The following is a 72,089-nucleotide window of genomic DNA, read 5'->3' as shown; positions in this document are numbered from 1 at the left end:
AGGTCATGATAGCATAGTCCCTGAGTTCGAGCCCCATATCAGGCTCTGTGCTGACAGCTCAGAGCCTGGAGCCTGCTTCAGAATCTGTGTCTCCCTCTCTCTCTGCACCTCCCCTGCTCACATTCTGTCTCTCTCTCTCTTAAAAAAAAAAAAATAAATATTTTTTTTTAATAAAAAAATAAATAAAATGACAAATGATTCAAGGACAGAATCCTGATTAAAAAAAACAACATTAAAAGGATGGATCATGTGGCAGAAGTCCATGAAGGAGGCAGAGAAGAAATGTGAAAAATAGCAAAATAAAAGAGAAAGAAAGCAAGAAAGCAAGCAAGCAAGCAAGAAAGAAAGAAACAAGAAAGAAAACTGAGTTAGGAAAGACAAGTGTACCAAAGATCAAAACAGATGGCAACCCTTAATGAATGCCCACTGAATACACCAAACAGAAAGGTATTTGTGACCTTAGAGATGTCAGTATATACATTGTGGGGGATTGGGAAAATAGATTGTATTGAGTTCCTCTGAGTAGAAGATGATGTCTGAAAAGACCTTAGAATCTCTCTTGGTTAATACATAAAGGGGGTAATCCAATCACTTAAGGTCACATATTATAAGGTGAAGCAAACAGACACAGAAGGTCTAAAGTAAGTAATGTACAGAGACTAGACAGAGAAGTCTAGCCTAGATATAGAATTATTGTTCAAGGCTAGGCTTTCCAGCCAAATGACATGTTCTTACTTGGGAGAAAAGCAGGATTTCAGGTAGAGAACTGATCGCTGGAAAAAGAAGAACTATAATCATTAGAAATCAGGAGCAAAGAAACCATAAATACAACTAGCAGTAAGGTTGACTTTTGATGTTGTGTCCTACAGATTACTCAGGAAAGATTGCTTAAATACCAACAAACAGGACAGGTCAAGTTCCAGAGAACAGTCTATGTTAGAATGTGCAAGCAAGATCAGGTGGCTGCAACTAAGGAAGAAGAGTGTGGAGATAAGGAGCCAAGGAAACATAGAAAGGGATTAACAGAGAAAAAACATGACTGAAATGCTCAACCTAGCAGAAATGTGCAAGGACACCATAACTAAATTGCTAGAATACATAAAGAAGTTAGGGAAATATATTAGCCCATGAAATAAGAAATGGACAAACCGGGATGCCTGGGTGGCTCAGTCGGTTGAGCATCTGACTTCAGCTCAGATCATGATCTCACAGTCCATGAGTTCGAGCCCCACGTCGGGCTCTGTGCTGACAGCTCAGAGCCTGGAGCCTGCTTCAGATTCTGTGTCTCCTCTCTCTCTCTCTCTCTCTCTCTCTGCCCCTCCCCCATTCATGCTCTGTCTCTCTCTGTCTCAAAAATAAATAAACATTAAAAAAAAGGAAAAAACAAAAGAAATGGACAAAGGAAGATTAGTACTTCAGAAGTCAAAGATATGTGAGAGCATCTATCCCTGCACACACAAATTACACCATAAAGATTTGCTGAATGAAGAAATTAATGAACAAATAAGTTAATGGAAAAACTAAAAAGATTGGCAACAGTTTTATTCTGTTCAACTTTAAATTAATATGGCTACATAGTATCCACTCTTCATCTAAAACTTCTACTTTTTTAAACGGTGCATGAATTATCTCATATATTCACCCAAATGTCTCCAGACAAGAGTTATTTTACAAAAGTAAACAATTTTCCCTTGGAAAATTAAATAGAACCAATAGAAACCAATTATGAAAAGCACTTGTAAGCATTAAGAATTAGTTTTCTTTCACTACTGTCTTATTTCTCAGTGTCTTCTCTCAACAGAGAAGGTATTAATCTGCTCAATTGTATCCTGGAATGATATTTTTACATTTAATCAAACATACAGCACATGCACCAAGCATATCCTCACTAAAGGCTATACCTTAATAAAGACAGTACAACATACTTCTATAACCTGGCAAGGTAAAGCCACAAGACAAATAGATTAAAAGATAACTGAGTAATTGTTAAAATACTCTGAGACGATAGGAAGGAAGATTATATCTGGAGGACAAAATTATGGTATATCTCATAGGTGTATCTTCAATTTAATACAATAATAAAGAAGATTTTACTTTGAGTCAGAAGACAAGGGTTCTAGTTCTGTGGCTCTTTTTGTATTCTAGGACAAGCATTTTAATATATTTGTGCTGGAGTGTTGCAGTTCTTATCTGCATTCTTTACCTTCCTCACTTCCTAGGTGGCAGCCATAGTCATCTTTTAAAAACATAAACTAGGGACACCTGGGTGGCTAAGTTGGTGAAGCGACCAACTCTTGATCTCAGCTCAGGTTTTAATCTCAGGGATGTGAGTACAAGCCCCACAGTGGGCTCTGTGCTGGATGTGAGGCCTACTTCAAAAAAAAATTTAAAAACATAAACCAAACCATATCACTTCCTTCCTTAAAACTCTTCAACAGTTTCTTGTTACAATTGGAATAAAATCTAACCCATTCCCCATGACCTTCATCAGCCTATGAACCCTGCCTACCTCTCTGAACTAATGTCTTTCCACTTTTCCCCTCATTAACCATTCTCGGCTTGCTTTATATTCCTTAAAATCTGAAAATTTCATAATTGCTGTCTTTCTGTCTAGAACACTGAGCCCAGGTGTTCCTGTGGTTGGCTATTTCTTGTCATTTAGGTGTCAGCTCAAATGCCACTTCCTTGAAGATGACTTGCTTGAATTTGTATCATACAATTATGACTTTTCTTTATAAAACTTCCCTCTATTGGAAATTTTTTTAATTGATAGACATAGGTAGAAACCATATGAGCAGGGCAGGAGTAAAGGGAGACAGAAAAAGATAGAATCCCAAGCAGGCTCCACACTCAGCAAGGAGCCTGACACAGGTCTGGATCCCAGGACCCTGGGATCATGACCTGAGCCAAAATCATGAGTCAGACACTCAACCGACTGAGCCACCCAGGTGCCCCAAAACTTACCACTATTGAAAATCATATATTTTTCACGATTTATGTGTTTGTATACACTATGTGTCTCTCCTATAAAACATCTCCATGACTACCTTATTCATCACTGGAGTCTCTGGCTCATAGTTAATGCTCCTTAAGTATTTGCAGAAGAAAGAAAAGACAGAAGGAGGATGAAAAGAATTTTAAAAATAGAAAATACACTGGAAATAACCATTACTTAGATACCACACCATACTTAAATGCTAACAAATACCACAGACTTACCAGGACCTAAAGGAACTCCATACACTATTATTTTCATTTGCTTCATATTTCAGTAAAAACCGAACAATTCAAAGATTTTGGTGCATATATAGATGAGTGAGTGTGGATATGTGTTTTAATTGTCACGGTTTATTTGGGTGCAACTAGGAGAGAAAGAAACATGAGACACCCCCAGAGCACATTCAAGATGTCAGCCTTTACAAACCCATGTGCTACTCCTCTAAATTACACTCCTCCAGCTGGCTTGATTAATTTTGAAGTGGCTAAGCTAACAGTGCCAGATCACACCCAAGCAGTATAAAACAGTATAAGAACACAATAAAACAGTAATAAACAATAGATTATTTCAGTGGCATATGGCAGACACATAGTTGAGCCAGCCTCAAATGCAACCTTTGGATTCTGCTTAAAAATCAGTTGTCTGAATTATAGATTTAGCATTCAAGGCATTCTTTGTAAGCATTAAGCAATTATTCCAAAGAGAAGAAAGGGAGGGCCAGATAAAGGAGAAAAAGAACACACACTGGTCATTGGAGAAGTAAGATAAACTAGAATTAGGGAGTAGAATTAGTGAGCATGCATGGCAATCTACAAGGGACAATATAAAATGCATAAAAACATTCAAAAGGAGGGGCGCCTGGGTGGCGCAGTCGGTTAAGCGTCCGACTTCAGCCAGGTCACGACCTTGCGGTCCGGGAGTTCGAGCCCCGCGTCGGGCTCTGGGCTGATGGCTCAGAGCCTGGAGCCTGTTTCCGATTCTGTGTCTCCCTCTCTCTCTGCCCCTCCCCCGTTCATGCTCTGTCTCTCTCTGTCCCAAAAATAAATAAACGTTGAAAAAAAATTTAAAAAAAAAACATTCAAAAGGAAGGGATGGCAGCAAGTAGCCTAATACATATGAAGGAAAATACAAATAAAGAAAACGAGGGGAAGCAGAGCAAAAGAGAAAGAATAAAAAACAAACTTTAAATCCTCTGTTGACTATCTGGGTATAAAAATCACATTTTTTCCACTTAAATTATGACAAAAATCCCATGTTGCACATTAAAGAGAGTTTGGAAATATGTTGCTGAAATCTCACCTACACCATTCTCAGGTAAAATTGCTCTCTCCAGGGGTGCCTGGGTGGCTCAGTCGGTTGGGCGACCGACTTTGGCTCAGGTCATGATCTCACAGTTTGTGGGTTTGAGCCCCGCGTCGGGCGCTGTGCTGACAGCTCAGGCCTGGAGCCTGCTTCGGATTCTGTGTCTCCCCCTCTCTCTACCCCTCCCTTGCTCATGCTCTGTGTCTCTCTGTCTCTCAATAATAAATAAACGTTAAAAAATTAAAAAAAAATCCTCTCTCCAGAATATGTTTTCCCCATTTTCTCAATCTCCAACCATCTTCTTCTAGGGAAGGGATGCTTCAGAAGAATGAGTAGTAGTCAAAATTGCTGAGATTAAAGCTTCTAAGTGAAGACCCCAGAGTACTACCTATTTTTTTACCTCCTAATACCCTATTTATGAACTTTATTTCAAGGGAAACAAGGCTTCCCCAGTATCAAGGGAGAGACTGCACAGCTAGAAACTGATAATCAATAATATTTTTTTTTTTCCCAGAAGGTTCTTGACCTTTTTATCCCAATGGCTACTCACATGTTTTTAAGTAAGAGTCTCATCGATGGATAGTTTTTGATAATGCAAGCAATCTGAATAAAGTTAATTGTTAACATACTGAAACATTTCAAAACAATCTGTAATAGGGTTGATGTTAGCAAGATGACCCAGCCTTTGTTTAATGCACAAAAGCACAGATTTAACAATGATATATGGGCCAAAATATCTTTATGTGAATTCCAGAATCCATTCAAGAAGTTGCAAGGCCCTAGGCAAAAATAAAGCCGAGAACAGCTACACTGAAACAGGTCAGAAGCGTAATTTCACTTTACCTGCATCAGACTTTCCCCCAAGCCAGCACAACACAAGACTCAATACCAGGAGACAGCACCTCATCCTGAGACCACTCTCTTAAGGGGAAAGTGAAGAGTGGAGCATCCCTCTAATGTTCTGGCTTATTGGAGAGCTGCCTGAGGAACTGGTTTCTGTCTCACTCATTTGGAGGACTGACAACACCAGTATACTCTCCATGCCTGCGGACTTCTGAAAACAAAGGACAGCAGTGGGTGGCTTGTTGCAGCCAGCATAGCTCAGCACAACTGGCACAAGTAGCACAACTTGAAGATTCTCCCTTAGAAGGGAGTGAGAGGAGTAGAACTGGAACATGTGTCTGACATTCCAGCTCTGTTAAAGACTACCCAAGGGAGTGACTTCTGTCTCATCTCATTGGGAGCACTGATAGAACCAACATAGTTTGGATGTCTGGGGACTTGCTAGAAGATGGGAAAGAGATAGGTGGTTTGCTATGATCAGTACAGTATAGCATTGATCAAGAGAAGGTGCACAACGTGATGCTACTCCCTCAAGAGGGCAGGAAAAGAGGGGCGCCTGGGTGGCTCAGTTGGTTGGGCATCTGACGTCAGCTCAGGTTATGATCTCACGGTCCATGAGTTCTAGTCCCACGTCGGGCTCTGTGCTGACAGCTCAGAGCCTGGAGCCTGCTTCAGATTCTGTATCTCCCTCTCTCTCTGCCCCTCCCCTGCTCGTGCTCTGACTCTCCCTCTCTTCCAAAAAACTAAATAAACATTAAAAAAAATTGTAAAAAAGAGGGCAGGAAAAGAGTAGAATATGTGTCCTGAGTTCTAACTTTTCAGTGGGCTGCCTGAGGAAGCTGGTATGTAACATAGGGTGCTGACAGGTATACTGTGGACGTCTAGTGGCCACTGAGAACAAGGGAAAGCTGGGCAGCTTTCTTTTGTAGAACTAGAGAACTGCAGTTCCACAGACAGATATCAGAGAGAGCAGAAGATTGCAAGCTCCTGAAATAGAAACCAGCAATTGAGAAACTGCGCACATAGGCCCAGAGAAGTTGTACTATCTGCCAAAAAGATTTCAGATGCTGTCAGAATTTCTAGCTGGGCTGATTGGTGAAGGTCTTATACAGTACAAAGCCAGTCTGTAAAGACTGGGAGAGGTGGCCACTTTTTAAATGCAGAAATCCCAATAAAAAAGTTATAAAATACTTGAAGAAAGAAGGGAACATGGCCCATCAAAAGAACAAACATAACCCCCAGAAAACAAACCCACAGAAACAAAAGTATATGAATGAACTGAATAAGAATTCAAAATCACCATCATAAAATGCTTGATGAGCTCAAGAAAACAATGAGTGAATGAGTAAAAGTATCAACAAAGATAGAAAATATTTAGAAAGAACCAAACAGAAATCTTACAGATGAAGTATGAATAACTGCACTGAAAAATTACTAGAGGTGTTCAACAACAGATATCTTCAATCAGATGAAAGTATAAGCAAACTTGAAGATAAGTCATTTGAAATTATCCAATAAAAGAAACAAAGAAAAAAAGAAATAAAAATAAGAAAATCCATGAGATTTATATAACATGATCAAAAAAGACCAATACACCCAGTTTAGGAGTCCCAGAACAAGAAGGCAGAGAGAAATGGCAAAAAGCTCTTTAAACAAATAATGGTCAACAACACCCCAAATCTAGGAAGAAAAATAACATCTAAATACAACAAATCCAATAGATTCCAACTAGAATGAATCCAAAGAAATCCAAACAAAGGCATATTTTTTTAATCAAACTGTCAGAAGTCAAAGACTAAGAAAGAATTTTGAAAGCAGCAAAAAAAAAAAAAAAAAAGACTCATCATATACAAGAGAATCCCACAAGACTTGTGATATTATAATTAATAAGAAATATATATTTGGTGTTTGTCCCCATTTCTGGCACAGAGCTCATAAAATTCTTGAAAATTCCTAAGTGATGAAAAGGCTAGAGGCATCTTTTGTTATGTTAATGATGTGAATTTGGATCCCTAAAGAAGGGCTGGTTGCCAGTGGAGCCAATCATGTAATTAGAGGGTTGGAACTTTCAGTTTTACTCCCCAAACAACAGAGGTCAAACAACAGTGGCCAATGAGTTAATCAATCGTGCTATATAAGGAAGCCTCCACAAACCCCTCCAAAAATGGGGTTCAGAGAGCTCCCAGATTGTTGAACATATAGAGATTTTAGGAGAATGGCACACCTAAAAAAGGCATTGAAAAATCCATGATCTTTCCCCATACTTTGCCTTATGCACCTCTTCCTTCTGGCTGATCCTGAGTTATAACCTTTTATAATAAACCAGTGATCAAACTAGTGAAATATTTCTGAGTTCTGTGAGCCAGTCTAGAAAATTAACTGAACCTGAGGAGGAGGTTATGAGAACCTCTGATTTAACAATGTCAGAAACCCAAGAAGGGGGTCACTAGAGCCCCCAAATCTATAGCTGGTTGGTCAGAACTACAAATAATAACTTGAGTTTGTGACTGGCATCTGAAGTTGGGATAAGTGGGTGCAGTAGGACTAAACTTTAACCTGTGGTGTCTGATGCTCTTTCCAGGTAGATAGTGTCAATACTGAGTTGAATTCTTGGAAACCCTGCTGGTGTCTGGAGAATTACTTGGTGTTGTGCAGGAACCCCACACCCCCAAACACATACACACAATGGAATTGCAGCCATAACCAAAAGAAGATTATAAGTGAATTTCCCAGCAGAAACATTGCATGCTAGGGCAAGTGGTATGAAACATACAAAGAGCTCAAAAAAAAAAAAAAACAAAAACAAAAACAAAAACAAAACTGCCCACCAAAAATATTATACCTGGCAAAGCTATTCTTTAGAAGTGAAAGAGAGAGAAAGACATTCTCAGACAAACAAATATGAAGAAGTTTATCACTAGACCTGCCTTACAAGAAATACTTTCAAATGGAAACAAAAGAGCATTAGATAGCAATACAAAAGTATAAAAGTTGCTGGCAAGTGTAAATATACAAATAGAGAATACTATAATGCTGCAATGTTGGCATATAAGTCATTTTTAATTCTGGCATACAGACTAATGACAAACTATTTAAAGAAACTATACCCGAAAAATTGAATAATAAAGCCCATATAAAACAAACCCAAAGCAAATATCATATACAATGGTGCAATATGGAAAGGCTTTCCTCTAAGATCAGGAACAACACAAGGGTACCCGTTCTCACCACTCATATTCAACCATAGTACTGGAAGTACGGGTATAGCAGTTACAAAAGACAAAGAAATAAAGGGCATCCAAATAGGAAATCAAGGAGTAAACCTGTTGTCATTCGCAGATGTCATCTTATATACAGAAAATCCTAAAGACTCAAGAAAAAAGACTGTTAGGAGTAATCAACTAATCAACAAATTCATTTAAGTTTCAGGGTATAAATCGACATACAGAAATCAGTGGCATTTCTACACACTAATAATAAAACATCTGAAAATAAATTTAAAAAAAAACTATCCCACTCATAATAGCATAAAAAACAAGAAACAGGAATAAATTTAACCAAGGAAATGAAAGAGCTCTGCAATGAAAACTAAAAGACTTTGTTGGAAGACACAGACAAGTGGAAAGATAACCCAGGTTCATGGATTGAATGAATTAATGTTAAAATGCCCAAGCTATCCAAAATAATCCATAGATTCAATGCAATCCTCAATAAAATACCAATGACATCTCTCACAGAAATAGAAAAATATTTCCTAAAGTTTTTATGGAACCACATAAAAACCTGAATAGATAAAGAAATATTGAGAAACAAGAAGAAAGCTGGAAGTGTCAGTGTTCTGATTTCAAACTACACTACAAAGCTATAGTAATTGAAATAGACACACAGTAAAAATAGATATGCAGACCAATGGAAATTTACCTTACTTTACGCTATCAACTTCACACAATCAACTCAACATGGATTAAAGACTTAAGCATAAAACTATATTGAAACAATAAAATTCCCCCCAAAAACCATAGGGAAAGATTTTCATGACATTGATGTTTGTAATGATTTTATGAATATGACACCCAACACATAGACAATAAAAACAAAAATAAATGGGTCTATGTCAAGGTAAAAAGCTACTGCACAGCAAAGGAAACAATCAAGACAGTGAAAAAGACAGCCTTCAGAATGGGAGAATATATTTGCAGACCATATATCTGATAAAGAGTAAATATCCAAAACACATAAAGAATTCCTACTATTCAACAGCCATCAATCAATCACTCAAATAATCTGAGGAGAGAACTTGAGTGGACATTTCTCCAAAGAAGATATATAAATGACCATTAGGTATATGAAAAGATGCAAATCAAAACCATAGTGAGGTATCACCTCACACTTGTTTGGATGGCCACTGTGAATACACACATATGTGCATACACACACACACACACACACACACACACACACACACACCAACCAGTGTTGGTGAGGATATGGAGAAAATTGGATCCTTACATATTATTGGTGGGAATGGAAAATGGTAAACTACTATGTAAAACAATGTGGAGTTCCCTCAAAAACTTTAGAACTACCATATGATTCAAAAATCCCACCTTTGGGTATTTATCCAAAATAACTGAAATCAGGAACCTGAAGAGATATTTGCACTCCTGTGTTTATTGCAACAATAATAAAGAGGTAAAAACAACCTAAATAAATATTGACAGATTAATTTTTAAAATGTGGTATAATAGAAAATGGAATATTATTCAGTCATAAAAATAGAAAGAAACCCTGTCACATGCAACAACATGGATGAATATTAAGGAAATTACGCTAAGTGAAATAAGTCAGTCACAGACAGGCAAATAATACGTGGTTCCAGGTATATGTAGTGCAGTCACTTATATATGACTATCTAAAATAGTCAAATTCACAGAAACAGGAAGTAGAATGGTGGCTACCAGGTGCTAATGGCAGGGGAAAATGCAAAATTGCTGTTCGATTGGTTTAGAGTTTCAGTCATGCAGATTGGAAAAGTTCTAGAGATCTGTACAACACTGTGCCTGTCATTAACAATACAGAACAGACAGCCCTGTGTTGTACTTAAAATTCTGTGAAGAGGGTAGGTCTCATCTTATGTGGTATTTTCTAACATTACTGTTTAAAAATTGCAATTTGTAGCAGTCACCAAAAAAGGATTTCCTTACTTTATTTGTAGATATGAAAGAATCTTTTCATCTATACTGTGTTTCTTATTTATATGCACAGTTCAATGACAAAAAGTAATCATTGTAAAATTACACAATTGGCAAACGTGGCAGTTTATAGTAGGAAATACTGATCATCATATACTAACTGCAAAATAAAGATTTCCTAATCTCAACTCCCTACTTTATACTAAAAATGTAAAATTACGAAGTCAAGCTTTCCATTCCCAGCTGAAGCATAAATTCCAGAGCCATTCCATTCTTTGCGGGGGGTGGGGGAGGAGGGATATGTGCTCAAATATAAGATAATACATATTTTATCTCCCTGGAAGACGTTCTGTCCTCAAAGAGAGAACCCATCACAATATAAATCATAATACAATGATAGTCAAAGGGACTTCCACAGATAATTGTCTTACATCTGAATTCCCCCAGTCTGATGGACAGCAGCTCAAAAGTGTATATGCACTGCAGATTGTTGTACTTAAAGAGTCCTTTATGTTTTCTTCATATTTTAAAATATTACTACTGAGGGGCGCCTGAGTGGCTCCATCAGTTGAGCAACCGACTTCAGCTCGGGTCATGATCTCGCAGTTTGTGAGTTGGAGCCCCGTGTCGGGCTCTGTGCTGACAGCTCAGAGCCTGGAGCCTGCTTCTGATTCTGTGTCTCTCTCTCTGCCCCTCACGTTCTGTCTCTCTCTGTCGCTCAATAACAAATAAACTTAAAAAAAATAAGCATTTAAAATATTACTACTCACCCATCAAGCATAGATTCCATTGTCCACTTCTCTCACAGTCTTTCATACAACACAAAACCTTTAATCTTGACATTAGAATATTCCCACCAAATAAAATTGGGACTTGCTCACATCCATACTTTTCTCATATGATCATGGCAAAATGAGATATGAGCAAATAACTGGTGAGTCCAATTCAACATGGACTCAATAAAATTGCGAAGAGGTAGGAATCTATAGTTCATGGGGAAATTTTGGGAAGAGCTCATGGTGAAGCTAATGAAAATATTCATATATTCATCCCCATGAGTTAGGAAAACCATGCCGTTCTGGTCTTCGCTATGTCCCCAGGGTTCCGCAAGTGTTCACCAAAAATTCCCTCAGGGCGCCTGGGTGGCTCATTCGGTTGAGCCTCTGACTGCGGCTCAGGGCATGATCTCACAGTTCGTGAGTTCGAGCCCCACTTCGGGCTCTGTGCTGACAGCTCAGAGCCTGGATCCTGCTTCAGATTCTGTGTCTCCCTCTCTCTGCCCCTTCCCTGCCCACGCTCTGTCTTTCTCTGTTTCTCAAAGATGAATAAATGTTAAAAAATTTTAAACAAAAATTCCCTGAATGAATGAGTAATGTCCAAGGTTATATGAATCCGGTTGATAAAAGGGTACATGCCTTGACAGTGTACTAAAATACTAAGCAAACAGCTCTTTATATACATAGAAATATTCATGATGTTCAATATTATGAAATGTACATATTCAGAGCCAGTGTCAGTCTATAAAATTTAAGTATTCACATAGAATTTATTCACTTCTGTTTTCTTCATAAAAGGCATTAAGACTTAATCAGAGAATATCAAAGAATCAAAGAATAAAAGATAATTTATTTCTTCCATAATTTTACCAAATGGTGAAGTCTTCATTGCACAATGCTACCGCTACTAATGTGATGTTAAGACAGAACCTTAAAGTTCATAGATAAAGACCACCATAGTGTCTGAGATTGTATAATCTGTGAAAAAAAATTATATTCAGGTTTTAAGCTTAAAATCAAATCTTGTCAGATTAAAAATCCAGTTATCCAGTGTTTTATCTTCTGTAAACATTTCTTTAAATGATCTCAAATGAATGAATTAATTCTCACAATTTATGCATTGTTAGGATGGTCCAGTATTTTCATCTCAAGTAAATACCCATATTTAATCATGCCAATAGCTGTTACAAACCTTTACCATTCTTCTTTAAATCACTTAACTGGACTCACCCACTCATGTTTTAACAGATGGCATAGCCTCCTACCTCACAGAGAAAATAGCAACCATCAGTCATAAACTCCACCTCCTATATTATCTGCATGTTCTCCAGATTTCCCTCCTTCCCTTCTGTCCCAGAGGATGCCTTCCCTTTCTTCCAAAGATAACACCTTTATTTGTATTCTTGATTTCATCCCCCCCACCCCGCCTTTCCTGTCTTCTTCTCTTCATGCATTCCTTCAATAAATGTTTTTTTGACTGCCTTCTAGCACCAGGATATTCTAAACCTGGGCATACAATGTTAAACAAGACAAGTGAAGCTCCTCTCCTCATGGATTTACCATCCTATTGTGTCTTGAAAGACCTTTTTAATGTCCATCTCCTTTTATATCTTCAATATATCCCCTCTTGCTGACCCTTCCTTTTCAGCTTCTAAACCTGTTTAAACTTATCCTCGTATTTAAAATTCATCTGCTCAGGGTATCTGGGTGGCTTCGGTCAGGAATTAAGCTTCTGACTTCGGCTCAGGTCATGATCTCATGGTTCATGTGTTTGAGCCCCGCATTGGGCTCTGTGCTGACAGCTCAGAGCCTGGAGCCTGCTTCGGATTCTGTGTCTCCCTCTACTTTCTCTCTGCCCCTTCCCTGCTTGCATTCTGTCTCTCTATCAAAAATAAATAAGATAATTTAAATTAAAAAAATTTTTAAATTAAATGCATCTGCTCAAGCAAGAGAAAAGGAGAAATTGAGAAAACAATTCCATTTATGATGACACCAAAAATAATAAAATACCAAAGAATAAACTTAAGCAAACAGATGAGAGATCTATACCCTGAAAACTATAAAATGTTGATAAAAGAAATTAAAGACAACACAAATAAATGAAAAGATATTTCATGCTCATAGATTGGAAGAATAAATATTGTTAAAATTCCAATATTACCCAAAGACTCTAATCTATTGATTTAATGCAATTCCTATCAAAATACCAAAAGCATTTTTTTTTTGGAATTGAAACAAACAATCCTAAAATTTGGTTGGACTCACAAAAGACCCAAATGGTCAAAGCAATCTTGAAAAAGAAGAAAAAAGGTGGAGGTATCACAATTCCAGATTTCAAGTTATATTACAAAGCTATAGTAATCAAAACAGTATGGTACTAGCATAAAAATGGACACATATCAATAGAACAGAACATAAAACTCAGAAAAAAACCAAGATTATATGATCAATTAGTCTTCAACAAAAGAAGCAAGAATATGCAATGGGAAAAAAAGACAGTCTCTTCAACAAATGGTGTTGAGAAATTTGGACAGCTACATGCAAAAAAAAAAAAAATGAAGTGGACCACCTTATTACACCATACACAAAAATAAACTCAAAATGGATTAAAGACCTAAATGTGAGACCTGAAATCATAAAAATCCTAGAAAAGAGCACAGGCAGTAATTTCTCTGACATCATCCATAGCAACATCTAGATGTGTCTCCTGAGGCAAGGGAAACAAAAGAAAAAATAAACTATTGGGACTACATCAAAATAAAAAGGGTTTTGGACACCTTCATGGCTCAGTCATTAAGTATCTGACTTTGGCTCGGGTCATGGTCTCATGGTTTCTGAGTTCTAATCCCACATCAGGTGAGCTTGAGCCCTGCTTCCAGTGAGCAGGAGCCCCACTTCAGGTAAGCCCTGCTTCTCTCTTTCTCTCCCTCTCTCTCTCTTTCTCTCTCTGTCCCTTGCTCACTTGTGCCCCCCTCTCTCTAAAAAACAAACAAACAAACAAACAAACAAACAAACAAACAAGCAAAAGTCTTCTGCATAGCAAACAATGACTGAAAGACAACTTACTGGATGGGAGAAGATATTTGCAAGTGATATAAGAACTATACAACTCAATACCAGAAAAGTAATAATAATCCAGTTAAAAAATGTGTAGAAGACATGAAGAGGTATTTCTCCAAAGAAGACATCCAGATGGCCAACGGACACATGAAAAAATGCTCAACATCACTCATCAACAGGGAAATGCAAATCAGAACCACAATGGGGTATCACCTCACACCTGTCAGAATGGTTAAAATCAAAAACACAAGAAACAAGTGTTGGTGAGGATGTGGAAAAAAGGAATCCTCGTGCACTGTTGGTGGGAAGCAAACTGGTGCAACCACTGTGGAAACAGTATGGAGTTTCCTGAAAAAGTTAAAAATAGGATTACCATACGTTCCAGTAATTGTGCTACTGATTATTTACCCGAAGAATATGAAAACACTAATTTTAAAAGCTATATATACCTCTATGCTTATTGTAGCATTATTTATAATAGCAAAAATATGGAAGCAGCCCAAGTTTCCATCAATTGATGAATGGATAAAGAATAGATATAAGGGGTGCCTGGATGGCTCAGTCTGTTAAGCCTCTGACTCTTGATTTTGGCTTAGATCATGATCCCACAGTTTCATGGGTTCAAGACCCGCTTCAGGCTCCGAGTTGACAGTGTAGAGCCTGCTTAGGATTCCCTCTCTCACTCTCTCTCTCTCTGCCCCTCTTCTCTCTCTCTCTCTCTCTCTCTCTCTCTCTCTCTCTCAGAATAAATTAATTTTTAAAGAAAGGATATAGATATAGATACCCAATGGAATACTACTCAGCCATAAAAATGAATGAAATCTTGCCATTTGCAACAACACGGAGAGAGCTAGAGAGTATAATGCTAAGTTAAATAAGTCAGAGAAAGACAAATACCATTTGATTTCACTCATATGTGGAATTTAAGAAATAAAATAAGCAAAGGAAAAGAGAGAGAGAGAGAGACAAACCAAGAAACAGACTCTTAAGCATAGAGAACAAACTGATGTTACGAGAGGGAAGGCAGGTCTGGGGATGGGTGAAATAGGTGAAGGGGATTGAGGGGACACTTAGCATGATGAAGGCTATACATTACTATGTATAGAATTGTTGAATCACTATATTGTACACATGAAACTAATATAACACTGTTAATGTACTGAAATTAAAATTTTTTAAATAAAAATAAAAAAGAATATGTAATAATACATATTTTTTTAAAAGCATGAGTTCATTTTGCTGATCTTGAAACTATGTGTCTCCAATCCTTACTGCTACAATTCTAGAATCAGCTGTAATTTGTTTCCACTTTCACTACATTTTTTAACTCCTCACTGCACAGCAATTTTACTTTTGCTTTCTATAGTCTAGTGACCTATTGTTTATACTCAGCTTTTGGCATAGTTTTCTTTTCTTTGAATTCTCATAAATTCCAGGACAGAATATAGTTTACTTCTCCACACTTTTTGCTGCCATTTTTCTCTGCCTGTACCTTTACTGCTTGACTTCCCGAGATTCCTATATTGGCTTTCCTTTCTCATTCTATCCATTTTCCCTGAAACACCCTGCCCATGCCCATGATTTCAACTCCCACCTATGTGCTCATGACTCCAAAATTCTGTATATTCAGACCCTCCTGAGTTTCTTATCTACATTTCAAGTACCCCAAAGACATTCTCATTTAAATGGCTACTAGCATTATGTGCAAATGGGATGGTACTTAATGCTACAGAGTAGCATAGAGAAAGGTATTACTAACTATGGTAACAGAAAAGCTCCAAAATTTCCATGGCTTAATGAAGTGGAAATATTTTTCTTCTTCCCATATGGTTCAGTTTGCGGTGGTGGCAGCAGGATGGTATGGGGCTGAATGTGGTTCTGGGACCTAAATTCATGGAGACTCTAACTGTTTTATTATGTGGCTTCCAAGGCCATCTGGCAGGGTTTCATCCAACCAGCAGATGAGAAAAGAGCTCATTGGATGATGCGGAAGGGGTTTATACACCCATTCTGGAAGTGGTGTACTTCACTTTTACCCATATTCCACTGAGCAGAATTTAGTCGTATTGTCCCACATAAATAAGAGAGAATTGGGAAGGACAGGCCATGGCTGAGCAGCTATTTCACAACATCCTCTATGCTGTGCAAGGATAATGCAAATGTTTAGTAGAAAGCTAGCATTCTCTGCAACAGAAGTCATGGGTGACCTTTTTCTTGTTGCTCGTTAAGTGAACAGAATTGAGAAAGTATGAAAGTGCAAACTATCAGGGTGCTTCTCTTTCTGTAAGCATACTGGTGATGTATAGGGGCTACATGAATATTCCCAGAGACAAACTTGGCTGTTAAGGGAAAGTGAAATCTTGGGAAGCAACTGGCCTCTTTGCCTCCTATCTCTATTTCCTTTCACAGAACTACCAAAATGTCATAAAATGTTTCCTTTTCTCTTTCATTCCTTATTTTTTCTCTTTACATTTATAAATTTAGTTTTCTGTTAATAAAAGCAATAGATTATTCTTTATAAAACTCAGTTAATCATTTCATTCCCTGTTAAGACAACCATTCATATCCCCAATGATTCTAAAAGGAAGTACAAGCACATATCATACCATGAAAGCCTTATAGTGAGATTCCCACCAACCTTACCTGTCTCTCACTGAATTTGCTTCTCTCCCATCAATTCAACATCACTCTATCCTCCTTAAGGTCTGAAGAAGCTAAGAACAAAGAGGATACTGAGAATATCCTTCTCCTACGTGGTTCCGATTTAGAATCTACTATTGATAGGCATCACACAAGAATTGGGAGGTAAAGAGAAAAAGAGAGCATTATTTTAATTTTTTTAACGTTTATTCATTTTTGAGTGACAGAGACAGAGCAGGAATGGTGGAGGGACAGAGAGAGAACAGGGGACACAGAATCTGAAGCAGACTCCAGGCTCTGAGCTGTCAGCACAGAGCCCAACGTGCGGCTCGAACACATGAACAGTGAGATCATGACCTGAAGTTGGATGCTTAACTGACTGAGTCACCCAGGTGCCCCAACAAGAGAGCATTATTCCTCAGATATTGCAGGCAGATGCTTGGGTGGTCAGGAGATTTGAAGCACTTTCTGAGTGGGCTCTTTTTTTGTTTGTTTCTGCTGATTCCGTTTTTTTTTGGTTTTTTGGTTTCTGTTTTATACAAATTCAAGTCAGTTCACATACAGTGTAGCCTTGGCTTCAGGAGTAGAACCCAGTAATTCATTTCTTACATATGACACCCACTACTCATCCCAAAAAGCGTCCTCCTTAATGCCCATCACCCATTTAACTCACTCCCCACCCACCTCCCCTCCAGCAACCCTCAGTTTGTTCTCTGTATTTAAGAGTCTCCTACGGTTTTCCTCCCTCTCTGTTTGTATCCTAGTTTTCCTGAAAGCTCTTAAGGATCATTCCATACTAGGATAGTCTTAATTTCCCCAAGGCTTTCCAATGAGTATAAGCTTCTAAGTCCCTGAATTAAACATTTCAAACTTGCAATATAAAGAGTGCTGAGGTTTTCTTGAACAAACCTCGACAGATAAACCCACTCAAGTGGACACACACACGCACACACATCCTATCCTCCAGCGAAAGCAAAATTCTTGCCATTACCCAAATCTAATTCATTGTTTTGATACATGCTGCTCTCTGCACAGCATGCCCTTTCCCTGACATTTCTGACTGAAAAATTCTTGCTCATCTTTCAAATTCAAATATCACCTTCTAACTGAAGCCTTCCCCAATACCCCCCGAGTTATTGCCACACTTTCCTTGGGAAGACCATACAGTCCTGCTCCTATCTCTTAGGTGGTATTTATAACATCATTTACAGAACCTTACCTTGTCCAGAGGAGTCATGCTTTATGACACTTTGTGGCTTCAGTTCTAAGTACACAGATTCTCATAGATTAGACACTCAATAACCTATGCTCGATGCTCCATATTGAAATAAAGTGCCACCAGTATAAATGAACGTTGCTTTTTTCACCGCACCGCAATTTTCATTCTTAAAATTGGAGAGTAAACCTGTGAATCAGGAGTGCATCTAAGGCTCACAGGAGGGTCCCAGGTGCGCCCCTCCCCCCACAAGTACCGAACATGCCGGTACACACAGGAAGCAAGGGGAAGGAGCAGACGTCATCCAGCCTCTCCCTTGCCTTTCCCCTCTCAATCTTTTCGTCACTCATCAATGTAGTGACTCCGTGTACCGGCATCCTCGGAAGCGGGTTTTTCTCCCGATTCCTGACGCTGAGATCCTCCCCCGTGCCTCCTCCCAAAAGCCTGCTGTAGAGGAAGAGGCTCCTGCATGCTTTCGTAATAACGGTGCCGTGTGGCTGACCTTCCCGCAGGAGATGCCCTGGTTGCCCAGACGAGTGGCACCACCTGGTGTCGCAGTGGCAGCCTGGGTGCAGTGGAACGTGCTCCCGCCAGATCTGCGCGGCGGCAGCGACAAGGCCAGGAGAGGAGCCCCAGCTGCGACGTCGGTTTTCCCTCATTAACACGGGGTCAAAATGACTCTGTTATTTAAAATGGCTCCTCTCTAATTAAACTGATGCTAGCTTCTGTGTGGTGCCCTATCCCAGGAATTTTCTGCCTGCTACTTAAAGCAAAGACAGAGGGGGGGAATTAATCTGGTTAGCCCTTTGATTGGGCTTCAATTTCCATGAGAAGCTCTATTCTGATCAAGCACTATTAAACAGAAATTACTTGCAACCAGTCAATCGATTCATTCAGCATATATAACGTTTATTGAGCATTGGCTTGCTCAGGATTGTCCTGGGGCCTGGGGTACACTGATGAAACAAGTTAAGCATGTTGCCTGACCTCTTGAAGCTTACAGTCTAGGGTCCACTAGGGACCAGAGGAGGAAAAAATAAATAAGAAATCAGTGTGTAACACAGTGTAAGAGTAAGTGCTATGGAGACAGACAGAGCAGAGCAAAAGGACAGAGAGAGCCAGTGGAGGCCGGAGTGGTCAAACAACTCCACTCTAATGAGGAAACGTTTGTGTCTGGATCTGAATAAAATGAGGGAATAAGCCATGAAAGTATCTATGAGAAGAGCATGGCTGGCAAAGAGAATAGGGAGGTCCTGGGGAAGCAGAGCCTGGAGGGTTTCAGGCAAGAGGGCCGATGTGGCTCTATGTGAGCGGTAGGAGATGGACCGGACAGGTGCACAGGGCCCAGATCAGTTAGGGATGTGCAGGTTGAGGTTTGAGGCTTCCGTGAGGGTCTAAGTGTCTGTGACGCTCGTGACACGACTTTCATTAGGACCATGCCCAATGTTCCTCATTCCTCTTGGGAAATGAAAATAAACCAATTTAGAATGAGTAAAACCAAGAAAGTTATTACTGGTGCCAATTTTTGTTATCTGTCATGCTATTTTCTTAATAATAATTATAATAATAATAACAATATGACAATAATAAGAATATCTTGTTAAAATGGCTCAGTATTTAGACCCAAAGGACTTCGCATAAGCTGAAGTTAAATGGAGGTGAGCATTTTACAACGCTAACTTAATTTCCTGGGAATGCAATCATGTTTTTTGGACCTTTCTGAATAAACCTTACAGATAATCTAGTGTTTTACCTATGAGAACACTATGACTCACTTTGACTTCTGCAAAATCACCCAGGTCATTGGTCACTATTCTAATCAGATTTCCACAACACCTCAGTATGTCGAGTGAGCTTTGAAGTCAGAAACCACCCAGCCTTACAATCCATTCACAATCTTTCTGCCACTCTGAGCTTCAGAGTCCTCAAATTCCTTGTTATTGGAATCAAATGTAAACATCTTACCTAGCGCCCAGCACATCGCATGCACTTCAAGCTAGTATTTCTGCCTTGTTAGTACCAGTTTTTGTGCCTCCTGAAGCTGGTGAAAAAGAACAGTGCTGTAGTTCTCTTCAGGATACTTCTCAAGGACACACCATATTCGTTTCCTCCTTTCACCCCTCCCTGTCTCTTAAGTCGGTCTAAGAAGAGCCCTCCCCTCGTCCCCAAACATAACAAGCTTCAAATTGGAACGGGCCTCTGACGTAAGTAGAAACCGTGCTCTCTCATATATACAACAAACAAATGAATCCCAGATTGATTGGACAGGACTTTTATACCTGTTCTGGGTCCTTCTATTTCATCTCACAGACCCACATGCTGCCACTACACTTTGATTTGAAAGATGTTTTCTATGCATGTAAATTCACCCCCATTGATAGATCAGCCACTTAATCACAAAATATGGCCTAGGAGCGCTATCTGGTTCCAAGATCCATAGTAGCAATTTTCAACTTGAAGAAAGAAAATAAATGGTAGCACTTAGCAGGGATTCGCCTCTGGCTTCCTGCATGGCAGGACTCTCTGTGACTTTTGGAGTCGCTTCAAGCTTCTAAGCTCCCATGGAAGTATCCTTGACCAAAATGAAAACAACAAACTTGCTGATGTAAGGGAACATTCTTGAGGTTGTTATTCCAGAACCCACAAATCATTAGAACCTGAGGTAAGCCCGAGGTTTTTGTTCATCTGCTTCCAATTCATTGTCACCATTGTATAAAAACGACTTACCCTACACAGGATACAGACCTATCTGTCTATTCCATCATGAATCATCTCAAGCAGCTAGAGCCTCAGCCCACGGCTGGGCTATATATTAACTTTTGACATTGCTTCTAGGTCTACTCTTGCCCCAAACTCATACCACAAATCATTTTCAGTATATTAAAGCCCAAAACACATATTTAAAAAATTAAGTATTAAATCCCATGTAGACACTAAAAAATCCTTAACAGCCTCAATGTGTATAACTCATTTGCCTTTTCCCATGGCCTTTGGTGCTGTTTCCAGCTGAGCAGGCATGTTCAGGGGGTAGGAGGGTAATTATTGGAGAGTCAGATTGCCTGGTTTTCAAAGAACTCCATGTAGAATTTTGGAGGTGTTGAGTAACATATATCCCTACTTTTCCCAACTAGGGTTCTAGCAGACTGACTAAAGTCATACTGAAGATACAGGTCAGAGGAGAGAATTAGAAATCCACTATAACATGGGAAATGAGAAATTAATCCTTTTCATTGGCTCTATCATCTTTTTCCCTCTTCTTTTATCAGAATTCTTCCCTTCTCCCCTGAGACTTCCATTTACTTCTGTGCTTCCTCTCCTCCAAAGTGTATCACATAGCCTTCCATATTCCTCACCTTAATGTCTCCATTTACAGATTAAAAGTTTGACACTTACCCTTATATTGTAATATATAGTATTATATACTATATATTAAGAGAACCACATTTATGGAAACCACTTCATCAATATTATCTTCATCAGAATTAGTGATAATTACCACTCATAGAAATGTTGTAATGTGAAAGAACTGTCATATGCAAAAAGTACTATCCTTATTTGCTGAAAATTTCCCACCTTCACCATGAAATATATTATGGTAAATCCTCCCACATGACTTTTTTAGAATAAACATGATGCTACCCAATGTGGACAACTACATCACTATATACATGAGGAATGAAATTTAAATCACAATTTTAACAATTTCTCTGGACACACTTCCCATAGAAACATTTGAATGCTAACCATTCTCTTTCTTTTTTGGGTGTCTCTTGTTATCAAAACTTCTTACTGTTTTATGCTTGATACTAATAGGGCCATATTTAGATAAAGCAAGAAAATAGATAAGAGATTAAAAACAAACTCATCATCACATGGAACATAAGGAAAATGCCCTAAATATCATTATGATCAGGATCCCTTCTTTCAATGTTACATTTCTCAGGTTTCTACTGTATGCACATTATCCTATGGGTTAAATATAATCACAGTAACATGTATATTACAGATATCCCCAAAGCCATGAAGCACCAAATTTGTGCTTTTTCATAAATAGGATAAACAGAAATAAAATAAGCTAAAGAAATGGCTATCAAAGTGTAGACCTTGGACTGGTAGTAATAACACCACTAGGAATTCATTAAAAATGCTTCATCCTATAGATACTGAATCAGAAACTCAGGAGTGCAACCCAGCCATCCATGTTTTTAACAAACTCTACAGCTGATTCTGATACATCCTAATGTTTGAGAACCACTGACATAAAGGGGGTTTTTCTAATTAGGAGTATCTTACTATCATTACCTGTGTTCATATTTGAAATTCTTTAAAGAGTGGCATTTCATGACCAAGCCCAAATTAATAGACTTGTTATCCAAGTAGCCCAGAGATAATCATGGAGTTGTCCATCAGTACCAAAAAACTGAATTGGGCCTGGATTTGTAAGACAGAGGGAAAAATGAAGATTTTATTGTAAAAAAATAAAAATGCAAAGACAAGTGCATCCATGAAAGTCAAATGTCATTATTTAAATATTAGCTATATGTTCATAACTGTTCCAAAATTAAATAAAAATTCACTTTTATAAACTAAGTGGGTATCACTTAAGGATGTGTGATAGGCAGAACTTTGGCCTCTGTAATATGTATTCATTACTCCCAGTAATATATTAGATGATAGATAGATAGATAGATAGATAGATGATAGTAAGTTTACTAATCATCTGACTTTAAAATAAGGAGATTATCCAGGTGGCATTAACATAATCATAGGAGCCCTTTAAATCAGAGATCTTTCTCCAGCTGGGAAACAGAAAGGGAAGTTGGATAGTCAAAACAGGAGAAGGATTTGAACCGCTATTGGTGACTTGAAAATGAAGGAGGTTATGTGTCAAGGAAATAGGACCTCAATCCTACACCTACAAAAACCTGGATTCTGAAAACCACAGACAGCTTGAAAGAACATTCTTCCCCAGAGCCTCCAAGTAAAAACCCAGGCCAGACCAGCTGATACCTTGATTTCAGCCTTTGTAAGATGTTGAGCTGAGAACCACCTAGTTAAGCCATGCTATGTCCAGATTCTGACTTTGTAGACTAAGAGATAATGAATGGGTGTTGGTTTAAGTGCTAAATTCATGGTAATTTTTCATTGCAGCAACAGTAAACAAACACTGGTGTTAAGTTAAAAGGCTCTTACAGTCGACCCACATTTTGCAATGAACCCGCTGCTTTTAACAGCAAAAAAACAAAAACAAAAACAAAAAACAATTGGCAATTTAACATTAAGAACATGAGGGCTTCACTAGTAACCTTTTGTAATATTCAGAATATCCGCACTATTCCTTTGGCCTTCTAGAGGCAATCACTCCTTTAGTATATTTGTCTTGAGGGTATACTCACTTTCCTCATAGTCTAGGCAGCAGCATCTGATATTCATATGTCAGTCTCTGAAGACTAGAAAGAAGTGTCTGTCTTTGTTCTCCTCCTTCAGAGGGATCTTTCTACGTAGAAGAAACTTAGTTCACAAGGTTCAGAGGAGAGCCACGAGGTAGCCCCACTGCTGTATCTTGACAGACTTTAATCTGTGACATATTGTCAGACCTCCGCACTTAAAGGAAAATAGTCTTTGAAATGTGAGTTCAGTTCAGCTGTCTTCCACTTTGCAGACATCTAATTATTTTTATTTAAGGGAAGGACGAAGAGGGCTCCTCATAAGTTTATGACCACTACCCACATAGTAGAGGCCCCCAGCCCCTGAAGAAATCAAGCTAACAAAGGAGAATGGGAACAAACAGCTGGTGTATTCGTTTGCAAAGGCTACTATTACAAAGTACCACAGACTTGGTAGCTTAAACAACAGGAAATTATTTCCTCACAGTTCTGGAACTACAAGTCCAGGACCAAGGTGTCAGCAGTGTTGGTATCATTTGAAGGCCTTGTACATAGCCATCGTCTTCCAATGTCTTTACATGGTCTCCGCTCTATGTGTGTCTGTGTCCTAATCTTCCTTTCTTATGAGGATATATCAGTCATATTGGATTAGATTCCACCCCAATGGCTTCATTTAAACTTAATTGCTCCTTTAAAGACCCTATCTCCAAACACAGTCACAGACTGTGGCACTGGGGGATGGGTAGGACTTTAATATACGAACTCTGGGGAGGCACAATTCAATCCATTGCAGGTGACATCCAGTTATTTACTTCTGGAGTATAGTCTCACCTATTCTTGGTGCCAGTGCTCTTTCCAGACAAGGTGTCAGAAACTTTCTGGCCAAAGAGGATAATAGGCTTATATGCAAAAATTAGGTAACCAGAAGTGATAGAGCCATGATAAAGCAGAGTCTTCTGATACAAAGCCCCGTGGCCTTTCTACTACATTGGACCAGCAGTACTGGTTTATAGCAGAAAGGTTCTCAGAAAACCATATGCATTCTGTTTATATTAGAGTTACCAGGATGTTCCATTAAATTAGAAAACCATTAGCATTTGCCCATTTAACTGTTTATCTCTCTTGCATTCTCTCCATGCTTCCTGAGCTATTCATGCAATGGAGATAATTCAATTTTATTTAATTTCATGTATTTCCTTCACTGAACATTAAAGCTAATTAAAATAATCCTTGACATTTATTGCCTTAATGTGGCATACACTGTACCTAGTGGTTTACGTGTGTTATCCCATTAAACTTGCAGTAACCCTATGAGCTAAATACTATGGTTATCCCAATGTCAGAAAAGGGAGCTGAGGTTTAGAAATTCAATTTCTTGCCCAAAGTCCTGCAACCAGTATGTAACAAAGCTGTGTCTATAAAGGTCTGTCCAGCTGCCTCTAGAATGGTGACTAGCTTCAAAACAGAATAGGCAAAACTTCTATCACAGAATGAAGGAAAATGGCTTCATTACTCATGAGTTCCCATATATAATGAAAAACATCCTGGCAAGAGGAAACTCACTAACTATTGTAACATAAGTCCTGGCCATCAACCTGTCATTACAAGATTTGAGTGGTTCTGCATGTGGAACATTTCATGGGCTTTTATAGGTGGGAAACTTCTATTTCAAAACAAATGATAAGATTCTTTAAAAATAAAGCATTACATTCATATATCTAAAATGAAATTAAAAAATAGAATATAATCTTCAGACAAGTGACAAAATACTCCGGCACTCAGGTTCCAATCGTGAATATAATTGCTCTAACTATGTACCTGTGAGACAACATTATAAAGGAATGGACATTTTCAAGAGGAAAAACCTGAACATCAAACACTGCTCTGGAGGGGACAAAAAGACTTACATGAAAAGCAAACCTAGACCAATTCTCCCCCAGGAATGAAAATTAAGCTATGACTCACACTAGTAAACTTTCTAGAAAAAAAAATAAAAAAAATTCAATATTTGAATGATACTACAAATTTCTGCTGACCTATTTTAACTAAACTATTACCACTTCCTGGTAATATTTTCATTTATCTAGTAGACTGTAGACAGCAGCTGTTCTCTTTTCTTGTCAAGCCTTGAACTAAAACAATTCTCAGCTGACTTGGAGTCATGATCAGGACTCCAGCTTCAGTGAGAGCTTAGAGGTCGGCAAAAGGTCCAGCTTCTAGCCTCATCCGAAACTGCAGAGAGGCAGAGCGCCCTCTGCTGGCTAAAATCCTGGGGCCACAGCATAAATACCCTTCCAAAGGTAAAATAAGATTCCAGATAAACGTGGTGCTCTAAAAAATTTTCCACCAACAGATCTGCATTAGAGGGAATGTTAAAGGAAACCATTGGGAGCAGGGAAATTATACCAGATGAAGACTTGAATCTATACAGAGGAATAAACAGCACCAAAAATGGTAAGTAGGAGTAAATACATAAGAATATTGTCCTCATTTTTAAGTTATTTAAAAGGTAATTTGCCCTTTGCTTCTCCCTATTCCACAGAAGCCATACATTACTGTGCAGTGTCAGTCACATCCCCGAGACACGATGGTTAAGGTCAGAGTAAATAGATTTGTCCATATTAAGCGTCTGGATGCCAAGGCTGCTTTTAACTTCAATAAATAGGAAATTATCATCATCAATGTCCCATTTAGTGCATAAACTACATGGTCTAACACATTACGCTATGGTTTCACACATGGCAACTTGAGTGGCACAATCAAGGCTGAGAATAAGAAGTTTGTCAACAATGGGAAGGCCATCTATATCTCTAAAGCAAGATGTCAGCAACATATGGAATACTGTTGGTGCTAAACATGCTGTGGAATCTATTAGGCCTGGGGCTACTTGAAGGCTAGAATCAAAAGGGTCATCATCTCTACCCCTTCTACTGGTGCCTCCATATTTGTGATGCCCCCATCCTCAACACAGTGTCCATACCAGAACCATGAGAATTATGACAACTTTCTGAAGACTGTCATCAATGCCTCCGGCACCACCAACTGCTTTGCCTCCTGAACCAAAGTCATCCAGGATGACTTTGACATCATGGAGGGACTACAGTCTACAGTCTATATCATCACTGACACTCAGACTGTGGATGGCCCATCTGGGAAACTGGCATGACAGTATGGAGATACCCAGAACATTATTCATATGTCTACTGGAGCTGCCAAGGTTGTAGGCAAGATCATCCCCAAGTTGACTGAGAAGTTCACTAGCATGGCTTTTTGTGTCTCCACCCCTAATGTATTGGTTATGGGTCTGACCTACTGCATGGAGAAAGCTGCCAAGTATGAGGACATCCAAAAAAAATGATGAAGGTGTTAGAGGGCCCTTTGAGAATGAGGATATCTCCTGTTATGTTAACAATGACACCTACTCTTTTACCTTTGATGACGAGGCTGGCACTCCCCTCATGATCACTTTGTCAAACTCATTTCCTGATATGATAATCAATTTGATTATAGAAACAAGGTGGTATACCTTATGATCTGCATAGCATCCAAGGAATAAGAGTCCCCTGGACCACTAGTTCTGGTAATAGTAAAATAGGAAGAGAGAGATCTCCAGCTTCTGGAGAATCCCTGCCTCAACTGAATCTAACACAGTGAGAATCTCTCATCGTCAACACAATTTCTATCATAGATTCCCCACAGAAAGGGAGTGGCCTAGAGAGCCCTATGTTGTCATATACTATCAATATAGTAACTACACTCCACAATAAAAATAATTGTTTAAAACAAACAAAAAAACACAATATGCTGGAATTTATGAATGTACAGCAGCTAATAATTGTGTATGATACAAATAGTGCAAAGAACAGGAGAGAGTAATAGCAGTATATTATCATAAAGTAGAGAAGAGATATAAATAATATTAACTTATATAATAATATGATTTAAATATGCATGAATAAATTTCAAACACAAAGCAGTCACTAAAATAAATAGAGTTGCAGGTAATAAGTTGAGTGGAGATAAAGTGATATCAAAAATACTCAGCCAAAAAGGTAACAGGAAAAGAAAGAAAACAACCAATAAGGAAAAGAAAAGCACCCCCCCCCAAAAAAAACCTGAAACGAATAGAAAACAGACAGTAAGATCATAGATTAACCCAATCACATTAATAGTTACAAAAAAGGTAAGTGGGAGGATTGGAATAAAGAAAACACATCAAAAAAGACCCAAGAAGAATCACACTTTAAATGTAAAAGCATAGATAGGTTCAAATAAAAGACATTATGGGGGGAAAGATATATTATGCCATCACTAAGTATAAGAAAGTTGGAGTAGCTATGTTAATATCAGACAAAGTAGACTTCAGAACAAGAAATGTCATTAGGGGGAGAAAGGGACTTTTCATGATAATAAAGGAGTCAGTCATGAACAAGACCTAACCCCTTAACCCCAAATAGACATGCACCCGTGAACAAAGCTCAAAAACAAAACAAAATAAAACAAAGAAAAACACTAAGCAAAATTAATAGAATTGAAAGGAGAAACAGAAAAATCTGCAATTATAGTTGATTTCATTCCTCTCTCAGTAATTCGTAGAACAACTCTGCAGAAAATCAATAAGGATACAAAAGATATGCCCAACACATTCTCTACAAACTGGATCTAATCAACAGTTATCCAACACTGTAGCCAGCAATAGCAGCATATACACTGACACTGGAAGAGCTATTATAGACCAGGTAGACCTGAGATATTAAAGCAAATCTCAACAGTTTTCTTCATATACAATTTCAAAAACTATTATACTCTGTATTATAGCTAACGTTTTTTATTGTAGTAAATATAAATAACATACAATTCATCATTTTAACCATTTTCAAGTGTACAATTCAGTGTACGTTCACATTGTTCAAATTTTAAAACATTAAAATAAGGGCACCTGGGTAGCTCAGCCAGTTGGGCATCCTGAGGCGATTTTGGCTCAGGTCATGATCTTACGATTCATGGCTTCCAGTCCTGTGTGGGGCTCCAGGCTGACGGTGCAATGCCTATTTGGGATTCTCTCTCTCACCCTCTCTTTCTGCCCCTCCTCTGCTCACACTCTCTCTCAAAATAAATAAACTTTAAAAAATAATAATAAAATAAAATACTAAAATAAATCAAAATACATTATCTGACTACAATGAATTTAAATAAAGCATCAATAACAAAAAGATATGTAGAAGACCCCCGATATGAGAAAATTAAATAAAATACTTCGAAATAAGCCATAGATCAGGGGCAGCTGACAGCATCGAGCTGACATGACTGTGCTGATAGCATGGAACCTGTTTGGGATTTTTTCTCTCCCTCTCTCGCTGCCCTTCCATGCTTGCTCGCTCTCTCTCTCTCAAAATAAATAAACTTGAAAATAAAATAAAATAAAATAAAATAAAATAAAATAAAATAAAATAAAAATAAATAAGCCATAGGTCAAAGAAAAGCTCACAAAGGAATTTAGAAAATATTTGAAAAAAAAAAGAAAGTATAACTTATCAAAATCTTAGTTGCAGCTAAAGCAGTGCTTAAAAGGAAATCTATAGCTTTAAAAGCTTTTATAAGAAAAGAAGAAATATTAATATCCATAATCAGAGCTTCTGTCTTAAGAAGCTAGTAAAGAAAAGTAAAACCAAAGAGATAGAAAGAGGAAAGAATAAAAGAGCAAAAATTAGTAACACAAAGAATGGACCAAGAATTGGGAAAATCAATAAAAACAAAGGCTGGGTCTTGAAAAGATCAATTTAATACATCTAGCTAGGCCAATAATCAAGAAAAATAAAGAAAAGAATATCACTGCAAAAGAGACTGATGTTAAGAGGGAATTATAAGGGAATATTATGAACAATCTTATCCCAATAAATTTGACAACACAAATAAGAAAATTAATTGAAAGACACAAATTACCAAAACTGACTCAAAAAGAAATAATAAATTGAGTATACTTATGTCATTTATAGGAACAGAGTTTATAATTTAAAATCTTCCCACAAAAAGAATTCCAGTTCCAGAAAAATCCTGAATATAAGCAAATCAAATCAAGGACATACAGAATAACCAAGGATAATTCATCCAGGAATGTAAGGTTGATTAAAATGAGAGAAAAAGCATGCAATCATCTGAATAGATGCAGAAAAAAGGTATTTGACAAAATCCAATACTCATACATGATTAAAAAAAAAAAACTCTGCAAACGAGGAATTGCAAAGAATTTATTCAACTCAATAAATGGAATCTTTGAAAAGCCTATAGCAAACATCATACTTAATGGAAAAAACTAAATGCCTTCCTCATAAAACTGAAACAAGGTGAGAGTAAGAATTTCCTCTCTCATCACTTCAATTTGATGTTGTACTTTAAGTTCTAGAAAGAACAGTAACATAGGACAAATAGGGGTCTATCTGCACATGAAATTTACTTTATGCAGAAAGTTCTAAGAAATCACCTAAAAAGCTAATAAATGAAGTTAAAAAGAATTCAGGATGCAAGGCCAACATATAAAATTTTACACCAGTACATCATCCAAAACTATAAAACACTTATAGAAAAATCTGCCAAAAGAAACATAAGACCTGTCCACTAAAAACTCTAAATGTTCAGAGAAATTAAAGAAAACCTAAATAAAAGGAGATATGAGCTATGTTAGTTGAACAGAATCCTCATGATTGGTAAATTGTCATTTCTGCCCAAACTAATCTATTGGCTCAACAAATCCCAGCCAAAATCCCAGAAGGCTAATTTATAGATATTGATGAGATAACCTAAAGTTTTTTATGGAAATGGAAAGAAATTAGTTAGAATGGGGAAACAATTTTGAAAACAAATATGGAAGGTAGAAGATTAAATCTACAGTAATCAAGAAAGGATAGTAACTGGGGCGCCTGGGTGGCTCGGTCGGTTAAGCGTCTGACTTCGGCTCAGGTCATGATCTCACAGCTCGTGGGTTCAAGCCCCGCGTTGGGCTCTGTGTTGACAGCTCAGAGCCTGGAGCCTGCTTCAGATTCTGTGTCTCCCTCTCTCTCTGCCCCTCCTCCACTCATACTCTGTCTCTGTCTCAAAAATAAATGTTAAAAATTTTTAAAAAAAGAAAGTGTAGTAAAAAGAGATGTATAGATCAATGGGATAGAGTATAAAACTCAGATACAGACTCCTACACACATAGTCACTTGATATAGTATATCATAGTCTACATTGATATATAGATGACAAAGTAATAAATGGGGGAAAGAAAGTCTTTTCAACAAATGGTGCTGAAACAACTCAATATCCATATGGAAACAACTAAAACTTAACCATCACCTGACACCATGTACAAATAATAACTCAAAATAGTTAATTAGTCTAACTATGAAATTTCTAGGGGGAAAAAAAAACAGGCAGAAATCTCTGCAAACTTGGAGAAGGCAAAGATTTCATGACAAGACACAAGCATGAAATACAATAAAATGTTGACATCTGTGGTTATATTGACTTCATTAAAAATAAAAACTGCTCTTCAATAAAAACTGTAAATAAATGAAAGTAAAAGTTACAGATTAAGAGATACATATATCTGACAAAGGACTTACATGTAGAACAAAGATCTCTTAAACTTAAAAATAAAAATTCATACATACACCCACAATTTTATTTTATTTTTAAACGTTTATTTATTTTTGAGAGAGAGAGACAGAGAGACAGAGACAGCATTGGGGGGGAGGGGTAGAGAGAGAAGAAGACAGAATTGGAAGCAGACTCCAGGTTCTGAGCTGTCAGCACAGAGCCCACAGCAGGGCTCAAACCCACAAACCATGAGATCATGACCTGAGCCAAAGTCAGAAGGTCAACTGACTGAGCCACCCAGGTGCCCCATACACCCACAATTTTAAATGCCCAAAAGATTTGAACTGAAATTTGTAATCGAAAACATACAAATGGCCAATAAGCACATGAAAGGATGTTCAATATTAAGTCAGACTACACAGACTAACTAGAATGGCTAAATTAAAAAAACAATGCCAATGAGGCGCCTGGGTGGCTCAGTCGGTTAAACGTCCGACTTCGGCTCAGGTCATGATCTCATGGTCAGGTCATGAGTTTGAGCCCCGCATCCGGCTCTGTGCTGACAGCCTGTTTCCGATTCTGTGTCTCCCTCTCTGTCTCTGACCCTCCCCCATTCCTGCTCTGTCTCTCTGTCTCAAAAATAAATAAACGTTTAAAAAAAATTAAAAAAAAAAAAAAACACAATGCCAAATGATGAAGAGACTGTACAGCAACTGGAGTTCTTCCACATTGCTAGTAGGAACGTAAAATGTACAACTTCTTTGGAAAATGGTTTGAGGGGCTTCTGGGTGACTCAGTTGGTTAAGCATCCAGCTCTTTGTTTCGGCTCAGGTCATGATCTCATGGTTTCATAAGTTCAAGCCCCACATCAGGCTCCATGATGGTGATGCAGAGCCTGCTTGGGATTCTTTATTTCCCTCTCTCTCTGCCCCTCACCCACTCGCACTGTCTCTGCTCTCTCAAAATAAGTAAAGTTAAAAAAAAAAAAGGAAAAATGGTTTGAGATTTTCTTTAAAAATTTAAAGATATACCTTATATGTGACCCCAAAATTCCACTTTTAGGTGGAATTTATTTAACAGAAAGGAAAACATATGTTCACTAAGATTTGTTCCTAAATGTTGATAGGCAGCTTTATTCTCATGGATTCCAAAAACTGGAAACAATCAAAATATCTAATCAGAAGCAAATAGATAAACCAAATATAGGATATCAATACAATGGAATATAAACCTATAGCAAAATAAATATATATAGATAGATTTTTGAATCTTAAAAATATTATAGTGAACAAAAGATAAACACAAAAGGTTACATACTTTATAATCTCATTTATAGGAAATTCTAAAAGGAGCAAAGCTATTTTACCATGAGTTACAAGTTAGTTGGTTGCCTGGAGTCATAGGTAGAAAGAACTGACTGGAAGAGATATATCGTTACTTTGCAGAGGGGGGTCGGGGCAGATAACGGAAGTGTTCTAAGTCTTGATTTTGGTGGTATGTGAGTTATACATTCATTAAAACTCATCATACTTGTATACTTAAAATGGGTATATTTTATTTTATGTAAATTATACATTAAGAAAATTTGAAGGGGAAAAAACCATGGAGGCCTTTCTCCAACCTACATGAAAATTGATCCCCTCTTCAATTCCGTTCCTGGAAAACTACTTTTTCCTCACATGTCCCTGATAGTTGCCCTTGGTGAACTTATTCTCTTGAAAAGCCATCACCTGTCTCTGACCTGCGATCTTCTTACTACACCACTACCACTGACCCTAGACCCTTTTGGAAACTAGGATATAGACTTCTCAATTTTGCCCTCATTAACTCTGAAATAGACTCAGAGATACTTTTTGTTTTTTCATATTTGCTTTGTTTTCCCATTTTTACTAGACTGAACTACAGGGAGAAAAAAAGTAAGTACTGATAACCAAGAATAGAGAAAACAACCGTTAGCAAATTTTCACAGAAGACTAGAATACACTATTCATTCTAAGGTGTATCTTAAATAATTTAAGCCATATGCTAAATATTTGCCTTTAGAATCAACCTACAAAACTTAAAGTGCCCCAGATGTTAGAACAAATTACTAAAATTTTGGTCTTTCTATGACATATGGTATGTCCTGGTATGTCTATTAAATTCCTGTTCCCTCCAATATCAGGAAGTAGTAAAGGTTTTAAGTGACTTTAGAGTAAAGCGTACCTGGGTTAAACATCGGTAGTATCACTTATGTGTATGACCCACAGACAATGAGCTTCAAATGTAAAATGGCTGGGCTGCCTTCTTAGAGGAAAACATTACCTTTCATGGCTACTAGAAGTTCATTATGTCCTTCCTGTCATCTCCTAGTCTTTTATTCATTGCAGGATTTCATGTCTTCACCCTAGAAGTCTGACCACAAATCTTGACATTTTATAGAGAGGCTTGTAACCAAGTGGTAGACTTAGAATTGACAAACAGGAAGGAAGGAATGACAATGTTTCCAAACAGATAGGCAAATGATGAAAGCAAAACTTAATAAGATTGCTTTACCAAAGATCAGAATTCTCCAAGAAGTACTCAATTCGATAAGGCTCCCAAGTGACAATTTTCATAGTATATTTTTGAGAAAAGGGGAAAGATAGAGGAAAAATGGATAGAAGGAGTCAAATATACTACTTATTGCTACCATATATATCTTTCTGAGTAATAACAATAGTTACTCCCCTACTTGAAATTATTCAATGCTTCCCCATTTCCTAGAAATCAAAACCTGAACTCAAGTGTTTGACATTGAAGACTTTTTATACAGGCACCTGGGCCTATTACCTTCCATTGGCTTTATGCCGCATTACAATTAAAATGCTAATTGTTTCTCAGAAACATCCCTTTTTTTTTCATCTCTGACATTTTGCTCATGGATCTAACTTTCAGTATCTTTTCCTCTCTCAAACCTCATAATTTCAAAAAAAAAAAAACCTCATAATTTCAGTCAGTCCTTTCATCCTTCCTTCCTCCTTTCCTCCCTTCAAGGTCCAATTAAAATGTTACTTCCTCCATGAGTCTGACTTTTCACCACCTCCTGAAACCAGAAGTCTGTATTCTTTCTGCAGAATTCCTGCAACCCTTTGTACATTCCCTGCTATAAAATCCATGAATCTGTCCCTTCCTGTTACTATCTTCCTAGTTCTCATGGGAATAATAATTGACAGGCGAATAAATGATGATCCCGTAGGTTTTCTAAATATGTGCTTTTCTGAAAACTTTATAATGTCAAACTCTTATACTAGATTAACATATACCACACTTCTCTTTTTGAACTTAAGCTGCTCAACATCATCTAGCCTGTTGAATCCTCTTTTTTATAGAGACAGAAAACAAGTACATTTATAAATATTCTTCACAGTTGAAAATGCTGTTCCTTATTACTTTCAAATGTGTGAAATGATGGCTGGTGCCAGCAGCCCTTTTTTTATAGGAGACAGGCTGTTCTATGATTGGCAGCCATGATATGTATCCATCATGGTACATGACCATTTCACAGGATTATGGTGTAGTAATCAGCTTTGGTTATGGAAACAAACAACCTTAAAATCTAAAAATTGTTTGCAACAATAAACATGCATTTCTCACTCACATGTTTGAGAGTTGCTACAACTCTGTTCAGTCCTGCTCCACATATTTTCTTATTCTGGGACCCAAACTGATGATGGAGGGCTATTTCTGCTATTACAAAAATAAAGCACATGGCCAAACTTAACAATGACATGGCAAGCATATTCTGCCTATAAGAAGGTACTGGCAGTCACATGGCAAAGGGAATGGAGGTATACCTCCTGGGGAGGGAGCACAGAGTTAGGAACAATAACAAACCTGCCACATGTGATTAAAGAAGCTAAAAGAGTAACCCCATTCTATAGATGTGAGCTATGCTCTCTCCTGCCACTCTTAAGGCAGTAGAAAAAGCAATCACGTATTGATATATGATATATTGGCACAGGCACTTAAATTCAACTCCAAAATACAGGCAAAATAAATATAGAAAGAGATAATAAGGCAGTTTCAGGAAAGAGACCTTGAGGTTGTGGCTTGCCTGCCATCTATCAGATGCTCAGAATCAATTACACAGCAAACACTGGAGCCTGGGTGACCCAAAAAAAAAAAAAAAAAAAAAAAAAATCTGGTTGAATCAGGAGGAAAGCCTAAATACTCTTTCATTCATTTGTTCTGAGTGAAAAATATACACAATTTAAATGAGACAAAACTCCTCCAGCCAATAAAGTGTGATCACTTTGATAAGCCACTATTTGATATGTTAAACTTACTATTTTCACCAAGACTTCAAATCTTATTATACATGTCAGTTGGTCACAGAGATAACCCAACAATGACCTTTCTTAAACTGTCTATTGAAAATGATCCCAGTTTCAGCCAATTCCTCTTTTGCTCACAAAAGAGAGCTACGGGGCCCTAAATTGCAAAAGAACTGTTTTAAAGCCCAGCCTTGGATGCAGATGACTAGCTCTAAAAGGTGCACTCTAGAGGTGAAATGGCATAAAGGGAATTCTAATACCTTATGTAAATATCCTCAATAAAGCCTCCTTTCAATTTACGTTACAGAGAGATTCAGAACCTTGAAGGGCTGATGAAACAGATTAAATGTTCTATGGAGAAAACCAGGAGAAAAAGTAAGCAAACGTCTGCTTAGACCAACACCTTATGTCTTTTGTACTAGCTAATCAGTAAGATGAGAACTTCAGTGAGTTTACAGGCTAGTGTCACAGAAATCACCACCCAAAGCAGAGAATATAGCCCCAAGAGCTTTAGAAATAAGGTATGGTAGCAACACTCTCTTTGTCAGTAAATAAGGAGAACAATTTTCCCTCAGTGGTAGCTAGTCTTCAAAATGGCTCCCAATGATTGCTGGCTCCTGCTATTTACAACCCTGTGAAGTCCCTTCGCACTTCATACCAGAGTTGATATGTATGACATTAGGATACGGCAGAAGTGATAGTTTGTCATTTCCAAGATTAGGTTATAAACCCTTGTGGGTTCTGCCTAGGGCCTTCTGTCTCTGAGGTCACTCACTCTAGGGAAAGTCAGCTTCTATGTTGTGAGCTTCCCTATAGAAAGGCCAATATGACTGGGAACTGAGAGAGGTCTCTGGCCAGCAGCCATAAAGGAAATGAGGCCCTCAGTGCAACATTCTAGGAGGAACTGAGGCTTGCCTACAACCATGTGAATGAGATCAGAAGCAGACTTTTCTCCCCATCAAGCTTTCAGATGAGACTACAACCCTGGCCAATGGCTTGACTGAAACTACATGAGACACCTTAAAGCAGAAGCACCTAGCTAAGCTACTCACAGATTCTGACTCAAAATCTGTGAAATAATAAGTGTTTGTGGTTTTAAGCTGCTAAGTTTTAGAGAAATTTGTTATGTAACAATAGATATTTAATATACTGTCACTGTTCAGAGTTGTATCTATTGGATCTCATTCTTCAAAGGACAAAGGGGAAAAATGAACATTTTTACTTTGTCCCTTACTCATTTCTAATTTTTCCTTAGCATTCAATTAGTATCAATATTTTATAATATTACTTTCTAATGTCTAAAAGCATTAGAAGTCTTACGCACACACACACATGTACACACATTAAAATATCAGGGTCAATATCTATTAACATAAAATTTCTCTTTGTATAATGACAGATTAAATTCTACTTCTAGTGATAGACAATTCTCTTTGCTGACAAGGAGTAATATAATACGAATGATAAGATTGGGCTCCCATTGCATCTGTTAGCCTAACACATTGCATCTGTTAGCATAACGCATTTCTCATTTTTTAAAAACTGTAATAGAGAAAAATCGAGTGTAATATTTATACCATCACCATATATTACTTATTGACATTATTTCAATACTAATCACACTGGTAGCTTTTTAAAGCAAAGAGTTCTTACTAAAAACATTTCATTTAGGGATTTTTGTATAAAAGAAAAAGTTAAAAATAAAATGGAAAAGAAATGGCAAAATGAATATTTTTAGTAATTACTAAGAAATTCTAACATTTCAGTTATAGCCTTGGAAACCTAACCTTGATGTTACTAAAATTTGATAATTAAGCTCTATATATACAGCACAAACTAGTTTAAATATATTTTTTCCTCTGGCTATACTGACTTCATTAGCCAGTTGCTAGATTTTATCAAATTGCTTGGCTAGTAGCAAAATAAAAGCTAACATATACTGCAAATTTATAATACGCCAAGTTTGTGCACTTGACACATTTAAGCACAGGTTTTATCATTATAAACCTGAGGAAGCTCAAGCTTTTAAAATTATACCTGAATTGTACATAGTTGTACCGTTAGTGAGTGACAGAGGGTTTACCCACAAATTGCCTTGGTCTAGAAGCCCTCGTTTAACCACTGCACTGAACCATGTGCTCTTCTACTGTGTGGCCGAGAATCTGCTTATCCATTCTACATTAATTATGTTTTCGTCTAAACTCCTAAGGCGTTAAATATAGTCTTTGCCAGATAACACAGAACTGAAAATAATGCTGCTGCTCACAGCTTCAGGTTGAGTCCTTAATATATTCTTAACATTTGTTTTGCAATATTTATTCAGTTAATCCTCACAATGATTGTGATAAAATGGCATGACGAGAATGCCCATTGCACAGAAGGAGAAAAGGCGACCCAACCATATTCTTTTGTTTAGTGTAGAAACAAAGAAAAGATTTAAAAACCTGTGACTGAGGGGCACCTAGGTGGCCCAGTTGGTTGGGCATCCAACTTTGGCTCAGGTCACGACCTCACGGTTCATGAGTTCGAGTCCCACATCGGGCTTTGTGCTGCAGCTCAGAGCCAGGAGCCTGCTTCGGATTCTGTATCTCCCTCTCTCTCTGCCCCTCCCCCACTCATGTTGTGTGTGTCTCTCTCTCAAAAATAGGTAAACATTAAAAATTTTTTCTTTAAATAAAAAGTTGTCATTGAGTCCCCAACTCTACCATAAAATCCTATCATGTCTATGAATTGCTAAAATAACATAAAATTTCCTTATTTATAAAGTAAGGTGGTTGAACAAGATAATTTCTCATTTCGTTATGTCATACAAATATGTCTTATCTAATTATAGGCATCCTGAAATCTAAATTTATATTTACTATATCTGTTGTCTCATTACCTACAAAAGTAGAAGCAGCTTGACAAATACTTCAGAATACATGAACTCTACCTAAAAAGGGAACAAAAATGTTAACCTCCATATTAGAAGCTTGCATCAATCACAAGTCCCCTTTCCTGATGTTCTTGAACACATGGATATCTCAACTCCTGTGAATATTTCTTTCGTCACAGTAATGCATCTTTTCCACTGGTTTATTGCTATTTATAATATCAAGTTCCAAGAAATTTATGTAATTTTTATTAAAAGTTTATATGCTATTTAAATTGGATTTGGTTCCTAGGCACTTAGTGATTTTCATGATTATTTCTCTAGTTTTGTGTCAAAATATGTTTTGTTTTGTTTTTTAAAAACTGTGAAAGCCAAATTCTGGCTCCCAAAACAATCTGGTTGACAGTTTTTTAGCTAAGTGATTAACTGCTTTCCTGAACACCAAATAAACAATGTCATAAAATAAACTGCCAGTGTCAATCTGCAATATAATCTTATCATAACAGCTAAGGTTAATTAGGAAGAAGCCCATCCTTCTAAATCCAAATAGGTTTAACATAATAAAGAATAGATCAATTACTAGATATATGACAAGAACATGAATCTATATAACAATGATTGAATATTTGGCAACGATGTCAAAAAGTCAAGGTCACCAAACATGACAAAGATCAATTATAAGTTGCAAATGTAAATCCTATATAACTGAAAAAAACAGAGAATTATTTTTGTATAATTGTTCAGATATTTATTGATCTAAGTCTCTCAAAGTCAAGTTCAAAGCATGTTTCTCTTTCTAATGCTATGATGTGTATTGCCAGAATTAAAGAATGAAGATTAAAATGTCCACCTTTATAGAGGGTCTTCAATAAATAAGGTTTAATCTTAAAAATAAGACAATAAAAATTTAATAATTTTAGAAACAAAAATAACAGTGGTTTTAAATCTCTCTTAAAAATGTAATGGGACATTCACATTTATTTTTTAATAAATATACACAAGCTTCTCATCTCCAGTTTAAAAAATATCACATAGAGAGGAGCCAAGATGGCGCAACAGCAGGAAAGTTTTTTGTGTGTCTCTCGTCCATGAAATACAGCCAGACCAACACTAAACTGTCCTACTCACCTAGAAAACTGATTGGAGGATTAACACAACAGTCTGCACAAACTGAACCACAGAATTCAGCAGGCACGCGGTGCGGAGAGGTAAACTTGAGAAGCGAGAAGGAGCAGGAAGGGAGGTGCTTTTGTGAACGGAGAGAGGAGAAAGGAGAAAGGAGAGGGTTTAAATTCCATTAAGACTGTAAACAAGGGGAGCACAAAGTCTGCATCTCCGCGGCTCGATACCTGGTGGTGCTCTGGTGGGAAGGGCGAATCCCCAGGAACAGAGTGGGGTCCGGGAGGTTCTCAGGCCACACGGGGAAAAGCGGTTCCACTGCTGGAAGGACATTTGGTGGAGACTGTTGAAACCAGCCGGTCCCAGCAGATCCCAGAAAACGGCCACATTCGCCGGTGCTGGAACAAGGTCGTTAAGGGTGGAGCCTGGTGCCAGATGTGTCTTGTGATTTCCCATAATCCCTGAAATGCAGCTGCTACACTATCTCGCGAACTTTTTCAGCGGCGGCCTGGCACCTGGCCGCAGTCTGGGGCACCGGCAGCAGCAAGGTCCAGCAAGTGAACTGGGTTCAGCCAAAGTTCGGCCTTGCTTGGTGAGACCCTCCCGCAGAGGGGCAGAACGGGTCAAAGCCACAGTCCTTCAGAAGTAAGGGGCTGGGGAAAACATCTGCATCTGAGACAAAACTCGGGAGAGAGGTACTGCCTGCGGCCTGGTCACGGAGAATGAAAAAGCAGGGAGTGGACGAAAGCTGAAGACAGGACGGGTGCACTTTTGCTGATCCGGGAGAACAGACTGGGTTACTGGGTGGAGTCATTTCCCCCGCCCTTGTGCATACGCACTTATGAGCGCCGCAACACTCCACCCCAGTAGGCTATCAGCGCCATCTAGTGGATAATGGAGCCTTTACACTGAGTCCCACCCAACTGGGCCAACTTCGCTCTTCAAGAACACAAGTCTCACCGCCGGCTTAGTTTATGGATTGTAAAGTGCTTCATAGTTTGACTTCTAAGGGAAACGAAGTAATTTCAGTCCTACTTCAATCTGTTCGCAGGTCCATCTATTCAATTTTCTTTCCTTTTTTTTCCTCTTTTACACTTCTTTTCTTTTTCTTGAATACAGAAAGAGAAAATTCATTTTTATTTTCAATTTTTATTAAAAATATTTTTCTTTAATTTTACTACTATATTTTTACTTTTGTATAAATTTGTTCAAATTCTATTTCATTTCCATCATTTTATTTTAGTCTACTTCAATGTATTCACCTTTTCAAATTTTCAAACGATATTTTTCTTTTCTTCTTTTCTTTTTTGTTTCTTTTCTTTTTCTTGAATGCAGAAAGAAAAACTTCATTTTTACTTTCAATTTCTATTAAAAATATTTTTCTTTAAATTTTTTACTATATTTTTTTGCTTTTATGTAATTTTTTTCAAATTCTATTTTACTTCCATCATTTTAGTCTACTACAGTGTATTCACTTTTTCAAATTTTCAAACAATTTCCTTTTTTTCTCTTTTTTCTCTTTTTTGTTTCTTTTCTTTTTCTTGGATACAGAAAAAGAAAAAAGTCATTTTTACTTTCAATTTTTATTAAAAATATTTTTCTTTAATTTTTTCTACTATATTCTTTACTTTTGTGTATATTTTTCAAATTCTATTTTACTCCAATCATTTCATTTTAGTCTACTTCAGTGTTTTCATTTTTTCAAATTCTCAAACGATTTCCTTTTTTTTTCCTCCCCCTCCCCCGCTTTGGTTTTTGTCCAATATGTCAAACCACTTTCAACACCCAGACCAACACACACCTAGGATCTTGCATCATCTATTCGATTTGTGTGTGTGTGTGTGTTTAATTTTTTAATTTTAGTATTTTTTTAATTTAAATTTTTTAATTTTAATTTTTCTACCTCATTGATTCCTTTCTCCCTTCAAAATGACAAAAGGAAGGAATTCACCCCAAAGGAAAGAGCACAAAGAAATGACAGCCAGGAATTTAACCCACAGAGATACAAGCAAGATGTCTGAACCAGAATTTAAAATCACGATAATAAGAATACTAGCTGGAGTCAAAATAGATTAGAATCCCTTTCTGCAGAGATAAAAGAAATAAAAAAATAGAATGAAATTAAAAATGCTAAAACTGAGCTGCAATCACGGATGGATGCAGCGGCGGCAAGGATGGATAAGGCAGAACAGAGAATCAGTGATATAGAAGGCAAATTTATAAAAAATAATGAAGCAGAAAAAAAGAGGGAGATTAAGGCAAAAGACCACGATTTAAGAATTAGAGAAATCAGTGACTCATTAAAAAGGAACGACATCAAAATCATAGGGGTCCCAGAAGAGGAAGAGAGAGAAATAGGGGTAGAAGGGTTATGTGAGCAAATCATAGCAGAAAACTTTCCAAACCTGGGGAAAGACACATCAAATCCAGGAAGCACAGAGGACCCCCATTAGATTCAACAAAAACCAACCATCAACAAGGCATATCATAGTCAAATTCACAAAATACTCAGGCAAGGAGAGAATCATGAAAGCAGCAAGGGGAAAAAAGTCCCTAACCTACTAGGCAAGACAGATCAGGTTTGCAGCAGACGTATCCACAGAAACTTGGCAGGCCAGAAGGGAGTGGCAGGATATATTCAATGTGCTGAATCAGAAATATGTGCAGCCAACAATTCTTTATCCATCAAGGTTGTCATTCAAAACGGAAGGAGAGATAAAAAGTTTCCCAGACAAACAAAAATTAAAGGAGTTTGTGACCACTAAACCAGCCCTGCAAGAAATTTTAAGGGGATCTCTCTGAGGGGAGAAAAGATGAAAATTTTATATATATATATATATATATATATATATATATATATATCTCAAAAGCAACTAATATTAAAAAGGACCAGAGAACACCACCGGAAACTCCAACTCTACAAAAAACATAATGGCAATAAATTCGTATCTTTCAGTACTCACTCTAAATGTCAATGGACTCAATGCTCCAATTAAAAGACATAGGGTAACAGAATGGATAAGAAAACAAGATCCATCGATATGCTGTTTACAAGAGACCCACTTTAGACCTAAAGACAACTTCAGATTGAAAGTAAGGGGATGGAGAACCATCTATCATGCTAATGGTCAACAAAAGAAAGCTGGAGTAGCCATATTTATATCAGACAACCTAGATTTTAAAACAAAGACTGTATCAAGAGATGCAGAAGGGCATTATATCATAATTAAGGGGTCTATCCACCAAGAAGACCTAACAATTGTAAACATTTATGTGCCAAATGTGGAAGAACCTAAATATATAAATCAATCACAAACATAAAGAAACTTATTGATAGTAATACCATAATAGTAGGAGACTTCAACACCCCACTCACAGCAATGGACAGATCTTCTAATTCAAAAAATCAACAAGGAAACAATGGCTTTGAATGACACACTGGACCAGATGGACTTAACAGATACATTCAGAACATTTCATCCTAAAGCAGCAGAATATACATTCTTCTCCAGTGCACATGGAACGTTCTCCAAAATAGACCATATACTGGGACACAAATCAGCCCTAAGTAAGTACAAAAAGATCAAGATCATACTGTGCATATTTTCAGACCACAATGCTATGAAACTCAAAATCAACCACAAGAAAAAATTTGGAAAGGTAATAAGTACTTGGAGACTGAAGAACATTCTACTCAAGAATGGATGGGCAAACCAAGAAGTTAAAGAAGAAGTTAAAAAATATATGGAAGCCAATGAAAATGATAACACCACAATCCAAAACCTCTGGGACGCAGCAAAGGTGGTCATAAGAGGAAAGTATATAGCAATCCAGGCCTTCCTAAAGAAGGAAGAAAGATCTCAGATACACAACCTAACCTTACGCCTTAAAGAGCTGGAAAAAGAACAGCAAATAAAACCCAAAACCAGGAGAAGGCAGGAAATAATAAAGATTAGAGCAGAAATTAACGCTATCAAAACCAAAAAAACAGGACAGATTAATGAAATCAGCGGCTGGTTCTTTGAAAGAATTAATAAAATTGATGAACACTTGCCAGTTTGATCAAAAAGAAAAAGGAAAGGACCCAAATAAATAAAATCAAGAATGAAAGAGGAGACATCACAACCAACACAGCAGAAATACAAACAATGATAAGACAATATTTTGAGGAATTATATGCCAATAAAATGGGCAATCTGGAAGAAATGGACAAATTCCTAGAAACATATACACTACCAAAACTGAAACAGAAAGAAGTAGAAAATTTGAACAGACCCATAATCGAATCAGTAATCAAAAATCTCCCAAAAAACAAGAGTCCAGGACCAGATGGCTTTCAGAGGAATTCTACCAAACATTTAAGGAAGAATTAACACTTATTCTCTTGAAGCTGTTCCAAAATATAGAAATGGAAGGAAAACTTCCAAACTCTTTCTATGAAGTCAGCATTACCTTGATTCCAAAACCAGACAGAGACCCCACTAAAAAGGAGAACTATAGGCCAATTTCCCTGATGAACATGGATGCAAAAATCTTCAACAAGATATTAGCCAACTGACTCCAACAATACATTAAAAACATTATTCACCACGACCAAGTGGGATTTATACCTGGGATGCAGGGCTGGTTCAATATCCACAAAACAATTAACGTGATTCATCACATCAATAAAAGAAAGGACAAGAACCATATGATCCTCTCAATAGATGCAAAGAAAGCATTTGACAAAATACAGCATCCTTTCTTGATAAAAACCCTCAAGAAATTAGGGATAGAAGGAGCATACCTCAAGATCATAAAAGCCATATATGAATGACCCAGTGCTAATATCATCCTCAATGGGGAAAAACTGAGAGCTTTCCCATAAGGTCAGGAACAAGACAGGGATGTACACTCTCGCCACTGTTATTCAACATAGTATTCAAAGTCTTAGCCTCTGCAATCAGACAACACAAAGAAATAAAAGGCATCCAAATTGGCCAGGAGGCGGTCAGACTATCACTCTTCACAGATGACATGATCCTCTATATGGAAAACCCAAATGATTCCACCAAAAAACTGCTAGAATTGATTCATGATTTCAACAAAGCTGCAGGATATAAAATCAACACGCAGAAATCGGTTGCATTCCTATACACCAACAATGAAGCAACAGAAAGACAAATCAAGGAATTGATCCCATTTACAGTTGCACAAAAAAAACATAAAATACCTAGGAATAAATCTAACCAAAGAGGTGAAAAATCTATACACTGAAAACTATAGAAAGCTTATGAAAGAAATTTAAGAAGACACAAAAAAATGTGAAAAGATTCCATGCTCCTGGATAGGAAGAACAAATATTGTTAAAATGTTGATACTACCCAAAGCAATCTACATATTCAATGTAGTCCCTGTCAAAATAGCACCAGCATTCTTCACAGAGCTAGAACAAATAGTCCTAAAATTCTTATGGAACCAGAAAAGACCCCGAATAGTCAAAGCAATCTTGAAAAAGAAAACCAAAGCAGGAGGCATCACAATCCCAGACTTCAAGCTATACTACAAAGGTGTAATCATCAAGACAGTATGGTATTGGCACAAGAAGAGACACTCAGATCAATGGAACAGAACAGAGAACCCAGAAATGGACCCAAAAACGTCTGGCCAACTAATCTTTGACAAAGCAGGAAAGAATATCCAATGGAATAAAGACAGTCTCTTCAGCAAGTGGTGCTGGGAAAACTGGACAGCGACATGCAGAAGAATGAACCTGGACCACTTTCTTACACCATACACAAAAATAAACCCAAAATGGATGAAATACCTAAATGTAAGAAAGGAAGCCATCAAAATCCTCAAGGAGAAAGCAGGCAAAAGCCTCTATGATCTTGGCCACAGCAACTTCTTACTCAACATGTTTTCAGAGGCAAGGGAAACAAAAGCAAAAATGAAGTTCTGGGACCTCATCAAAATAAAAGCTTCTGCACAGCAAAGGAAACAATCAGCAAAACTAAAAGGCAACTGACAGAATGGGAGAAGATATTTGCAAATGACATATCAGATAAAGGGTTAGTATCCAAAATCTATAAAGAACTTATGAAACTCAACACCCAAAAAACAAATAATCCAGTGAAGAAATGGGAAAAAGACATGAATAGACACTTCTCCAAAGAAGACATCCAGATGGCCAACTGACACATGAAAAAATGCTCAACATCACTCATCATCCATGAAATACAATCAAAACCACCATGAGATACCACCTTACACCTGTCAGAATGGCTAACATTAACAACTCAGGCAACAACAGATGTTGGTCAGGATGTGGAGAAAGAGGATCTCTTACATTGTTGGTGGGGATGCAAGCTGGTGCAACCACTCTGGAAAACAGTATGGAGGTTCCTCAAAAAACTAAAAATAGAAATACCCTACAACCCAGCAATTGCAGTACTAGGCATTTATCCACGGGATACAGGTGTGCTGTTTTGAAGGGACACATGCACCCCCATGTTTATAGCAGCACTATCAACAATAGCCAAAGTATGGAAAGAGCCCAAATGTCCATCGATTGATGAATGGATAAAGATATACACACACACACACACACACACACATACATACAATGGAGCATTACTCAGCAATCAAAAAGAATGAAATCTTGCCATTTGCAACTACATGGATGGAACTGGAGGGTATTATGCTAAGTGGAATTGGTCAGTCAGAGAAAGACAAAAATCATATGACTTCACTCATATGAGGACTTTAGGAGACAGAACAGATAAACATAAGGGAAGGGAAACAAAAATAATATAAAAACAGGGAGGGGGACAAAACAAAAGAGACTCATAAATATGGGGAACAAACTGAGGGTTACTGTAGGGGTTGTGGGAGGGGGGATGGGCTAAATGGGTAAGGGGCACTGAGGAATCTACTCCTGAAACCATTGTTGCACTATATGGTAACTAATTTGGATGTAAATTTTAAAAAATTAAATTAAAAAATAAATAAAATAAAATAAAATAAAATAAAAACAAAAAATATCAAATATTTGTCCCCAAATACATTCAAAATATTTTAGTACATACCACATATAAAATCTTTTTTAAGCATTTTACATGCATTATTTCATTTTACATGTACCGTAACCATATTAAGTACTATTATATGCCCACATAACTCTTTTGACACCTTTGACATGCTGATTTTTACCAGTTTTCTAAAATTGTTTATATCCTTTAGCAATGCCTGAAATGTCTTTCCTCCACCAGACCTCATAATGTAAGTCCGTCCTTCCTTCCTTCCTTCCTCCCTTCCTTCCTCCCTTCCTTCCTCCCTTGAAGATCCAATTAAAATATCACTTCCTTCATGAATCTGACTTCCTAGCACCTCCTAAAACCAGAAGACTTTACTCTTTCCTCAGAATTCCCACAACCCTCTCTACATTTCCTGGCCTAAAATCCATGAATCTGCCTCTTCTTGTTAATACCTTCGTAGTCCTCATGGGAATAATATTTGATTGATAAATAAATGAATAAAGATTTCATGGTTTTTCTAAATAGGTACTTTATTGTGAATTTTTCTAGTGTCAAGCCCTTATACTAGATTCATACCACATTTCTCTTTTTGAACTTGAGCTAGTGTCCATTATTATTAAGAAAAACCATACATGATGCACGCTCAGGTGGCTCAGTTGGTTAAGTGTCTGACTCTGGCTCAGGTCATGATCTCATGGTTCATGACTCTCAGCTCTTCCTCCTGCTCATGCTTTCTGTCTGTTGTTCAAAAATAAATAAACATTAAAAATTTTGTAAAAAAGAAAAACCATACATGAAAAGTAGCTAATATAGTCCTGTAATAAAAGTTCTACTAGAGAATTTTCCTAATAAAGCTTAAAATGAAGTCTCAAAATGATAAACCACACACTCTAGAAAATGTACTGTCTACGTGAGCAAACTTCAACATTCTATTAACAGTCTATAAAATACAGACACTTACAATGTGAGCTCAACAATGTCCACCATCCAATAAGAAATTACTAGATATGCAAAGAAGAAAATAAAAAAAAATCATAAATAAACATTGATCCTAAAATGGAAATTAAAAAAAAAAAGAGATAGAATTATGAGACTTTAAAGCAGTGATGAAAAATATGTTGAGGGAAACCTGGGTAACTCAGTCGGTTAAGTGACTAACTCTTGATTTAAGCTCAGTTCATGGTCTCATAGTTCATGGGATAGAACCCCACATTGGGTTCTGTGCTAACAGTGCAGAGCCTGCTTGGGATTCTCTTCCTCTCTCTCTGCTCCTCCCCCGCTCACACACATGCATGTGCACTCTCTCTCTCTCTCTAAAAATAAATGAATCAACTTAAATAGATAGATATATAGATAGATAGATAGATAGATAGATAGATAGATAGATTTAAAGTAAAACATACACATAATGAGGAAAAAAATAGGAAATCTCAAAGAAGAAATGAAAACTATCCTATAGGATAGGTTTAGCAGATACTGATAGAGAAAATATCATTAAACTTAAAAACTTAAAAGTAGAGCACTAGAAACTATCCAAACAGAAGCACTGCAACTTTAGTACTATCAGATTGGGATTTTTTTTAGTTTATTTATTTATTTTGAGAAAGAGAGTGCAGGCAGGGGAAAGGCAGAGAGAAACAAAGGGAGAAAATCCCAAGCAGGCTCTGCACTCTTAGCACAGAGCACAACGTGGGACCAAAACCCATGAACCATGAATGAGATCGTGACCTGAGCTAAAATCAAGAGTTGATGCTTAACCGACAAAGCCACTCCCACATCCCCAGACAGGAATTTTTTTTTAACAACGATGATTAATATGTTAGAAGATCTAGTGCAAAAGTTGAAAAACAATCAGATTGGGAATTCCAGCAGAAAAAAATGGAAATTGTAGGAGAGTTGAAAAAACTGCTAGAAATAAAAGTCAATGGTAATAGTCATGAAGGGTGACTTTGAGAGATTCATTAGATTTGACGTAGTCAAGAAAAGAACCAATGAATCTGAAGATAACTCAATAGAAATTACACCAGCTAAAACACAAAGATAAGAAAGAGTGAAATTGAAAAAAATAATAAACCATTGAAGAGCAGTGGAAAAATATCAAATAATCTAACATAAGCGTAACTGGAATCCCAGAAGGAGAACACAGAGAAAAGGGGCAGGAAACAAAGAAACCTACCCCTAGGCACATCAAATTCGAATAGTTGAACATTAAAGACAAAGAAAAAGTACTGGACATGGCCAAAAATAAAAAAAATATACAAAGAATTAAAAGTAAGAATTAGTGCAGAAGTTTTGAAAGAAACTATGCAAGCTAGACTATGGACTGAGAGATAAAATACAACTGTGAAGCCAGAAAAAATATGTTCACCAAAAATAACTAAAAAATAAAAGACGAATATTTTTTCAGATTAAACAAAACTGAGAGATTCATTACCACCAGACCTGAACTATAATATTAAAGAGAAGTTCTTCAGCAAAAAGGAATATGATAAAACCCAAGAACTTGGATCTCCTGGGGAAAAAAAAAAGAAGATTGCTAAATATGGTTAAAACAAAAGTAAATATAAAAGATAATCTTTTCTTAATCACACTGCAAAGGATAACTGTTTAAAGCAGGAGTTGTCAAATTTTTTCTTTAAAATATCAGGTAGTAAATATCTTCAGCCTTGTGGGCCATACATAGGTCTCTGTTGCAATTACTCAACTGTGCCCTTGTAGCATGAAAGTAGCCATAAATTATACATAAATGAATGAGTATGGCTAGCTTTGTCCTAAAGGTTGTATTTTTCTAAGACCTGAAAAATGTATGACACCAATAGCGAAAAATTGAGAGGGATGAATTGGAAGTATACTGCCGTAAGTTTCTGACATTACACACGAAGTGTTACAATGTTACTTAAAGGTAAGTTGTGATTAATCAAAGATGTATACTGTAAACCCAAGGAAAACACTAAAATAATAAGAGGTATAAATAATAAGCCAATAAAGTTAAAATGGAATCATAGTAAATGATTCAAAAGCAGGCAGAACAAGGAAAAGTGGAAGAGAAAAACAAGCAGAACACCTAGAAAGTAGCAATATGGGCATATTTCAATTAAACCACATAAAATAGTTACATTAAAGGTAAATGATTAAAACATACTAATTAAAATACAGAGATGATCAAATTGAATAAAGCAGAATCCAAACCTATGCTGTTTATAAGAAACCCACTTTCCATATAAAGATAGGTAAGCCAAAAGAAAAAGGATGGGGAAAACAAACTATGCAAGCAGAAATCAAAATAAAGCTGAAGTGGCTATATTACTATCAAAATAGACTGCAGAATAAGGAATGTTACACGGCATAAAGGGAGAAAATACACAATGATAAAGGGTTAGATTCACCAACAGACATAAAATTCCTAAATATGTACGCACTTAGCAACAGAGCTGAAGTACAAACTACTAAGGTTTAAAAGAAAAATGAACAAGTCTGCAACTATTGATTGAGATTCCAGCACAACTCTTAGTAATTGATAGAACAAGTAGAAATCGCTAAGGATCTAGAAGACTTCAATATTAACTGATTTAATTCAACGACAGCAGATTCAACGTTTATTTAAGTGGACATGGAACATTCAGCAAGATGGACCTTAATCTGTGCCTCAAACAAACCGCAACCAAATGAAAATAATTGATAGCATACACAGTGTCTTCTCCATTCGTAAAAAAAAAAAAAAATAGTTATCAAATAATAAAAAGATCTATAAAACTGCAAAATATTTGGAGATAAAACAACATACTTCTAAATATCCCACGGGTCAATGAGCAAGTTGAAAGGAAACTGAGAACATGTTTTGAACTTAATGAAAATAAAAACAGTGTATCAAAAGGAATAGGAAGATGCTAAAGCAATGCCTAGAGGGAAATGAATAGTGCAAAATGCTAATATTAGAAGAAAAAGGAACAGTTTTAAATGAATATCTGAGAACAAATGAATATCTGAAAGCAATAATTCTAACACCTGTGCTTTCTTCCTTTCCATCGGAGTGAATTATTTTAAGAAAGACATATATGTCCAACAGATAGATTTTCCAAACACATGCATGTGCATTTTGAAGCCAGACATTATAATTAATTAAGATCATTCCTAAAACATCTGGTCACCAGCCAGGTATCCAATTTAGGAAGTATCACTTTAAGCATTAAATGCAACTGCTTTCAATAACATTTTGCCTCCTTCTTCCTTTGAAAGCAAAAATGTCTGCTTCAGAACTACAGTTTTGTAATTCAAAGAAAAGTTGGCTTTATTGTATACTATTTATTACTCTGACATATGAAAATGAAAACAGAAAGAAATACTGAGTAGGAAAATATAATTAATATATCTATCATAAAATGATAAAGATATGGTTATAAATAAATATGTCTTGAATTTAGAGTGACCGATTATCACCAAATGCCTGACACTAAAGGAATACCAGAAAACCTGTGACTTTCAGTGCTGAAACTGACAGAGTCCTGGGAAAATCAAGACAAGTTGGTGATCCTGCCTGAACTTTACTCAAGATATGTTAATTTTTAAGACCTCTAAAAAATAAGTGAATTAGGCATTCATCTCAAATGAACCATAGGAATCTATTTTAACAATTTTAAAAGTAAAATGATCAAATCCCTAAAAACAGAGTACTTCAATGTTTGTCTTGAAACAAGTGTTAAGTTGATTTTTTGCTTATTTTCATATCTAGTTATGTGTTTGTTGATAAAGCCACAGGCTCTGTTTCCTGGCCTCAGTACTGAGCCCGTGGAGCCTTCCTAGACTAACTCTGTGCATGTGCCATCTTTTGATTTCTTCTGTCATTTTTGTTTGTTTGTGTTTCATAACTACAACCATGTTCTCTGTTTCTTGGCATCATTGTCCAAGATCGTTGGCCGAAATATACTTGAAATTCCCAGTTCTGCTTGCCTCCATCTTCCCAAATGTGTTGCAAAGTAATCTGGTTAGGCTAGCTATGGACTAGCCTTTCTTTTTCTCCTTTTTATATGGTATAGTCAGTGCAGTGGTTCTTAACTGATGTGTGAGTGCCTGTGTAGTGGTGTATAAAGCCGTGTGGGTATGAGCTTTGGGGAGTGCCTACGCCACCAAAAGGGCTTCTACAAATGGCATAGACTTCCACCCCCAAAGACTCTAGTTTGATTCCTGACGAACTGGAGTGAAAAGCAGCAAAGAATAGTTTGAACACTCACAGTTAATTCTGATATATCTATCCCTAACTCCTCAAGCTCTACCAACATAGACACAGACATACACACACCCCACTGGAATCCTGCTATAAGCCAATTATCTATTTCATTCCTGCTACTAGGTTCTTCAAACTTCCTTCCTTCCCATCTTGCCTCTTTCCCACTCACAGCCCCCTGCCATCCCCACTCCCCACCCAACACCCATACCATGAAAGTGTTTTTCTTTGGGCAGAAAGCAATAGTGAAATAGCAAGCAATTTAAATGATGCTGGGTTCATCTTAGAAGAACGCTACCATCCAAGTGCCTCCCCTTACAGTCTGACATAGCTCTGAAGAGATATTATGCTATGATAAGCCTATTATTAACTCACAATAACCCTAAGAGCTAATTACTGTTATCAGCATCACTTTATAGAAGGGAAAAGTGAGATACAGAGACAGAAAGTAGAATAGTGTTTTCTAGGGGCTGAGAAAAGGGAGAGTGGGAAGGTATTATTTAATGGGTATAGAATTTCATTCTTGGATGAAGACAAAGTTCTGCCGATGGATAGTGGTGATAATTGCACGACAGTATGAATGTATTGATTTATTGAGCCATATATGTAAAATAGTTATTACGGTAAAAATAATAATTATACTGAACACAAACTTATTTCAAATCTTAGTTTGGCTGTTACCTTTTTTAAAAACATAACATGTGCACCCCTAAAAAGATCCTCTAATTTAAAACCATTCTACAGTTCAAAGTCACCACAAACATTTATTCCCAGAAAATCTGAAAAGGTAATATACATAATTGTTGACAGGACTGACTCAGTCAGACTATCCAAACTGAATCCTCACTTCACCACTTGCCAGCTCTGAGGTTGGACAAACTTCCTGATTACTCAGTACCTCACATTTCTGTAAAGTGATATTGATAACAGTAATTACCTCTTAGGGTTATTGTGAGTTAATATATAAGTTAACACATATAAAGCACCTTGAACAGTTCCTGGCACATAGAAAACATCCAATAAATATTGGCCAATATGTTTTGTAATGGGGTAACAAAAAAGTTAAGCTTTGTTACTGCATAAAACATTTATAAGCTGATAAAGAATGGATATGTTTAAGATAACATACAAGAAAAAATGTTGATAAGCAACAAAGAGAATACACTAGAGAATTTGTAAAAACCCACAATTTTTTAAATAAAGCTATTCCAGTTGTGTATGTTTAAAATTTTATAGGTAATTTATTCTTCATTGTACACTGATTCTACAACCCAGGAATAATGTTTATGCATGTGTGTCCTCTAAGCAGCAGACCACATAGGATAACAAACAGCCTTTGCCACTTTTCATTTGTATACTATTAATGGGCAACAACTTTAATTGTTATTTATCTATGTTTAAAATTTAATAAGGATGTGAATAGTTTTATATTTTTACTATGTATACAAAAAAAGGAATATTAAACTTGCAATGTTATCTAGCCATTCACTTTCTAGAAGTATATCAAATGGAATTTATCCCAGATCATTTTTATTAAAAATGTGAATGGACATGAATAATGAATATTAGGAGTAGCCATTACCTATGAAAACCACCACTTATCACAAAGAAGAAATTACTATACTAAGTCACTATTTCTCTTTTCATAAATCTTCTATAGGCATCCAGCCTTTCTATCAATGGACACTAATTGTTTACTGTCTATACCAAAATTTTCTCCCACTGTTGACAAACCAATCACAAGGGTACACGGCAGGGGATGAAGCCATTTCTTCTACTAATCTTTTAGGCAATTTCTCCTACATATCTTGGCAGGAAGCCTGTAACAGTTTGAACAGAGTTGTGCACAATATGTGCAGTGCAGCCAAAACTCATTAAGTGCCTTTGTCTCATGCATCTTGTGAAACACAATATTGCACCCCTGATGAGCAATGCCTCCAAATGTTATGTTAACATTAAGATCACCAGAAACCATTAATCTACTAGTCAAATTACATCTCTCAGCAGCATTTAGACAATGTTCTAGGGAATGATCTGCCTATCACCAAATATAAATGAAATCTTAATGATTGTTTTCCAGGTGCTTCAGACACCAGTTAAGAAAGTGTTCTAGAATATGCTTAATGACTAATTTGTTATAGGATGACTTTAATTTAAATGTAACACATTCTATACATTTTTTCCAGGTGTGAACAGGGTCTTCATAGTACTCTGGCTTCATTAAAAGACCACTTTCTTTCAGAGAATTAAGGGAAGTCTTCAACTTTTAGTTCTGCCTTCTATTTACTTATGCCTGTTGCAAGGTCCACGTTGTACCTTGCCTCCAGTGCTATCATTCCACATCTGTATTTTCCATGTTAAAGTCCATTCCTAGAATGTCTTTATTATGCCAAATCAAGCCGACTAACAGCTATTTCCCTGTGTCCAACTCCTCTTGAAAATATACCCCATTGATGAATTACCTCTGACTAGCATTAAGGCAAAGAGACCTTTTCTAAACCCCTTTGTTAAACACTCTTAATCTTTGCTACCACAAAATGCATTTATCTCTTCCCCGTTCCACATATAATGTATCCATTATTTAAATATCCATTATATTAAAAAAATTATGCTTATTGGGTGCCTGGGTGTCTCAGTCAGTTAAGCATCCAACTCGATTTCAGCCCAGGTCATGATCTCTTGGTTCATGAGTTCAAGCCCCACATTGGGCACTCTGCTGACATTGTGGAGCCTGCTTGGGATTCTCTCTCTGTCACTCTCTCTCTGTTCCTCCCCCATGTGTGCTTTCACACTCTGTCTCTCAAAATAAATAAACTTAATTTTTTTTTTAATGTATGCTTGTTTTTTCTGGCCCTAGATTATAAACCATAAGCTATCAGGTTCTTGGCCTGATTTGGGATAGAATCTAGATCATCACCATACACCAAGAGACATTTAATAAGTAATGAGCAAGTCATTCATTATCTACACATTTTAATAGATATAAATAGCCAACCTGATGAAACAAAATACTAAAAAATTGTATTCCTCAACATCTGTGATTTCTTCAACTCAACGATCTGACTTCCTTATTGTCTATCTTTACCTGAGACATATCCCTGATTGATAGGTGGGTACATGACAACCTGAGCAATAAGGCAAAAATTGATCTTTAAAGCTGACAAGAAAAAACCAAACCAACAAAGAATAGATCGATTTAGTCATTAACTGTGGACAAGGCCATCACAAGCAGGTCAAAATTCAACTGCATTTGATCTAACAATCAAGAGGTCATTTTTTTTCTTTTTGCCACTTGCTAAATTCTATCCACCCAAGCTCTTTTAACTCGATTTTTAAAAATATTTTAAGGCAATAACAAACATAATATGGCATTTAGTGATTTAGAAAATAGTTGTAACTCAGCACAATTTAATTGGCTTTGTTTATAATAGTGGGCTACATATGAAAGCACATTTTACAAGTGTAAAATTCTTATATTCTGAGTAGCACCACAAAAGGAAATATTGCCTCCTGATTTTCTGATAAACAGTATTAAAGGAGAAGGCAAATAAAATGATTTGTGCAAGCAGCTGAGCTCATCGTTCAATAGAATCCATAAGAATGGTAGGTCATGTGCTACTCAGTTATTTTTGGAGAGCTGAACATGGCAATATTATAAGATCAGCCTTATTCTGATTTTGTAAATGATGATTCAGAAAAAGTTGGGCCAGAAACAAATGAAGGCTTGGAACGACTTCTCAAAAGTTACATGCTCTGGGAATTTTGTAGCAGCTATAAGTTTTTATTATCAAAAAGATATTTTCAAAGCCCCAATAAAAGATTAAAAAATGGGAAAGTTCAAGTGAATGTTTGCTCACCCAAAGTTATACAAAACCGTAAAAAATCTAGAGGAAAGATACAATGACATGAAGCTAAAACATGATAACTCAGGGTTGATTCTGAAGCCTAACTGCCTGGGGTCAAATTCTAGCTCTGGAACCTTCTACCTGGGTGATTAGGGCAAGTTTCTTAACCAGTCTTGCCTCCGTGTTCTCCTTGCCTCCTTTATCTCTCCCCCCCAAAAGATAAGAACAGTACCTACCTCAAAGGCTTCTTTTTAAGTTAATATGGCTAGGATCTCAGAACAGTGCTGGACACATAGGAAGTACTATATTTGATGGTGATGATGATGATGATGATGGTGATGGTGATGATGACAATGACGATAAGTCTACATATCTACATAAGCACTCAGGTCATTAGTGCATTTTCTGGAAGTATCACCAGAATAATTTGTGTTTATTTCTTTCAATTGGACGTTCTTTTGGTTTAAGCCAAAAGAGGTAAGTAGCTGCTTGTTTTCCCACATTCCTAATGGGATGAAACTATTCCAGTGAAGCATCCATTTTAGGATAGTAGCTGAAAATCTCTAACATGATGAGTCCTTCAGGGGTGAATAACGGTCTTCAACTGAAAAGTGAAGTTAAAAAAAAAAAGAAGAAATTTCAAAATATGAAAAGTACTATGATGGTGACTTTGAAAATTAAAATAATTGCAAAAGATGAGGATGGCAATTTCTAATACCGCCATTATTGTCTGAAATGAGCGCCAATTCAAGATCACAGGAACCTACAAGAGACTCTAAGTACATTGTAAGTACATTAAAAATACTATGATGCATTATTAATTTGAGTAAATAGAGATGGCAGGCAGTATTTGTATGAGTATTGAGCAAAGAGAACATATTGCAAATATACTTCCATAGTTATCCTACCCATCTTACTGCTGCATGTCTAATGAACAAGGGAGAGCCACTTGTTATTATTAGCCTGCAGGACTGGCATTCTCTTTATAAAGGATTGTCAATAAAGGGAAGGGGAGATCCCAGAAGTCCTCCACTCTACTAATCAGCTCATTCACTACTGACACATGGACTTAAAAGTTACCCAACATGGAATCACAAGCCTGTAATACAGTGTTTTAAACACTTGAGACACGAGATATAAAATGATCAGTGTCCTGACAACAAATGCACTTTGAACAGGAAAACATTCAAAACTATTTTTGCTGTGTCTTAATGTTTCAAGCACTTGGCCCAAACACTCAGACCATGTAAGCACTCTCCCACAGGGATAGACTGGTGGAGGATATTTTTGAAACAATCATATCATTTCAAGGAACACATTCCCGTTGGTACCTGATCTTACAAGCTTTGCTTCAAAGATCTTTGACAACAGGTGTTTATAAGGTTATGATATAATTGTTATTATCACAATTGGCTATACTTGATGTATACTTAGTAATAAATATTAGAGAATATACTGACAATACATAGAACACGCTATTATCATTATTAACTTTCAATTCTTTTCAGGAGGGTCTATTGCCATTAGGGAATATTTTTCTTGGCAAAAATCACAATTCTAGCACCACTTCTGCCATAGCTTTCTAGAAATACCAAATGCTGCAAGCCTCCTGGGAATGAAAATAGTTTTGCAAACACAAATGAGTGCTTTATTTTGTGCCGTTTCACTTAACAGTCCTCAAAAGAACCACTTATAGACTGATTATTCTATTTTGAAATGATTTCTCTAACCAAAATTTATATTGGAAAAAATCACAAAGACCAGGAAAATGTTACCCATTCTCATAACACACTATTTAATAGCATCTTCTCTAAGGGAAAGGCCAATTATTTTTCCCTGAGAACTATTTTTTTCTATGGAACATTCTTCTTATGAAAAACTCTTTTAGGTATGTAGACTTATTGTTTTACAAATGAATGATGACAGGATTTCTGTGTGGATGCTGAGTTAACCCAAATGAAGATCACTGTTTCAGATTTTGTAGTGATTCTGGAATCCTACTTTGAGGAAGAATTCAACAGAAGAGGGCATTATGGTCAGGATCATTCTAGCTAAATGGAAAACTGAAGCAATTATCTCCTACAGATGGCCTTTAAATGAAACCACTTTCGTCAATTCTCCATATAACTAACATAAAAATAATGTTTGGAGCTTGATTCAGTAAAAAAAAACAAAAAACAAAACCCTCACTTTCCCTTCAGGTATTTGATTACATAGACTTGATATCAGATAATACAGAACTATAGACTTCAGATAAATGAAACCAAATTAACACATGAATACCTAGTGTTTCCAAATCTAATGATTTTTTGAGTAACTGGATTTTACTTCACTTTCTCTGTTGATAAGAAAAATAGTTATTAGTGATATATTAATCAAATAGCATTAAAATCATGTATCTGACAGTTTAAGGTAAAGTTTATGCTATGTAAGTTCAAATTTTACTGCCTTTTTAATAATTTGTAAATCATGTTGACACTTTTAAGAAAAATGTCCATATTATCTAAGTCCAAATTTTACTGCTTTATTATTTCTATTATGTATTTTGGAAATGGAAATCTTCTGACCTTAAAATAACCAGGTAATAAAATAAAGTAGTAAAAGAAATTGAAAAGCCATGCATCTGACTCTTTATTTCAAACCATTAAGATGAAAGTCAGAAAAAAAAATTGATGACTTCCATTCATAACCAATAGAAATAAGAAGAAAATCCTTTATCCTGGAAGTAAGATCAGTATGAATAAAAATGGATAAGTTCTGGTAAGTCAATATCATGGGTAGTTATTGTTGTAATGGTATAGCTTAATAGTTTATAGATATAGACTATGTAAATATAGTTTAATAGCTTAATCTGACGGCACTACCTTTTTTGTTGGTTTTATGTGAGAAATTAGTGAACTAGAACCAACTAAACTTATTTCCCAAAAGTTCCTTACTATTTTGAGAACAGTACATTGCAAATGCTGTAGCATAAAGAAAAACAGGAAAAGATAATGTCCCCCACCTTTGAAATCTCAGTAACATTTTAACGTTAACAATGATCTGCTTTTTCCTCTCACTGGCAACACAAATACTGAAAAATCCTGTTTGACAGAAATCAAACAAGAAGCTAAAGTAACATGCCAGAAATGTCTCAAAAACACTGTGGAAAAGAAAATTACAACAAAAATGTGGGAACACTTTACACAAAAAATTCCTAGCATTTTCAGAGAAGGCTTTATTTTTGGTACTCATCATGCTGTCTGCTAATCATTACTCACTAACTAAAACAGCTAAAGACAAAGTGATGCCCATTCCTATAAAAATATTCAATTAAGGGGTTTAAAAGTATAAGACCTTTATTCTTAATGCTAGTCATTACATATTAAGTCAAACAAAACAGAATACTAATCCTAAGAAATACCTACTTAAAACATAAAAATGTCACATCAACTATGTTTCTGCCCTGTGCTCGTATTCCTCTAATTTGGCTACCTGTACAAGCCCATCTATGTTCAAGATTATTTAAACATATCAAACTTTTCTGAGTTTAAATATGAAGTGGTACTCTGACACTTATCCTGTTATTCAAGCTTTTCCTACCAACAAACCTGGCTTCAAGCCAACCCCAAAGACAAGCCCTGCCAGGGGAGAATTTTCTAGGCCTACTCTCTTCTAAATCCAACTCGCTGGAATGAACAAGCCCCCAGAAAAAGTCCGCATCTCTGAAAAATTGCTTATCCTCTGTGTTGGACTCTAGGGCATTATTAATATATATTTGGAGTTGCCATCCAGATGTCCCTTCTATTTTTTTCTATTATTACAACCATTGCATGCTCTTATTTCAAAACTTATGTTCATGAGGGGAAATCTGAAGTCCTTACCCATTCAGCAGACCACACTCCTAAGCTCTGTATATTTTTATCTTCTATGCAGTTACAGTCACAAAGTGGCTTTCAATTAAAGAGTAAAAGAATCAAATGAAACAAAGTATCGAAAGAGATATTGCAGTTCAATTTAGACTTTAGAAGGCCAAGGGGGATGTCACTTAGGAGAGAACTTCTGCCTCTCAACAAATCAAAGTGCGCTTTCCCTGACTAGTTCCTTCACTAAAATGAAAAGGTAATTTGGATTAGTTCTTGAATGTACGAAAGCGACTAGTAAATTGAGTCAAATGCTACAGCTCACGAATGAAGCTGTGGTTGACTCCACCCTAGTCCTCGGGTTAAGCACAATGAGAGAACAAGCATAACTCATTCTTGAAAGGACATTAACAGCTGACGAACTGAGGTTTTTCATGTGCATATAGGGGCAGGAGGGGAAAGGAGGTATTGAATTGTTCCTCAGAATGAGTGGCCCTGGAATCTATTTTTGTAGATGAGCCCTTTGAGATGCCTTCTGGATAAGGACTCAAACTACTAAACCAAATGCAATAGTTTATGGCAAGGAATTTGTGTGAATGAGACAAAACAAGAACCTCCAGGGCTTAAGGGAATGCTTTAAAACTAGGATAAGAAAATTGTGTATCTGTCACATATTATAGAAATATAACTTCAGGAACATCCACCTCTGATTTTGTAATTTTAAGTTTTAGTCAAAAAGTATTGCTCAGTCATATCTTTCTCTTCCTATCGCAGAGATACAGCTCATATAAAAAGATGAAGGCTGTTAAGGCAGCTGCTCAAAATAAAAGGTCTCTAAAAAGCAATAGCTTCAGCTGTATCAAGCCTTCCCTGTGGAGCCATATTCAGACACACGAGCCAAACTCATATCATGTGTCATCTTCCTCTTTTACAAATGAAAAGCAAAAACACAGGGGGCAAAAAGACAGTAAAATCAACAATAGGCCTGTCAAGGCAACTTAATTATTGCAACACAAATTATTGCGTTTTATGTAACAGATTTGCCCCAAATTATCTATTCCTAAAAGTGATCGTCTTTGGTAACAAATATCATTATTTAACTTGTGGATTATCTTCCATTTACCACCTATGATTATTGGATGTTACACATTTTAGACAATAAATGGACTCCTCCATATAAATACAAAACATCAAAACTATAAACTGCTTGCTTTTCCAATCAGAAGCAGCTCTATCGTGAGGTGACCTAGGTGGCCACGAAAGATTCCATAGATGACGATTCAAATGATACATTCAATTTTACTCTCACCTTACAGAATTAAGAATAAAATTAGTTTGGGGCACCTGGATGGCTCTATCGGTTAAGTGTCAGACTCTTGGTTTCAGCTCAGGTCATGATCTCACTGTTCGTGGGTTCAAGACCCTCATGGGTCTCTGCGCTGGCAGTGCAGAGCCTGGATGGGATTCTCTCCCTCTCTCTCTGCCCTTTCCCAGCTCATGCTGTCTCTGTCTCTCTCAAAATAAACAAATAAGAAATGTAGAGAAATTATTCTTAAAAAAAAATAAGATTAGTTTTCCTAATGTTGATAAAACAAGTATTTTGCTTCCTTCTATTAGGATTTTAAATAACAAGATAAATATATCACTCAAGCAGGAGTATTACAAAGTCAAGAAATGACTTTTGGTGGAAGTCTAACTCTAGAAACCGCATTTATTATGAATAGATAATACGTGCAAAAAATGATTAGCCTCAGACCAAATGATGTAGTATTTCTAGGCATATTCACCAAAGCTATGAATTTCAGTTCAGCATTCTGTCATTTATTTCACCTGTCAAATTCTTTATGCCCGAATCCATTCCCTAACATCATATGTACAAATGATGATAAATGGCTAAAACCACCAAAAAGCCCAAACCACTCGTATCCTTTGACCCAGTGATGCAGTTCCTGAGAATCTGTCCTATAAAAATAACACAAAAAACAACCACACCAAAAAAAGCCTATGCACAAATGTACTCAATGCACAGCTCTTTTAGGGGAAAAATATTTTTACATGTTTGCTAAGTTATTCTGTGTTCATTATATGGCACATTATGTAGCTATGAAAGTTGCCTTTGGTGGACTATACCATTATATAAGCCTATAACAAGCAAAAGACAATATGTAAAGTTGTCGTTTATATTTGTTTACCTCTTAGTGCTACCTGGTGTCCTCCCTCAACTTTCTTGTGAACTGCTCATACTCTGGTCACCAATCATTTCCAATCAAGCCTGTGCCACTGTCAACCCATTATTTGGGTTGACTTCAACAAGAAGCAAAATGAACTTCACCTTCTCTGTCATCACCTAACATTCCCCCACCCCCTCCCGACCATGGATACTCTGCTCTTATATCACAGATATTTGCTCCTCTTCTTGTATTCTCTAGACAGAAATTTGAGGGTCTTCCCTTGCCTCATAAAATTATCTCCTAACGTGTGCGGAAATCCTGAGTTCCTCTCTCTCTCCTGCATCACACTGCCTCAGCTCACACCCTCACGATCTCTTCCTTAAATCACAGGATTGCCTTCCTACTCCTCTTTCTGCTTCCAGCTCCCCATCCCAGCCTAATTCATCCTGCACCTTCCCACCATGTGCTTTTTTCAGAAATCTATTTCTCATCATGTTACTTTCTCTTTAAAATCTCTGACTCCTTCAAAGTAAGATAAGCTCAAATAGCTTGTATAGCGTGTGAGAACTTTCCTGTACCTTTTTTTCAACAGCTTAATTTCTCACGATTATGTGCAAGATCCTGTGGTCCCATTTACACTGAACCACTTCCAACTTCTCTGGATTCTGCACATCCTGGAATCTCTGCCCACGAGGTCTTTTCTCACTTCGTTTGCCCCGCTCCCTTGCCTGTGTCCCCTTTTACAGTTCTAGCACCCTAGAACCAGTGTGGTTCTAGCACCAGGTCTGCTTTTACTCTCTGCACATGCATCTCGTCCACCGTATTCTGACCTCCTCTGGCCAGGCACTGTGTCACATTCACTTTTGTATCCACAATTATATTATAGCACCTGGTATTTAGTAGAAACTTAAGTGTTTCTTGAATGAGTGAACAAACAAGTAAATGAAGGAAGAAAGGACCTGCAACTATGGAAAATATGCACATATGTAGGCCAAGTCTGGAAGGAAGTGTGGAAAAATGAAAACAGTTTGGTCCTGATAACTGGATTAAAAGCGTTTCTTTCTATTTTGAGTTAGTTTTAAGAAAAAATTAAAAAGGAAAGATCTTTAAAATCCACAGTAAATGTCTACTATACAAAGTTCTATTGATGAGTAAACACTGATTAGCAATGCTCTCATTACTTATAGTACTGGTAACTTCTGCATAGAGCAGTGCAAAATTATTAAGTTTTTTAAAGAAAAATTTTAGGCCAAATATATTTCTTGTACAGGCATAACTCAGAGATGTTGTGGGTATGGTTCCAGAACGCTGCAAGAAAGCAAACATTGTGATAAAGCAAGTCCAATGAATTCTTTGGCTGCCCAGTGCATATAAAAGTTGAAAGAAACAATCAGCAAAACTAAAAGGCAACTGACAGAATGGGAGAGGATATTTGCAAATGTCATATCAGATAAGGGGTTAGTATCCAAAATCTATAAAGAACATACGAAATTCAACACCCAAAAAACCAATAATCCAGTGAAGAAATGGGCAAAAGACATGAATAGACACTTCTCCAAAGAAGACATCCAGATGGCCAACCGACACATGAAAAAATGCTCAACATCACTCATCATCAGGGAAATACAAATCAAAACCACAATGAGATACAACCTCACACCTGTCAGAATGGTTCACATTAACAACTCAGGCAACAACTGATGTTGGCGAGGATGCAGAGAAAGATGATCTCTTTTGCATTGTTGGTGGGAATGCAAGCTGGTGCAGCCACTCTGGAAAATAGTATGGAGGTTCCTCAAAAAATTAAAACTAGAACTACCCTACGACCCAGCAAAAGTGTGCTGTTTCAAAGGGACATATGCACGCCGATGTTTATAGCAGCACTATCGACAATAGCCAAAGTATAGAAAGAGCCCAAATGTCCATCGATGGATGAATGGATAAAGAAGATGTGGTGTATATATACAGTGGAGTATTACTCAGCAATCAGAAAGAATGAAATCTTGCCATTTGCAACTATGTGGATGAAACTGGAGGGTATTATGTTAAGCGAAATTAGAGAAAAACAAGTATCATATGACTTCACTCGTATGAGGACTTTAAGAGACAAAACAGATGAACATAAGGGAAGGGAAACAAAAATAATATAAAAACAAGGAGGGGAACAAAACAGAAGAGACTCTTAAATATGGAGAACAAACAGAGGGTTACTGGAGGGGTATGGGAGGGGAGATGGGCTGAATGCATAAGGGGCACTAAGGAATCTACTCTTGGAATCATTGTTGCACTATATGCTAATTTGGATGTAAATTTTTTTTTAAAAATTTAAAAATTAGAATGGAAAAAAAGTGAGTTTACCTTATACTGTAGTCTATTACATATACAATAGCATTATGTCAAGGAATGTACATATTGTTGAACATGCTAACCATCATCTGAGCTTTCAGTGAGTTGTAATCATTGTCACAGATCACCATAAAAAATATAATAATAAAGAAAAAGTTGAAAATATTGCAAGAATTACCAAATTTGACACAGAGACACAAAGGGAGCAAATGCTATTGGAAAAACGGTCCTGACAGACTTGCTCAATACAGGGTTGTCACAAACCTCCGATTTGTAAAAAATACAGGATGAAGTACAATAAGGTATGCCTGTATAAGGAACGATTGGCCCAAAGTTACAGTATTCAAAATCATTCAAGATATTAGAATCTTGGAATTTTTTTTTCTTATTTAAAATGCACAGGCAATTTCCAAAAGGTTAGCTTAAGGTTTCCATCCTAAGTAGCAACCTCTGCGAGTTCATATACACAATTCTGTCCATATGCAGAATATGAAATTGCAAATGGGAATGAAATACTCATCAATCAAACATCAAATACTAACAGAATGTGGGAAACATTTTGCATTTCCAATTATGCCATATCATTTTACATATCCCAAGCTCTCTAGCAAATAAAATAACTTCTTGTGAGACAGAATAAAATAGCATGCTTTCTTGAATTTTACATATATATAGATGTATAGATGTATGTGCGTATATATATGTACATATATATATATACATGTATATATACAAAGTAGAGATAGCAAGAATGTGCTAACAGAGATACATAATGCATGTATGATTAGTTATGTATATCAACTAATACTGCTTTCCATAAGAATATCCTTTGCCCTTTATTATTAGCTAAAATTATAATGGGGAGAAAACAATTTCTATTACTATTAAAAACATAAAATCATGGAGCACCTGGGTGTTTCAGTCGGTTAAATGACTAACTCTTGATTTTGGCTCAGGTCATGACCTTACGGTGGTGAGATCGAGCCCCAGATCGGGCTCCATGCTGGATTCTCTCTCTCCCTCTCTCCCTCTCCCTCTGCCCCTCCCCCGTCACTCTCTCAATAAACAAACAAAAAACATAAACTCATATAGGAGCAGGAACCTAAATATTTTGAATATTTTTTTACTGCTTGTTAGAAAAAATACATGATAGCAGTAAATCCCTTCTATGCTAGCTGAATTTCTCCCATGGTAGCCTGAGAAGCTCGAAACTATAAAAGACTATAGAGGTTATCTAGTTATTTAAAAAAGACTATAGAGGTTATCTAGTTTTCTAGTTATTTGCCAATACCTTTTGCAGATCCTGTTCTGTAGAGAATGGTAATATTTAGGTAGGATACCATGGGAGGTAGATACCACATGGTGAAAAACTATAGGGCACTACTCTTAAGATCTTAGGCATCAAAATCCCGAGGAGCTTACAAAAGAAGCCACCGAAATCCAGTTAAGGTAATTTCACAACTGTTGTAGATTTCTAAATGATTGCAGGGAAAAACAAAGTGTTAAAACCTTAAGGAAATTATCTGTTACTTTACAGGAATTATCAAGTTAATAAAAAGTTCCATCTCATAGTATTTTAAATATCACATTTCATTTCAAAATATGAGGATCTGAGCAGATCTTGGTCCCACCTGTGGTCCTTGGGATTGGAGAATGTTTGTGGCTGTGTCTTTTATCACCTAAAATGTGACTGAGTTTCCATTTCTTTCCCTAATGGGCTCTCTTTTTCCTTCTCCAGCTTTTGAGGAAGGGCTGGGCTCAGAACCTGAATTCCCTTTCCTCAGCCCCCACTCCGCACCCTGCTGCAAGCTGTCCCCAGCCTCAGGGCATCTGGGCTGAGGCTTTTGGTCTTCCCTAGGCCCTAACTTCACTTTATTTTTTGTTTGTTTGTTTGTTTGTTTGTTTGTTTTAATTTATTATTATTATTTTTTAATTTACATCCAAGTTAGTTAGCATATAGTGCAGCAATGATTTCAGGAGTATATTCCTTAATGCCCCTTACCCATTTAGACCATCCCCCCTCCCACAACCCCTCCAACAACCCACTGTTTGTTCTTCATATTTAAGAGTCTCTTATGTTTTGCCCCCTCCCTGTTTTTATATTGTTTTTGCTTCTCTTCCCTATGTTCACTTGTTTTGTATCTTAAATTGCTCATATGAGTGAAGTCATATGGTATTTGTCTTTCTCTCACTAATTTCATGTAGCATAATACCCTCTAGTTCCATCCACGTAGTTGCAATGGCAAGATTTCATTCTTTTTGATTGCCGAGTAATACTCTATTGTATGTATATCCCACATATTCTTTATCCATTCATCTGTCAATGGACATTTGGGCTCTTTCCCAAGACTTTCACTATTGTCGATAGTGCTGCTATAAACATTGGGGTGCATGTGCCCCTTCAAAACAGCACACCTGTATCCCTTGGATAAATACCTAGTAGTGTGAATGCTGGGTTGTAGGGTAGGCCATTTTTAATTTTTTGAGGGAACTCCATAATGTTTCCTAGAGTGGCTTCACCAGTTTGCATTTCCACCAGCAGTGCAAAAGAGATCCTCTTTATCCACATCCTCACCAAAATCTGTTGTTGCCTGAGTTGTTAATGTTAGTCATTCTTACAGGTGTGAGGTAGTATCTCATTATTGTTTTGACTTGTATTCCCCTGATGATGAGTGATATTGAACATTTTTTCATGTGTCGGTTGTCTATGTGGATATCTTCTTTGGAGAAGTGTCTATTCATGTCTTTTGCCCATTTCTTCACTGGATTGTCACTTTAATATGTTTAAGAAGCAGCCTGGGATGTTATTCTCCATTTTAATCTGGCCACTGGCCTCTTGCTGCCAGGGATGATGGCTGGTCAGTCTGTCCCTATTCGTCTTTAAGTTGTACAGCAGTCTTTTTGTTTTTGGTCTTATTTCTTTTTTGCTTTTCTAGTTTGTGCTGTTCTGAGAGTTTTTCCTCACAAGAGCTTTCAGATATACCCAGTAAGGGAGTCTGGTCCCCATAGCCCCTCTCCCAGAGCCCTGTGATTGTGCCACTCACACCCCCTGAAGCCCGAAGCAGGGGCAACAAGACATGTGGTGCGCTTGTGTCCATTAACATTGTCAACGGCCAAAACTGTACTCTGCTAGTCTTCATAGCAGATAAAACAGAACTTTAAGCTTTAAACTTGTCTGTCTTTCTGTCTAGCATGAGATTAATGTTAACAATCTCACTGTCCTGGGAGAACACACAGAGGAGATCTCCTCTGGTCAGTTCATGCAGAAGCCTTCCCAGGAAGATCCAGCTGCTGTCCTTATACACGTGGTGCGATGACACCTTAGCTGCTAGGGCATTGCCGGCCTCCCGCTTATTCAGCTTGCTTAACAGTTTCACCTTGGCTAATGGGTAGATCTCATCTCCATGAGCTACAACGCCACTCAATGGCGTCACTTCCGGTGGGCAAAGGACCACGCTGCTTCTGGAGGAGGCTTTCAGAGTAGGTGCCCCATCTCTAACTCCTCTTCTCCACTTGCTTTCAGCTGCCGAAAGTTTCAACTTTTCAAGGTACCCCATTAACTATGCAGAAATGTGCTACAGCTCACTAGTTTGAAAGCTTTAATCTAGTCCAATTTCAAAATGGGATGACTAGATTGAAACAAAAGCTTCTGTTCTGAAATAATGTTTGATCATGAGTATCATAACTACTATTTCATTGTTTTTTCCTTATAGTAAATCCTTTTGAGAGCCTACAATGTGCTAGTTTCACCTTGGCCAAATTATAAAAGTAAATATTTGGTTACAAGGCAGGAATTTACACTGGGCCTTCCTTAAAATGTGCTCATTGTATTAGGGGTCTCCAGAGAAGCAGAACAAATAGGATACAGATAAATACACAGACAGAAAGATAGACAGACAGACAGACATATATCTTATCTATGTGTAAAGAGATTTATTATAAAGAATTGGCTCTTGTGATTAGAGAAGTTAAGTCCCAACATCCCCAGTTGGCAAGCTAGAGACCCAGGACAGCCGATGGTATAGTTGACGGTTCAGTTCCAGTCTGAAACCTGGCAAGCTCAAAACCCAAAAAAGGCCAATGTTTTAGTTGAAGTTGAAGGCCAAAGAAAGACTGATGTCCCAGCACAAAACAGGCAGGCATAAGGGAGGGTTGGCCTTTTTGTTTGATTCAGGCTTTCAACTGATTGGATGAAGTCCATCCACATTAAGCAGGACAATCTACTTTACTCAGTCTACCAATTCAAATATTACTCTCATTCAAAAACACCCAGAATAATGTTTAAACAAGTATCTGAGAAGCCTGTGGCCCAGTCAAATTAACACATAAAATTAACCACCGTAATTTATCATGTTTCCAGACTGAATAGCCAATAGTCCAATGGTAATTCTGCTCCACCTTTTCATACTTATTTTATTATTGGAGAGGGTGATCCTTCACTCTCAAAGCTGGCAGTTTCAAGGTGAATGCAATGCACATTGTATACGCAGCCTAAAATGACACTGAGTAACCAATACCTACTAACATCTGCAACAGCTCCAGTGTATAGCTCTATTTGGATTCTTCAGAACCTTCCTTTAACTTGATTTCTCAGAATAAGCCACCCAATTTCTGTGAAACTACCCCTACTTCTGTGTAAGAGCTGTGGCTGTTTTCCCCAAAGATGGGTTTCTCTGGATATTTCAAGTCATATGATGGTAGTCCCACTTGAAATAGTCACTTAGGTGTAATGCTTATATTCAACTAAGTCATATGTCCAACCTATTAGATTTGAAACTCAGAAAATAATTGCACACTTATCATCCTGCCTTTGTTATTGCATTGCTATCATGATAGCTAGCACAAATGAAAGGACTCAAAAGTGGCACATACTAGTTGGAGAAGTTGAATAAGTTTTAGAAGCCCCTTCATGCCTCTAGCACAGAAAATAGACCTCTACAGTTGTTCAATTTGACCCATAATTAAATGTCATCTTAAAGGCAAGATATATGTATTTGCTAGTGAATAAGTGGACTTCTTGATTTATTTTACTTATGAAAGATGGACTAATGGCATATGCTTCAGTGAATTGTTATCATGGATATAGCTAATAAAATATAACCCTGTGTATTGGAGAAGGGATTTGAAAATACTCAGCTGTGTCCAAGAGCTTAAATAATTTACCCCAGGTCTTTTCTATCATAAGCATCCAGATTATTCTACATCCTTGAGACAATGTGGGAATCAGGAGCTGGAAGTCAAAAACTTTCAGTTATAAATCTGGAAGGCATTTACATAGGGGAACATGTAAGGAAAATATGCTTTCCAGCATTAACATTGGTTGTATTATCATCAACACCACAAGTTACAAGTGTCTCACTGAAAAAGTGATGGGAAAGGCTTTGGAAAGTCTAGCTAAATAGGAATATATACATATCCGTATAGTTTTCCTCTCTCTCTAAAAAGTCCATTTCATCAAAAAAAAGCCATATTAGGCACAGTAGGCACACTTTATTAGATGTAAACTGCATATCAAGGAAAATGTTTTAATATATAATAATCTTTATGTCAATATGATCATAAAACATAATTTTTTAATAATTCTTTTAGGGATGATAGGGCCCACCCATGAAGACAAAAGTGCCTGGGCCCCATAAAATCATAATGTGGCCCTGCTCCCAAAAGCCATATCTACTCCACATAGCCCTGCCACTCTGGCTATAGCTGATTGAAATAGGGATAAACACTTTACTCATGTCAAGCCTATCAGATTCTCTCTCCTATGGGTTCAGAATTGAGATTTAAATTATTAGGAAGTATTTGTTAGTACAGTCGTGTGGAAAAGTGAAAAAAAAGAGAAGAATTAGAGATGATGTAGCCTGTGAGGCAGAGAGAATGAGACTTAGAGATACTGCCTGACCTCCTGGTACCCTCCAGTCTGTAAGCGGCAGGCTGGCTGTCCAGACTTTCCGGGATTCCACGAGAGGTCCCAGTATCCTTCCTGAAATTCTGTCTTTTGGCTAAGCTGTTCGAAATGGTTTTCTGCTAATTTTAATCTAAGAGTACCGTACCAGTTTGCTAGGGTTGTTATAACAAAGTACCACAAGATGGGTGGCTTAAACAATAAACATCTATTGTCTCACAGTTCTGGGGGCTAGAAATCTGAAACATTATCAGCAAGGGTAGTTCCTTCTGAGAGCTTTGTGGGAAAGCTGGGTTTCACGCCTCTTTCTTTGTATTGTAAATGGCTGTCTTCTTTCTAGATCTCTCCCCCCTTTTTTCATTTATTTATTTTGAGAAAGAGAGAGTGCAGAGAGACAGGGAGAGAGAGAGAAAATCCCAAGCTGACTCTACACCATCAGCACAAAGCCCAATGAGGGGCTCAATTGCATAAACTGTGAGATCTTAACCTGAGCCAAAATTAAGTCAGACACTTAACCCACTGAACCACCCAGTCACCCCTCTCTAAATCTCTTATATCATCTTCCCTCAGCGTGTGTCTGTGTCCAAATTTCCTCATCTTTAAAGTACAACAGTCAAACTGGATTACAGCCCACCCTAATAAGCTCACCTTACTTTAATTACCTTGGTAAAGACCCTATCTCCAAATAAGGTCACATTCTGATGTACTCAGGGTTAGACCTTTAACATATGAATTTGTTTGAGACACACTTCAACCTATAACAAGTACTGAGACAGGAAGATAATTGTAGATTAAATTGTAGAGTGTCCACGTATTACTGTCATTGATTTTTTAAATATATTTCTTCCTATTGTCTTGAATTTTAATTTTTGAAAGGCCCTTCATAAGTTCCTTTCTCTTTCTTCTTAATTTGGCTCCCATAAATGGCATTTCTCCCATTATACTTTAGATCTGAAATGTCCAAGATATGATACCATATCCCATAAGAGTAGAGACTGTAGAGAGTGTAGTCAGACAGCCTGAACTCAAAGCCTGTCTCTGCCACTATGGCGCAGTCCTAGGCAAGCTCTCCATCTCTTTGTGTCTCTTTCCACAATGCTTAGGGGTGTCTTTGTGTCTTTGTGTCTCTTTCCACAACGCTTAGGGGTGTTTGAAGATTAAGTCGATATAAAGTGCTCAGCACAGAGCAAATGTCGTCTAAGGGCTTGCTAGTATTATTGTAGAGACTGAGCCCTCATTTACACATTGGACTTCCTTCATGAAGTTTGTCCTTTAAGACAGTCATAAAGCAAACCTCAGCTGCTGGCTGGCTTCTTTGGGTAGGTTGTAGGAGCACAGACTTACCTTGAGGCCAGATTGCCTCGATTCATATCTGCCACTTGCTTCCTGGGACAACGGAGCGTGTTATTTCCTTTCCTCACCGTTGAAATGGAGATAATAATGGTACCCACCATAAGGAATTTGTTGTCATAATTGAGTGACTTCATTTACATAAAGCATTCAGTACGTTCCACGTGTACACTTAACGTTAGTTATGATCATCGTTAAATGAGTTAACCAGATGGCAATCACTGACGCTGACCATAGCAAGCAATGACATGGCACTGACCCTGATGAAGCTTATGGCCAGACTACTGCTGGACTCTAAAGAGCATTGTGAATTTTCAACTACTTTTTACTTTCTTGGAATTCATAGGTGGTGTAAAAGCCTTGATTTGACTAGGTCAGGCCTGTGTTTAAACACCATTTAGTTTTCTATCTTGGTTTGATTCAAGATTATTTCTGAAAACATTCCAAGAGCAATGCTTGAGAAACATGAATCTGAGATTTGTCATTTTAATTGTAAGTTAAAGGACAGATATAACCTTCATATAAAATATCTATAATCATGTGCCACCCATTAACTATGTCTGGACCACTGTTCCCAAAGAACAGGGGGGAAACAATGTACAAAACATTTACTGATATTTACACAATATATAAAAGTCCTTGAAATTTGTTGGCCTCCCCTTATTAGTTATAAGAAAACTAATGTCCCTAAAGTAGAGAAATCAATATAATTTATAGATAATTGATAGTAATTTCATGACCACTTTCTTCAAAGTCTCTATCTCTATGACATAAAGAAAACAACAATTAGATGGAAAATATGCAAAACAAGCTCCAATTTTATTTGCATTTCAGAGCATACGAACTGACAATCCAGTATTACATTGCTGATATTACAGGGCAAGCGAGAAATTTAGTCACATCTCTGATGAAAGAGATCATTTTGGAATTCTATATGTGTATAATTGTGGAGGTCCAATACTTAGAAGTAACAACATTTCTCATAATGGTGCTAATTACTTGCACAGTATCCATAACCTTTTGAGCACTGAGCTTAATTCAAACAAAAATAACAGATGGTGTTTCAGGAAAACAAGCCTTTATATTGCTTTTTTTTTTTCTTTTCATATGCAACTGTT

The sequence above is a fragment of the Prionailurus bengalensis genome, chromosome C2 (genome assembly GCF_016509475.1).
Source record: "Prionailurus bengalensis isolate Pbe53 chromosome C2, Fcat_Pben_1.1_paternal_pri, whole genome shotgun sequence".
Taxonomy (NCBI): Eukaryota; Metazoa; Chordata; class Mammalia; order Carnivora; family Felidae; genus Prionailurus; species Prionailurus bengalensis.
Note: the sequence above shows the minus strand (reverse complement) of the source record.